This window comes from Populus nigra, chromosome 1 (assembly GCF_951802175.1).
Source record: "Populus nigra chromosome 1, ddPopNigr1.1, whole genome shotgun sequence".
Taxonomy (NCBI): Eukaryota; Viridiplantae; Streptophyta; class Magnoliopsida; order Malpighiales; family Salicaceae; genus Populus; species Populus nigra.
Genome location: NC_084852.1, coordinates 37,087,626 through 37,151,489, shown reverse-complemented (window position 1 = coordinate 37,151,489; position 63,864 = coordinate 37,087,626). Strand labels below are relative to the sequence as shown.

At 32.7% G+C, this 63,864-nt stretch overlaps 4 protein-coding genes and 1 pseudogene across 4 annotated transcripts; all 5 read right to left on the bottom strand.

Moving 5' to 3' along the window:
* Positions 1-4,860: 4,860 nt before the first annotated feature.
* On the bottom strand, positions 4,861-11,009 carry LOC133673818 (GATA transcription factor 26). The gene is made up of 8 exons (XM_062094721.1): positions 10,429-11,009; positions 8,670-9,041; positions 7,618-8,050; positions 7,201-7,273; positions 6,804-6,907; positions 6,216-6,402; positions 5,986-6,106; positions 4,861-5,429 (listed from the first exon to the last, which is right to left on the bottom strand). The coding sequence occupies exons 1-8, from the start codon at positions 10,466-10,468 to the stop codon at positions 5,122-5,124; spliced, it is 1,638 nt and encodes a 545-aa protein (XP_061950705.1). The 5' UTR covers positions 10,469-11,009; the 3' UTR covers positions 4,861-5,121.
* A 19,713-nt stretch (positions 11,010-30,722) lies between these two features.
* LOC133694406 (bax inhibitor 1-like) lies at positions 30,723-32,646 on the bottom strand. Its single transcript, XM_062115908.1, has 6 exons — positions 32,468-32,646; positions 32,084-32,227; positions 31,865-31,956; positions 31,284-31,470; positions 31,009-31,164; positions 30,723-30,902 (listed from the first exon to the last, which is right to left on the bottom strand). Exons 1-6 carry the CDS (start codon positions 32,582-32,584, stop codon positions 30,855-30,857), a joined length of 744 nt encoding a protein of 247 aa, XP_061971892.1. The 5' UTR covers positions 32,585-32,646; the 3' UTR covers positions 30,723-30,854.
* A 5,664-nt stretch (positions 32,647-38,310) lies between these two features.
* On the bottom strand, positions 38,311-44,773 carry LOC133694886 (uncharacterized). Its single transcript, XM_062116582.1, has 15 exons — positions 44,238-44,773; positions 44,098-44,159; positions 42,857-43,744; positions 42,638-42,704; positions 42,487-42,549; positions 41,448-41,511; positions 41,253-41,346; positions 41,094-41,177; positions 40,920-41,009; positions 40,774-40,801; positions 39,873-40,367; positions 39,727-39,788; positions 39,145-39,254; positions 38,963-39,050; positions 38,311-38,881 (listed from the first exon to the last, which is right to left on the bottom strand). Exons 1-15 carry the CDS (start codon positions 44,692-44,694, stop codon positions 38,567-38,569), a joined length of 2,967 nt encoding a protein of 988 aa, XP_061972566.1. The 5' UTR covers positions 44,695-44,773; the 3' UTR covers positions 38,311-38,566.
* Positions 44,774-46,624: 1,851 nt separating this feature from the next.
* Positions 46,625-50,646, bottom strand: LOC133700710 (vesicle-associated protein 1-2-like). The gene is made up of 8 exons (XM_062124380.1): positions 50,407-50,646; positions 50,243-50,313; positions 49,948-50,029; positions 49,733-49,848; positions 49,475-49,639; positions 49,331-49,381; positions 48,334-48,411; positions 46,625-47,012 (listed from the first exon to the last, which is right to left on the bottom strand). Exons 1-8 carry the CDS (start codon positions 50,456-50,458, stop codon positions 46,902-46,904), a joined length of 726 nt encoding a protein of 241 aa, XP_061980364.1. The 5' UTR covers positions 50,459-50,646; the 3' UTR covers positions 46,625-46,901.
* A 6,295-nt stretch (positions 50,647-56,941) lies between these two features.
* Positions 56,942-63,154, bottom strand: LOC133681688 (vesicle-associated protein 2-1-like; annotated as a pseudogene).
* Positions 63,155-63,864: the final 710 nt, after the last annotated feature.

The window sequence follows — 63,864 nt, the reverse complement described above, 5'->3', positions numbered from 1 at the left end:
AAATTTTAAATGATGAAATTAAAAAAAATTAAAAACAAATTATATAGTAATCAAAAGATTGAACACCAAATTTAATATAATTAATAAATAATAAGATATTTCTGAATTTCTCACAACTTTTGTAAAGTATTTTCTGTCCAAAATAAAAAAAATACTTTTATGAAAACAAAACCAAATTTTTTTTTATTGAAATGTATTTTTTATTGATCAATTTTTCTAATGATAAATAAAGAAAATCTTAATATCATATATAATTATGTTTTGGAAGCGGTGGCCAATGTTTGAATTGATTCTAAATATAAGTTTTTGTTAATTTAAACAAGAAATAGGTGCATGTTTTCAAGATTTTTTTTTTATATATGTGTTTTTTGATTTGAGGTTAAAAAGAGATAAAGTTTGAAGCATGGATGCTGACTAGCTGAAAATGATATGGATAGATTGAACAGAAAAGGAGGGTTTTTTTTTCTTTTCCCCAATAAAAAAGATTTTAATAAAATATATAAAGAAAAAACTAAACACTTTATAATATGACTAGACAAACATAAAAAAAGATAAGTCTTCGAACTTTAAAATTAATTAATATACAATCACCTACGGTTTGCAAATTAATTAATTTAAAATAAAAAAAGCCTAGGTGATTGTATATTTAATAATTTATTTTCGTGAAATATATTTGAGTTTCAATTATAATTTTTTTTATTTTATTATTATATATCAAAGATCTTGTTACATAATTTAATTTTCTCAAGAATATAAAACGATGATGATGATATTGGATGCTCTAGAAGAACCAAATTATTGCATGCCTTTGAGTTACATAGACGACGTGATGGTCACAAATTCATGGTTTAACGGGGTTTGAGAATATAATTCAAATATATTTTTTTAAAATTTAAAATTTATTTTTTTTAATCATTTCTTTAATGTCAAAAATTAATTTTAAAAAATAATAAATAAATAAATTATTTTAATACATTTATAAAAAAAAAATTAAAAATTGATTGTTGTTTTTATTTTTAAAAAAAGCAAGTCGTTTAGACAGGTCGTCAGGAAGCAGAAGTACACGATAATCGATATGCCAAAGGAAACAAAACGACAATTCGTCTTTATACACATAAAAAATATATTATACACCATCGATTTAATCACCAACCGTTCAAAACAAATGGCGGGAAAATCAACTTAAAAAATCGAACCCCAAGAGACTAACTTTCCCTCCCATTCTCTCTCTCTCTTAAGAAAAAAGAAAACCCTAATCTTTGTCTGCAAAAATGGAGGAAAACGATCCTTTCGCTGCATTAACAAAGCTGTGTCAAGTCTCCGATTCCCAAGAGCAACACTTGAACCAATGTTCCTTCGCTCTTGAACCACAAACAAACGACGAGTCTCTCTCCCTCGACGGCGAAATCCCTGTCGCCTCCACCGCCATCACCATGGTCTCCCCTCCACAAACTTCAGAGGATAACCACAAAGACGACCCAAACGAAAATTCTATCCTTCATAAAGACGACGTTTTTTCCACTCCGCCTGAAGATCCCTCCCTCTCAAGCTCCCAAAACCAGCACGAGCAGCAGCAGGAGGAGGTCGCTGTTGTTCGCGCAAAGGAAGATCAGATGGTTGAAGGAGCAGGAATCGATGAAATTATGGCCGTTGATGGTGGAGATTGTGCCGGAGATTCGATAGAGAAGGATTTAGGGCTTACTGCAGAGACGGAATTCACAGAGAGAACTGAGATTGAAGGCCATTTGGGTGGTGGTGAGGATAATTCTCAGGACGAAGAATTAATTCACTGTAAGTGTACGAAAGGTATGGTTTTGAAAAGAGGATTACCTTCGTCTTCTTCAAATAATGTCTTCAGCGAGTTTTCGACTAAAAGATCGAAACTTTATGATAATAATCTGGGTTTTGTGACTCCAAAACCTAGTCTAAGAACTGAAATAGGGAAAAGTTTTGAGAGATTGGTGAAATCATTGGATAGATTTAAGTGGACTCCAAGAGCTAGTGTAGGGGCTGAATCTGTGAAGTGTGACGAGAGGTTACTGAAAACATTGGATGTAATTACGGCTAGGTCAAAAAGAGCAAAACGTTTGAATAAAAATCTGGGTTTGGGGAGTCCAAGAAGCAGTTTAGTGCGTGAAACTGAGAGGAGAAGAGAGAATCTCGGGTATTCTGTGGAGAAATTGGGTTCTGAGGGAGGGGGTGGTCCTAACAGTTGTTTAAAATCTCCACAAAATGAGCAAGTTGGAGAAATGGTGATTGAAGTGAATGGTAGTGGTAGTGAATGTAGTGGAGAGAGCTCAGCGAAGAGGAAGCTGGAATTTTCTACTGAGGTGATAGAATATGAGTTTGAAGGAAATGATGCAGCCTTAAGATTTGTCGATGATGGAGTGGACGAGAGGGAAGCTAATGGATTTCGCAATACCAGGGAGGAACATTCTGCTAGAAAAAGCACAAATGACCTTGAAAAGTTTAGATATGTTGGTCCTAATGTTGGTACAAACGCTTGTGGCAAGGAGGATGATGTTAGAGAAAAACGTGTGTTGCCGGCATCTGTACCAGGAAGGAAGGAGAATGCAGGAGCAGGGGAAGCGGAGCATGATACTGTTTTGTTTGAAATGACTTGTATGGATCTTCAGATCACACTATTAGATGTGTTGAAGATACTTGCAGAGGAAGAGCGGTATGATCCAAGTTTGGAAAAGTTAAGTATCTTGGAGGCTGCAAAGATAGGTGGGATAACTTTTCCTTAGACCCTGTTAACGGCCAAAACGGGAATATGATAAAGGCAGGGAGGTATGATATTGCAGATATTGGTTTTTGAGGAGCATGGATATTTTACTTTGCAGCGTCATGTTAAAAATCCATGATGAGGCAGGTAGGTTTCTGAACTTGGAAATTAGATATCGTTCTGCTGCTTTACTTCTTGCTGGATGAATTTGCAAGTTACGAGACGTCTCTAGGCCTTTCGAAGCTGGTTGTGACTTGTGAGGTGCAAGGCTGTATTGTATAGTCATGTCATGTGTATATAACTTTGTGATAAAATTGCTATTGTTTTCTAAAGCTGTGGTTGGTTAGTGTCTACGATAGAAGTGATGAATATAGAAGAGATATAAGCTTGTTTAGTTGCAGTGATGGATATGGAGATGTAAAAATAAATTTGTTTATAAGATGTGAATTTTTATCCTTTCAAAATACAAGGACATGAAGGCATGTTTCCTTTGTTTCAACTGTTTGCATTGACATGTTTTCCTTCTTCCTTTGCTTTCTCCATCGTTCCTTCGAAGTACAAGTAATGAATGTCTAAAGTCAAGCCCTTGCTATGCAATCCAAGTAGACCTTGAATTTATTATGCACTGGCTGTCAAACACGGGAAACGGTGAAAGGCACACTTTTTTCTTCTATCTCCCCTGAAATCAGGGAAATGTAAAAATACTGTGAAGTTCTTATCATTGAATGACATAGCCATTGCCTGTTCAGTTGAACCAAACGAAGTCATTTGTCATTGTCTCTAAAGTAGTCACAACGCCAAGCAAAAAAGTTGCCTTCCTTGGCCAGGATAAAAACACAATGTCTGGCCACTGGCCCACCATGATACATGCTTTGGATGGACAACGTTGACTTCTAGAGTCTTCTTTCATTTGCTTCAATGGCACTGCTATTGACCTAGTGTTAAACTAATGGCTTCCCAAACAAATAGAATAAAGTGGAGAGAGGAGAGAGGAAGGAGGGTGCCTTTTGTGACTGTAAACACTGCAGCTTGTGATTTATCAACCTCAACTTTTTATTAACCTATGTATGGATAATTCTATATTTCTGCCTCGCTGGGAGAAACTATATGAGCCATATGGGAGAAAACATTGCAGGGCATCACCTCATGTGAATAAGTATAGCGATCGATGGTTTCACAAGAGCTCCCCAACTTTGCAGGGCATCAATGCTTGAATGCTGCTACCTTACTTAGGCAGAAGGGCCCTTAAATGAGTAAATGTGCTCCCATCTCAGTCTCCATTGCATTTCAACAAGAGCTCCCCAACTTCGCTCTCCTATCAATTTACGAGAATGACAGTTTGAGCTATTAGTTTTTACAAGCAATCGGAGTTTGCTGGGTTAGAACACATCAAGATAGAGATTGTAAGCAATTATTGAAAACTATTTTCGTAAAAACTTAAAACTTCTGAAGCGATTTCATTTTCAACCAAAGCCATTGGAATCATGACTTCACTCGATTCCTCTATCTTCTTGCCAACCAAACCGAACATCAACATGATATAAACCTACAAAGAAAAAAAATATCCTTTCAAATACCCAATGGGAAACAGCAAACAACTCAAAAAGGTAGGTGAAGTCCACTGTGATTGAAACTAGCACAGGTTTGCCCAACTAGCAATCTCCTGAACATGATACGATATCAAATTCTCTAGAATTTGACTTACTACCGATTACAAAGACAGAAAAGCGACACGCTTCAAATTTTCCCGCAGCCAATCCCAGTGATCAAAGTTGGTCTTAAGCAAATAGCATTGAACCTACTAGTCCAATTCAAAGACAAAAATACGTCCTCATGATTCCTCCTCAACACATTCAAAAACGTTATCCCATCGTGGATGCATATTCGTTTCTCTTTCTATCATTTGGTGGTCGGTTGGAGTATGGAACTTGTAGTTCAGATGCAGACGGGCCACTAGCAACAGGTAGGCATCCTCCAAAAGGCAAGTACAAAAGCTATTCTACTTTCTTCTCATGCATCCCGGAAAGCCAAACCTCCTGTTTTTCTTTTGGTTTTTACTCCCTCGGTGTTGGTGAGTAAAAAAGCAAACCAATGAATGGGTATCTCAAACAATATAGCTACAACTGCATATATAACTCTTGAAATCACCAGCAGATATGCATTTTTTAGCCATATATTACAATCTGTTGTCAACCTATACAAAATCCCACCAGGAGTCGATCTCTTAGCATACCAAGTTCAAAATAATCAAGGGAAAAAACAGCAACCATCAAACCTCATTCACAGACTTGCTGGTTTTGGCATGCAAAACATGTTTAACCTAGTCACCTGATTCAGCAGAAGGTGCATCTATCTGGCCCTAGTGATTAAAAGTATCAATATAACAAACATTGTTAGGGGCAGCCTAGGTGCGGGTATATCGAGCTACTACTAGTGCTAGCCTGTTGGCCAAAACTATTATTAGTTGGGTAAAGGAGCTCTGCCTGTGCAAATGAACCATTGGATGGTATGTCCAGCAGCAGGTCCTGATCAGAACTTTCATCCACAAAATGGAGAGAATCCAGCATAAGGGAACTGCCATCAGGAGGCAAGGCAAATAGGCTTCTTGGACTAAAGCAAGAACCATCATTGTCTATGAGTTCTTTGATCTCATAGGTAGCCTTCATGACAATCCTCTTGGGGCTCTTCATTGACTTTGCTTCTGAGAGTAGACAAAAATAAGCTTATGAGAATAGTTGCAAAGCATATCATAAAAGGGGTTCCATACAAGAGAAGTGATGTCCATGGAAGACAATCACTCTTAACTTTCACCACTCATGCTGGTCGTGACTAGCTTGCAATATCTCCAGGGGGATTCTCAGAATTAACTGTGTCCAGGAAGCATGCAATTTCTACTCATGGTCGGCATGTTTCAATGAGTGAACATATACATGTGCTCTCTATATGTGTTCTTTAACAAACACTGTTCTGATTAAAATGAACTTCTACATATGACGAGAAGGATTTGATACATCTCTGTTACCATAATTCAATATAAGAGAAAGCAGCCAACATCAGCACAAAATTGATTTTGCATGCCGATTTGTATTAGCATGTTCCTCTCCCATTAACAAATTTTTCTTAGCTTTTAGAAGTAGAATTTAGTTATTAAACTTTCAGATTCAATGTCACCATTAGAAGTCATTTGCTTCTAAGAGAAAAATAATAGAAAAGATCAACTTGCTCTACAATACATCCAAGATGAGTATATTGCCAACCTGAAAACTTCTGACTTGGGTTGTCACGTGATCTTTTGGCACCAATTAAATTACTCGATGCAACAACATTTGGATTTGGTCCCTTTCCAACAAGAGACTTCCCAGTGCTATTTTTACTCTTCTGCAGCCAAAAGGAGAAGGCAATGAGCCATTAAAATCACATGTCCACATTCCAAGGAATTGATGTTTTCATGCAACAATGTTCCTACTTTAAAAAGATCAATGCAAACCTTGAGTAGATGATAACGCTCCACCCATTTGGACTTTGACAAATTGGACAGTGTAAGCCTTTCCAAAGTCTTACAGTCTTCAGTTTTTGCTTCTAAGAAGAAGAGATCAAAGACTCCTTCTGAAAGCAGTTGCTGATAGCAATTTATGTTTTCCTTGAATTGTGGGCTATCAAACATGCTTTTGATGCTGCAAAGACAACAATAAATCATCATCAATCTTGGATTGAGTATATTTCAGTTGAGATTGAATAAAGGGTGATAGAATACTTTGTACAACACATAATCACACACCAACAAAGGCATCCAGTGTTAATATCATTTTTCAGTGAACTGACCCCACTCTAATCTATGCTTGGCACACTAAAGGCTTGGCTATAAATGCAAATGCTATCAGGTTCATGATGATATTGACAAATGCAATGATTGACTTGAATGGCTAATGAATACAGATCTTTTTGAAAAGAAAAATAGATAAGATCAAATGGCAACTGACAGCAAATACAACGCCTTGTGTCTCCTAATTGCAAAAGTGTTCATTTCCCACCATATTAACACTTAGAAATATATTCAACAAGGCATAAGGCCAACCTGTTGGGAAGTTCGGCGGTATCAAGTGGAGGTAGATATTTTAGTAATTGCCGCTGCTCTTCATTTGTTAAGTGTCTTGCAAACTCCTCAAAGTTAAGAATATCCTACACAACCATGAGCAGAATCATGATATGCACACAAGGGGAATGATATTAAAGAATATCTGTTCCGCACATGTCTAAACATTCAAGACTTTGGTTCACTCCATGAGAGGATTAAATAGATGTGGGGGAAGAGCAGGGGATCATTCAAAAATGATTAGAAAAAAGAAGAAAGTAAACCTTGAAATTTCGATCTGTGCAAGAAATTGAGTGGCATGTACTTAACAAAAAAGCCACGCCACGTGTGATTAGTGATGACATGAGATAGATACAGGGAGAAAAAAAATGCAACTTACATTCAAATCAACACTGCAAAGTGGTGAATTATGACTTCCCAGGATGTGTACCTTTTCATGTGGAGACTTGTCCCTGAAATTCCAAACAGTTGAAAAATGAACCACCAGTACAGTAACAGTTACCAATGTACTCTCACTTCTTTCCCATTCCAATACCCCCTGGATCCTAGTAGTAGTCTGAAATGTAAACCTCTGATCAAACCCACTCATCAGCTTATTTTGTGAATATTCTCTATCCACGCTGAAACCTACCCGTGCCTGTATTTATATGTACACTTGAATTTTAATCATTAGGAGGTGATGTTTATAGAAAAACATCATATCTGGGTTTGACACTGATACAGAGTTTCTATCCTTGTTCCATATATTAAAGAAGAATGCCTTTCAAAGTTTTGAAAACATGCGTGGATGAGTTACCTATTAAGTTGCTCTTGCTGCATCCCTTGTCCGCTGAGGTTCTTAGTTTTTACAGTAATAGGATATGTCATATTGACACTCTTGTTTTCATTATGTACAGGAAGGATCACAGGATGGGAATAGGCCTCATTTGTCGAGTATTGTTTTTTCTCGACAGAAAGGGAGCTAGCTTCGGATTCCTCATCTCGAGCTATTGAGCTTGGATGTCTAATGAGAACACTTCCATGTCCTATCTCAACAGAAACCATTGGAGTTTCGTTGTCGAAAAGCAAATCCTCTTCTGAAGAGCCAGAGAAGCATGACGACTGCTGCTCATGCAAAATAGTATATAAATCTTTGGTAAGCTTCTCAACTGGAGATGGCTTTGGCCGATTGACACAGGTCCTCTTCCTAGAAGGTACCAAGGAGTCCCACACAACCGATTGGGCTGGACCTGAGGAAAGAACGAGAATACATGTATAAGTCAATGCCACCAAGCATGTTTAGAGCACAAAACACTGCATAAACCTTTCTAAATTAAGCCACTGTCCCCTATAAAACTCAGTCAGTGATAGAAAGCCACGAGTACCAAGCATATTGGTTTCAAAACTGAAGAGCAAAAGTACTGAGGAAATTGGTTAGTTTGGCTCCAGTCACACTCCCACGCATCACTAGCCCCACTAAAAGAGGCGTCAACCGTAATACTAATACCATAGTATTACGTCTTTAGTGAGATTAAGTATCATAGCAGCCAGCTTCCAGTATGCTAGCATCCTAGAAAAGCAAGGAAGTGGCTTCTCTTTATTCAGAAAATCAGAGTGAGATTCTTATGAGATGTACCTTGCTGCACATACAGTACTATGATAACCTCTCTTCTTTTTCATTTCCTATAAATTTGGAGCTGCTTCCAGAATTCATTACTTTCTTATACCAAGCACAGCATTCAAGTGAACTAGATATGCAACTAATCCACTCAATTTGACACATGGTAAACAATCATATTATTTGAGAGTCATTCTCTTTTGAGCAATCAAAACACAGAGAACAAAGATTGATCCTAGTGGGTGCTCAACCTGTCAAATCACTTGCATCTGCACTGCCAAATTGTGCACAACTCTCCGAGTTGGATATGGCTGACCCAGAACTTGACCTGTTACTAGTGTCTTCATCTACAACCTTTCTATAACCTTCGTTGTAATCCAGAGCAACACCTTCAGCAACCCTATGCTCATAATTTGGCTTTCTTTTAAGCAGTTTCACTTCTCTGTTCTTGTTCATAGATATACTCTTCAACCTAGAGACTCTGTGATCCTCGTAATCATCAGGGCCAGCCCGGGCATGGAGAGGGGTATAGTTTGCTAGTGTTCCCTTTGTCCTCCATCGTGATCCACATGCATTGCACAGAACTGGCTTCTCAGGAGGCCCGTTGCGCCAAAGAGGTGTGCCTGTTGGAAGATAGTTGTCAGCAATACACATGCATGTTAAACAAGTTTATCCACAAAATTGATAGGAGAAGCATTTTAAATTAATATAAATAAACCAAGGAGAAAATATTTCTAATCCAAAACTCGACACAACAAACAGATTAGGCTAGAAGTTCATGCATTTAAGGACTAAAACTTAGCAAATATGTGTGTGTGTGCATTAATGTGGTGGTACTGTCCGGCTGTGTCTCTCTTCTGAGAATGAATCACATGCGAGCAGCTCATAATGCTTCAAATGATGGGAATGAGGAGACTACATAAGAGCAAGTCCAGCCATTCAAACCAGAAAAGGCTCTGCTGGACACTGCTGACTCTATTTTATATACAAGAAAACTCAGGTCCACAATGTGATTGCCTCCTCGCAGCAGCTAATCCGTCAATAATGGTTGACAAACCACAAGACATTAGCTATAGCCAATTAGCATAAGCTGAGCTCCTTCAAAGGAGTTCAAGCTGCAGCAAACTTGAGATGAACTATTTTCTTTGGAGTTTACAAGTATGACCATTGCACTCCCAACAAATGTAACCCAAACAGTGACCAAAGTCCAATGGAACAATAAAGGAATTGTTTGATCACTAGGAAGTTCAGACTTTAGAGCAGATTCCAGAGCAAAATAACGGAGATACATGTTTCACGTGAACTGAATTGAATTGTTTCAAAGCTTTAGCAGTATAAGACCCCAAAAATGTACAAGAATAAACTTGATAGCAGCAAAGCTTGCCAGAAATACAACCCGAGAGAAAGGAATACAACAAGAAGTCAGTCAAGAACTCAATAGACATGAATTCTATCAATAACTTAATACGACATGCCAAGGAAGTACATTTTCCATTGGATCATTAAGTTCTGCAAAGAAAAACGATACACTTTGACTCGGAATTTGGTCTCCTTAAATCCTATACAGAAACAAGAAAGCCATGCTGATCAAACATGTAGTTCCCCTGTATTCAACAGACTCCAAACCCAATTTGCGGTGATGTGATATGTTCAAGCTTTGTTTGAGCGGTCAAAAAACCAAACAAGAGATAGAGTGAAGGGTTTATAGATTCAATAACAAGTTGAAAACAAGAAACAGATGAGTATCTGATGTGTTCAAAGAAACAAAAGACACCCGTTGTTCAGAATCCATGTATAAACAAACAGAACAACAAGTGCTCTCAATTTATTCTGTCTGTCCGTGTAATCTCTTCCTCGTTGGTCATAACCATTCTATTTCAATGATACAATTATAGTTCTGTATATACAAAATCAATTACAAGAATATACAAGGAAGGGAAAACAAAAGGTGAACTAAATGGTAATCCAAGTTTTTACAAGGAAAAAAAGAGAGGAGAAACAAGAACTCACTTGTAACTCCACAGTGACAGCAAGGTCCTTGCTTGCCCATATCTCTCTCTTTTTTCCTTGAGTCAAGAAAATTAAAATTCAAAGAAATAATTTACAAGAGAGAGAGAGAGAGAGAGTATTAAAACTCAATTTATATAAATATATATAAAAAAAACAGTTGTAGAAAAGATCAAAACTTTGTATAAATTTGTTCTTTATATTCAAGCCTTATGAGGCATACATGAGTGCTTCTTCGGTATATAAGGCTATTTTGCAGCAAACCCAGAAAACAGTGTTTGCAAAAGAAAGTAAAAGCCAAGAAACCCAGAGAGAGTTCTATAATATATACATCACCATGTCTTGCAGTTGAAGGAGGAAAAAAAAATGAAACAAACACAGCAAAGAAAAGAAAAAAATCTAGCAGGAAATGGAAGAGTATTTTCAGCTGGGAATCTGTACAATCCAATGAAGAAGAGAAAAGACCATTTAGAGGAATCTAATAAAAGAGGAAGGTGAAAAATGAGAGAGAAGGAGAGAAGAGGTGCGTGTGTTTTTTGTCTATGTATATGACCTCTTTGTTGTTGTTGTTGTTGTTCTATTGTTTATGTAAATGATGATGGGGGAGCTTTCTTTGCTTTTGCTTTATTTTATTTTGTTTTTATGTTTATTAAAAGGTTTCAGTTTATATATATATATATATATATATATATATATAGGGTGAGCAAGTACTTGATTTTTTAACCTTGAACTGTGAAATGGTTAGGGGAGGGGTAGATTAGTACTAAGTAGTGCTTTTATATAAATTTATGTTATTTATTTAAAATTATTTATTTTATAATTTCACATCGTTTTAATAATGTATATTATTTTAATATATTATTAAACAAAAAATTATTTTAAAAAACAACTATATTCATTCTTCCCAATACCCATACCCCTGTAAATATTATTGCTTGTATGGTATTTAGGTTGACTATAGACTTTTTCTTTTTTTCTTTATTTTGGATGTAATGTTTATTTTTTAAAAAACCTCTTAAAATATATATTTGATTTTTATTTTGAGAAAAAAATATGAATTATTCCAAAAATTCACTTTTTGTTTAAATAATTGTGATTTTTTAAATGAGATTTCATGTATCAGAATCATATCCATCTCGATTACATATTAAAAATACTTTCATATTAAAATAGAGTATTTAAAAAAAAACAACTCCCTACTTTTTATTTTAAAATTCAATTAAAATAATAAAAGAGATAGCGGTCTTATTAATACTCAAAAAATACATTAATTATTTTTATTTTTTTTATTTTTTTTTATTCACGTGGGGTGTCCGGGCCAGCTTGCGCGCACCACGACTAATCCCCACGGCTCACTGGACATCCTGCAAGCCCAGGGGCAGGTTAGGCACCGCGGGGGTGACAGGCGTGCACATAGAGGATCGAACCCGGGACGGGGACGGAACAAGTCACACAGTTGACCCCTGCAGCTAGACCCTCAAGTGCAATTATTATTATTATTATTATTATTGAGAAGCACATTGAAATGAGTTGAGGAAGGTGCAAGAGAAAAGCTAAAAAAAAATTGAAAAAAGAAAAAGAAAGAGAAAGAGAGTTTGTGTGGCTTCACTTTGTTTTGAAGGTTCTTACTCAACAAGGAAAGGATAAAATATATATATATATATATATATATATAGTTGGAAGAGTCTTATGTATGGGATGGCATGTGGCATGTGGCATGTGGCATGTGGCATGTGGCATGATGTTGATAAAAATTAAATGGGTCTTTTTCAATAAAGGCCAATGCTTAGACACCATTCCTCGTGAGCATTCGTGGTCACAACTTATTTGTTACCGTATGATTTGCTAAACGATTTGAAAAGGAACCCACTAAATGTGATTTTTGCCCTTTCTGCCCTTTTACATCAGAAGGTGATCAAGCAAGCCTTCACTGCTGTTACCATGTCAGCCCAAGATCTGGATGCATTGCAAATTCCTTCGAAAGATCAGAAGGTGATCAAGCAAACCTTCGTTGTTCATAAGCTCTTTTTTTTCCTTTTGATTTCGTTTTTTTCTTTAATTTTATCCTTGTTTTTTTTAATAATAGTTTGGAATGTCTTTTAACCGATCAAGTCGATTGAATTACGTTAAGACTATTCATACACAGTTTAATTTTAAACTTGGGGTAGGCAAGAAAATAGATCGAAACTCGGGCTAAATAAAAAATTGAATCAAGAGGTTTCAAGATTAACCCGTTGAGCCGAATTTAATAACAATCCCAACTATTTTTCTATGAACTAGATATTTTCTATTAAGTAATATATATATATATAGACCTGCGGTATAGCGCGATATGTAAACTAATATTGTTTCTATTACAAATTTTTTTTTTAAAAAAAGTAAGAGGACGTAACAGTGTCTATAATACATGGTGGTGGGCATATAGATATCCCATGAATTTGACAAATTTTGTTGAGTTTGGAATTAAGTTAGCTTGGGAGTGAACCCTATTCAATTTCCCTCCCCAATAATGAACTATGAAAATCTTCATGTCTTGAGGCAGCATAACAATTAGACTAGATTGGTAGCATGCGCTGCATAGCATATCAGACCAAACTTTTTCAATGCAAAACAAAAAATATTAAAGCGACGATAATCTAAGATACCCGAGTTAAATTAATCAAAACGTGACTTATGATATGAGACCGAAAGAACCCGAAAAAAATTGTAAAGTTAGACCAAATAACCTAAAGTCAAGGATGAAAAAAATACTTAAAAAAAATACAACGCCGAAGAAGAAAACCTGAGTCAACTCGAGTTAACTGGATGAACCAACAACCTATGATATGAGATCAGAATAAAAAAAAAATTTCAAAAGGATGACATAGTAAAAAAACCAAAGTTCAATAAAACAAAACGTCAAATAAACTATAAGCCAATCCGGGTTAACTCTACCAATCCGCTCTCAGAATAACCAAACAATAAGAAAAGTGAAAAAAATGACAATGCTTAAGGACAAATAATTTAATGTAAAATGATGAAACTAAAAGAAAAAAGGGTCATAAAAAAATCAAGGGAAAAAAATCTAGGTCAATCCAGGTTAACTCGATTAACCTGCCACACGCGACATGAGATTAAGATAAAAAAATTAGACCTCCAAATGAAGGGCCTAATAAAAAAGGTCTAAGTTAAATAAAAAAAACATTATGAATGAAATGTAAGCTGACCCGGGTTTGCTTGACTAGCCAGCTCTCGAAATAAACCCCACGGAAAGAAAAACAAAAAATTCACATAGTTCAATGGCTAATAATTTAACATCAAAGTATGAAATTGTTAAAAAAATCGATTTCATAAAAAAAATTGAGGAAAAACAATCTGAAGCAGTCATGGTTAACTTGACTAACCTATTACCCGAGATATGAGATTGTGATAACTCAATAAAAAAAACAAAAAAAAAATTAAGGGCTTAATAACTAAATTTCAAATGATGAATTTGTTTTAATAATATTTAAAAACTTAAAAGTTATCAAGCTGACCATGACAAAATCTAAAAATAACAACAAAACTAGTTTAAAAAGACCAAAACACCCTCGTAAATAGCTTTTGTTTTTTTTCAAGTTTCAAGGCTAGTTTTGTAATTTTACTACTTTTAAGAAAAGAAAAGGACGAAGAAGCCTCTTTAAGGGCATGATTGTAATTTAACTGTTCATTTATAAAAAAACAAAAACCCCTCACCCAATTATTATTATTATTTTTTTAAGAGCAAAGTAGTTATTACATTGTAACAAAAAAATATGTTCAGATCATTTTGTTCCTCATTAATTTTGTGATGAAAAATATATTCCATGAAAAAAATATTTTTACCCCCAATTATAGGCTTAATCAATTTTTTCCAGTAAGGACAAAATTGTATTTCTATTATTCCAATTCATAATTTTTTTTTGTGTCTACAGCCACAATAAAAGATTAGCTTATTTATTTATTTATTTTGCAATTTGAAGGTTCTTCCAGTAAGAAAGCCTAAAAAATCATGGCTTAATCCAATGATCTTGATGCAATGATTTCTTGGAAGAAGAAAAAACCTTTTCTTTTCTTTTTCGTTCCTTCCCTCTTATTACACATAATTAAGGTTTTGGGCTTGCTACGTAATTCTGAGGCTGCTCTCATTCGTCCTTTATTGTGAAAATGTTGGACCGTTACAAGTAATTTTCTCAATTTAGAGCATATAAAAAGGAAAACTTCAGTAAATCATGATATATGTATATTTATTGCATATATTTATTCTTCTAAAAAAATCAATAAATTAACTATTAAAAATAATATAATCTTTTTATAATGTTCCTTAGCCGTTAAGAAGGAACTTATTTTCTTATATTTTTAAAACATAATAAAATAACTAAATCATTGTCAATGAATTGACATGGTCTTTTCACCGTGGTGGAAAAAATTATTTATTTATTTTTTTTTTTCGCGTCATAGCCGCGGGTCTCCAATCTAATATTAATTTAATTTGGGTAGAGTAGGCAAAAAAAAAATAAAAAAAAGTATGCAAAAGGTATTCAGTAGCATAGGTGGGTCCCAAGCAAAACTCACACCTGGTGCTGGTCCATGATCGACCGGTCTTCTTCGCTTCTTCCTTTTTAAAGTCTGCTTTAAGGTTAAATTGTTGCGTGTAAGAACTCACACTGAAAGACAAAAAAACATAAACAAAAACAAAAACCTCGTTTTCATTATTTAATAATAATAACTTGTAAATCATGGAGTAATTTAAATGACCATATGATATTGCAAAATTATCTCTGTTTAGTCTCAGTTAATTGCCTTCACCATCTTTTTTTTTTTGTATTTACATATTCTCTATCCTTTAAATTTTTTTTATGATTGTAGTTTTTACCTTTTATTAAAGATTTGTTGGTTAATCTTTAGAAATTGAGTTGAATTTTTTTAATTAACCCGAAAATGATCAAATTACACATGCAAAGATAATGAATTATGAAATATAAAAGTCAAATATTTATTTTTATTAAAAAAAATTAATCAATTAAATCATTCATTTTACTCAATCTTATTTTACTTATAAATCAATAAAAAAAATGCATTGCTTTCATTTAAACATAAAAAATCCCATTATTTTTTTTATTTTATAATTCATCACAAAGATTTATTGATGCCTAGATGACATGAATCTTAAAAATAAAATAAAATCGAGACTTGGTTGTATTAGTTTCAAAAAGTCCATACGATCTTCATCACGCCACGTGTACATCTGAGATGATAGGGTGCATGATTGGAGCAATACAATCCACCGTAGGAAGCCATCTGTGATCTTATTAATTGACCATAAAGAAACCAGAAGGCGTCTTTAAGAGGGTAGAAAAACCTAATCTCAGCAACAACCAATGAGTACGCGTGAAATGTCCAAAAGGCCCTCACCATTTGCACCCCCCCAACCCCCCCCCCCCTCCCCGGTGATTAACCACCCGATGAGATTGCTATTGCAAAGTGTGCAGTGTTTTCCTGTGGCTGGGTCACTACACAACCATTGCCATCCATTTGATAGAATTATGAGTGACTTCAAGAGTCTTTGATAATGCGGCTCTTATCCTATTTATCAAATATATATATATATATATATATATATATATATATATATATATATATATATATATATTAGTGGTCGAGTGATAAAAATTTGGGATCAAGAAGTTTGCTCCCTATGTGGTCTCAGGTTTGAGCCCCGTTGTTGCTCATATGATGGTTACTGAAGGCTTACATGATCGTTAACTTCAGGGCTCGTGGGATTAATCGAGGTGCGCGCAAACTGGCTCGGACACCTACGTTAAACTAAAAAAAAGACACCCACGTTAAACTAAAAAAGAATTATATATTATCGGAGAGATAAAAACTCAAAGTTACGCTTAGAAAAAATAAATGTTAGAGCTTGAAAGCGTATTATTTAAAAGATAAAAAATTTAAAATGCATTAAAAAAAATAGAGTTTTATATATATAAACAAAACTCCAACATGTTTTTATGTTGAACTTTCCATTCACGGTAATGGATTTTCACATGTGGCTCGCACATTACTTATATAAAAAAATGAATAATAAACTACTGTCATAAATGATTTTTGTTTGAAAAATCATCCATGATTTTTTAATTTTAAATAAATTTTATTTTAATATATTTTTAAGTAAAAAATATTTTAAAAAATAATCACTTGTACAATAATAAATATGCTTTGAATGGTTGTACCTATTGTGAGCATGTATGTGACTATTGTTATTATTATTAGAAAAATAAAAAAGAAGAGAGAGAGAGAGAGGGAGAGAGAGAGAGAGAGAGAGGAGGGCATGTGACGTAGTAAAAGAGGAGCAAATTATTGATCGACAAGTATGGGGTGACACTGGGCAGGCAGATCATTGATGATAGAGATTAATTTGTTGGTGAGATCGATCTATCTCTAATGTTGTTGTTTTAGGCAAAGAGAACTTCAATGGCAAAGAGAGAGGTCAGCTTTTCCTTTTATTGATTTGTTCTTAGACTCATGCTAATTGGTCAAGGTTTGAATGGATCCTGGGCCTAGCTTGTCTCGAATTATCTTTGTATTATCTCCTTATTAAAATATTAATCAATATTCTTGTGTATTATTCACAAAGAAAAAGGGACAAAATCCCATGGGATAATAATTAAATGATATGCCTCTACAAGTTTAGGTGCGCACATGACATGAGTGAGAGGATCAGGGCCTCGAATTATTTATTTATTTATTTATTTCATAGCTGTAAATTTGAGTTAGAATAGAATTATGCACAAATCAATTTCTTTCCGCCCCCCTCCCAAAGAAAAAATAAAAATAAAATAAATAAACAAAACAAAAAAAAACCATTTCCCCACGTCTGCCCTCTCCCTCCTCTTGTTATTTATTTATGTATCTATACAAAAGAGGGCACCCCACACACACACACACACACACACACACACACACACACACACACACACACACACGGACACGGGCAAGCTGAGATTTCATAGCATAACTAATTCTTCGTTTATTTTTACATTTTAGTTTTATAAAAAAATTAATTTTTTTTAAATTTAAATTTTTTTGATTATTTTAGATTATTTTGATGTGCTGATATAAAAAATAATAATAAAAAATATTATTTTAATATATTTTTAAATAAAAAACACTTAAAAAATAACTTCAACTATCTTTTTAAAATGACACAATTTTCCATCTATGGCAGTGAAGCACATCCCCACCAATCCGTCAACGATAAAGCAAGAGAGTGGGTGCGTTGTTTCAATCATTACTTTTAATTTGATCAAAAGAATTCAGATAAGCTATTTGAACCTGGAATCATGCATGTTCATAAAAAAAAATATAGATATTTTAAAATTAATCAAGGATTTCGCATGGATAATAAAGGACATTGTTCATAATAAAATAAATAAATAAATAAAATAAAGAAAAGAAAAGAAAAGGGGGGAAAAGAACTCATCAAACCCCTCATTTCGAATATGAAATTCCAGAGTCTAATTAAGCTTGCACGAAATTCGCTAACCAGTGGAGGCAATACTGCTGCTGATAAGTACATTTTTTTATTTTATTTTAACTGACGCTAATATCGTAATATTATATAATCAGCTAGTCCTGTAATTGATTAATGGCTTTGCTTTTTCGAATTTAACCTTTTCCTTGTAAAGTACTCTGGGCGCCATAAAAACGTATATTAAATAAGTTAGTGTGTCAAATTTTCAGAACACTTGTGTGTTTTTGTCTAGGATATTTTGTGGCTTAGGTAAAAAAATAAAATTGAGCATAAAAATATAATATTTAGATCATACAAAATATTTTGACATTGTCAAATAAACTTAGTATAAAAAACTTTCAACCGACTCTTTCTCTAACCCATATTTTAAATAAAATGTTTAGCAGCTTCATTTCAATTAATTCTGATCACTTTTGAGGTCAAAACACCAAAAAAATAATTAAAAAGGGTCAAGCATCAAAGCCACATAGATAGGGCTTGCATGGCTGACCTAACAAAAAGAAAGCTAAGTTGTTTGCATTCATGTTAATTTTTTTATGTGCAAATATGAATAACTTGTCACTAACCTTTAATTTTTCTTTAAAAAATCAAGTGATGCATTGTTTATTATGGTGGAGCAGTAGACGATATTTCGTTTGATTGTCCAAATCCCAACTACTAGAGATTGGTTGGAAAATCAATCTAAAATCCAAGAATCTATTTTTTAAACCTATTTTAACCTAAAACCATCTAATAAACAATTTTAGAATCTTAATAGATTTGTTCTTAACTAAAAACACCTTAAATAGGTAAAAAAAAACAAAAATTTCTCAACTCTAATCTACTTTTATTATTATTGTTATTATTGTATTATAAAAGCTCAAAAACATGCATCCTCTTATCAATAGGAATACATTGACACCAAATTTTGTTAATTTCCAACTAATCGCCTTTTCTTTCCTTTACTCTCTTTCAATGATTCTTTCACCTCTCTCAAAGTTGAGGAATGAAATATGAATTAAGTAAAGTATTGTTTCAAACACATAAAATTATCAAACTAGAAGGATCAAGAAAGAAATTGAAAAAATCTGAAGGGAAAATTCTTTTAAAAAAAATGATCAAAGAACAATGTAAAAAAAGCTTGTATTTTTGCCTCATCATCAATTCTAGTCCCCTTATTTTTAATTTATCACAAACAATAAATTTAAATTTATTTTTGTAAAATCAAGAACTAACCAAAATGTTAAGATGTTTTTTTTAGTTCATGATAACCCCTTAGAAAGAAATACAAAACAAATTGATGTAAACAAGAGCAGAGGATTGTGATGTTTATTATAAGTTAAAACTTTCAGAGACTAAGAACACTATAAATATAAGGAGACTCTTAAAATACATAATTTATTCATTCATGTCTTCACTTTTCAAAAGTCTATGACATCTCTTTATGTAGAAAAAAAAAACTAGAAAACTCTAAATAATATTGAGAGAAAAAACTAAAATAGGAAACTATTCTCTTAAAATAAGAAAGAAAAGGTTGAAAAAGCAAGAAAACAAAAATAAAAAATAATAAAATTAACTAAGAAAAATATTTTTTCTTCTAAGAAGCTCTTGCATCATAAATTATCAAGTTTAATCCTCAATCAATATAATATAAAATGATAAAATAAAAAAAAATAATTATCACAACAAAAACAAACTTGAAGTATAAAAAAATCTCAAAACAACATGGAAATGTCATGTAATGGAATGCAAATCCATAATATTTTGTAAGATGGTGAACAATGAAATCCCATCTCTTTTGTAAGGTGATTAAGAAGTTGTCATGAGCTTTATTGTGAGTTGAATTATTTTTCCAACACAACACAAAAAAACATATTGAGGTTGTGCAATGAAAAATGAAAAATAAATGTGTGTTTTTACTAAAACACACCTATAAACATACACAAAAAAATATAGATTTTTTTGATCGATGTTCGTTATCTAATCAAGATTGAAGCCAATTTGATTTTTAAGAGCTTGTGGCATATTAACCTATCTCGATTAACCTAGATTAATTGCTAAATTCACTGCTCGATTCACGAGCATGACCACAATACACTAACCTGGTTTGCTAGTTGTCTCTTTCTTTTTCACTTTTTTTTTTATTTCTCGTGACGTACCTTCATTAGCCTCAGGTTAGACAAAACTTGAGATTAAATTAAGAGTTATTACAAAAATAGATATAAAATTGAAAAATAGAGCTTGCCCTCGATTGAAAATTGAGATTCAATTAAAATTTTATTATAGATTCAGGGATTATAAAGCCAATTCTCAACCAAGATAGATAACTGTGAAAGAACTTAACTGAAAAAAAAAATATGGTTATTAAAAGAAATGAAACAGTAAAATATCCATGCCAATTAATTTATTTCTTATAATGTAATGTAATGAGTCTTTATTATAATAACCACCACAGCCCTTTGTATTTATTCCAAATCACGAAATGACCACATTGGCAGTGAGTGACTCATGATCTTGCATACATTTTAGGTCCAAATTTAACAGGTTCATGCACCAGAGATGGGCCAGGAAACCCCACTCAGAGCTTGAACGGGTACGATTATACAATGTGTAAGGGTGTCATTGGTGGAAGGAGGGAGATGCAGAGATGCTGAGCCAGTAGATGTCACCCACGTCAGCTTGGCAAAAGACAAGCTAATAGAAAGATAGCACTTGTTTGCGTCATGGTTCATGCCCGTCCACACCTACCCATGACAGGAACTGTCCATTGAGAGCTGAGACTGCAAGCCTGGTTGAAAAATATTGGAAAGATAATAAATATATCAATACTTCATATTGTTGGTTTTCAAAAAATATTTTATTTAAAAATATATTAAAATAATATTTTTTTAGTTTTTAATTTTTTTAAGTCGGTGCATTAAAAATAATCCAAAATATAAAAAAATTAATTTAAAATGAAAAAAGTAAAACGTTTTTGAAATACAAAAATAAACAGGCTCTAAAACACGGGTTTTCAATAAAAAATAGTGATTGATTTTTTTTTAAGGCAGTGGTAATGATGGTTTTTTAAAATGCTTTTTGTTTGAGAATGTGTTAAAATTATTTTTTTATTTTTTTAAATTTATTTTTATATAATTGCGTCAAAAAAATTTAAAAACCAAAAAAAAATATTTTGAAGCAAAAAATCATTTTGAAATTTCATGAAACTGCGCAGTGCACCAAAAATCCAAAGAAACTACTCAATGAAATCTAGAGACTGAGTTTCTCCATTTCATTTGCTGAAAAAGTAAAAAACTGTGTCATTGTTTTGATCGAATATCAATTACTATCATTCTGGACCGACAATATGTTTTCATGACGACCTATTCTGGAACGATTAAAGAAAAGATACCAAGGTTTCTTGGAGTTCATAATCAAATTATAAAGAGTTTTCCTGTATAAGAATTTTTGTTTATAAGAAGATATTCTGGGCATATGGGTATTTCTGCAAATACTCTCAGCTGGTAATTTCACAAAATCCCATGAAAACTTCTCACATGCAGTGCCCTGGAAAAAAACAAAAAAAAACTGAGCTACTCATGCCTCGCTGATGATATAAGAAGCTTGAAGAAGAACACAAGAGGGCTTGATGGGAATGGTCGAGTCAGGTGATGGAAGCCTCGCAGATATAAAATGGTAGTGTGGATATTGGTGGACTGTGATCAGGATTTGCAATTAGCGAGACACAGGTTGAATGAGGCCAACGAATAAGTCATGATTCTAAGGAAATTTCCTAAAAGATATCTACTAATTTCAAGATAATGCACTAATTAATCATGTTTTGAATTACCCTTGTATGAGACTTTGAGATTATACTTTTTAAAAAGGAAAGGAAAGCAGCAGCGTCTTCTACATTTTCACAGTTTTGCTACAGAACAAAGCAGCAAAAGTCAGATTTGGCTCACAATCAGTTTTCTACTGCTACTTGCTCGGCTCTGTCCAATAAAAGAAAAGAAATTGTACAGAGAATCCATCAGAACCGCCCCTTTGCTTATCTTGCATGTCAACTTCAACCATTATGGTTTCTGTGGGTAATAATGTATTCATATAAACATTATATTACAAGAAAAAAACCTATGTCGTGACGTGTTCTTACTCTTGAATGGGCATCATGCACTCTCGCATAAATTATTATAGATTGGAATAATTTATTTTTTATAAATTTTTAATTTGATTCTTAAATTTTTTATATTTACAATTAAACCTTTTTTAGCCCAATTTGAACATCATTTGAAAAGTTCATTTTAGTTTCCCCATCATTTTTAATTAATAAGTGGTCGGTCCCTTTAGTTGCAAAAAAAATCAATTTTAATACCAAACTTCATTTCCCTCGTTTTTCAATCTTTTTTTTTGATGTGAGGGTAGAGAAAAAGACATATTAAACTTTTGGGTTTGAGTTGATTTTAATTTTTTTAGCTATTTTTTTGTTGTTGTTTGAAGTCGTGGATAAATTTATTAAAGTCTTTAGGATATTTTCTAGGTGTTTTGGATAAAAAAATTAAGAGCTCACTTTTCTAGTGACCTCTACTTTTATACAAATAACAGATGGCGCATTGTTTATTTATTTCTTAAAAAAAAAATGATACGCCCCCTTTAAGAAATAAAAAATTAAAGTCAGGCCTAAGCATGGATTGGGTTGAAAGGCCAAGGGGCATAGGCTTTTTTTTAGGGCAAGGCATGCTAGGCCACCAAGCCCACGTGTTTGGACTATTTTTTTTGTCTTTATTAATATTATTTTTTATATTTGTGCTAAAAAATTAATAAAAAATCATTGAACCCAATTAATTTCATGAGTTAATCGTAGGTTTGACGAGTTAATCTGCAATATGCAGACTACTATTTTTTTTTTAAAGCATTCCCCCCTCAATTTAAAAAAAACTACAATTTCACCATTTGTTATCGATGATATACTTTAGCTATCTTGGTCCCATGAGCCTATTATGTTTTTTTTAAAATAAATTTTTCATATAAAAAAATTATCACGTGTGTCACAGTCATATAATTAAAAGAAAAATAAATTTTGAGATAATTTTTTTTATTAAATCCAATGACGTGCATGACTTGAGTCACGAGTTTATTTGAGTTCACTTAAATTTTTTTTAATTGATTGTTATTTTTTATTAATTTCATCTTTTAATATTAAATTAATTGAGAATTGACCTTTCCAATTTGTTTTTTTTAAATTATCCCTACGAGTTTCGCAAGCCGGCTCGAGTTAACCCAAGTGAATCTAGTTTGTTTTCATTTCAATAATAGATAAAAATAGGGTTCAATTCATGGTATAGATCCATTTTTTAGGAGACACAATACCAATGCCTATATATTTTTTTCCGCTCAAATTTTTTTTTTTTTTTTTTTTTTGCTCTAAGCCATGATGTAGAGTGGGGTAATGGGGTAGCTAACATATGTTAAAATACATTGATATTTCACTGTAGCAATTAACTATGAAATATCAAGGTCTTTTTCACTTTGATCTTTAATATTTTTTAGGATTTTTTTTAGTTTAAAACTAATATTTTTTTTCAAAATTTTATCCTTTAACATGAGGTTTACTGGATATTGGACTTCACAATTTATTTTAATTTACTTTTTATGAGGTTATCACAATATCATTACCTGGATCGTGAGTTTTACAAGTTAGTCAGGTTGACTCAGGTTTTTTTGTTCTTTTTTTAATTGAATATTTTTTTTCTAATTTCATCATTCATCATTGAATTGATTAAAAATTAAATTTTATAATATATTTTTATTTGCATTCTATGAAGTTATCCAGATTTTATAACCTGTATGACAAATTAACCTAAGTTAAATTAAATATTTAATTTGACAAATTGATACAAATTAACTAGAGTTTGAAAAAAGAAAAAAAAAAGACGTGTCAATATAAAAATAAGATATCGAGATGGAATGAATTTGCTTCTCCAGAATATTCAAAGCCCAGCCAATGTCAGATAAACCAAACCTGGCAAGCAGCCATCAGTGTCTAAAAGGATAATAATAAAGAAAAGGAGAAGATTAATTGATTGTTAGAGAAAGTCGAAGAGTCGTGTGTGTATAATCGTTGGATTAATTAACCTAGAAGAACATGAAAAGTTGCCCACTAAATGATTAATTACTCTTTACTTATTTTAGCTTTTTTTTTCTTTATTATAATTAACAAAAATAACAATCCTGTGTGACACAAAGAAGAGGATATATATAGACATATTTTCTATCACCAAATTTAACCCATGAGAAACATTAATCAGTGTTTGTCACTGCGGTTGAAAAATATTTTTAAAAGAATTTTAAAATTTTTTGTTTTAAATTAATATATTTTTAATATTTTTAGATTATTTTGATATACTGATATTAAAAATAATTTTTTAAAAATAAAAAATATTATTTTAATTTATTTTAAAATAAAAAACACTTTAAAAAAGAACTACCAAACCCAAACACCATTATAAAGCACAAGCTCCATAAAAAAAAAAAACAAGGGAGCTGTTCATAATTAAATCATAACATTAATTAAGAATGGCATCGCCGTAATTAACTTTAAAGTAACCTCACTTACAAGTCTGTAATAATCAATGCTGAAAACTTCATTAGAGCACCATCACGTAGCTAGCAATATTTCAAAGAGCTTTCCACTAGAGAAGAACTGTTTTTTATTTGACTAGAGGGCTGCCATTAATGCATCTTAAGACTTTCTTCTCAAGAATTTAAATCCAATATATATATATATATATATAATTGAATGGGTGGCCGGCAGATCTAGATTAGAGTACCTCTTCCTTTCCATCTCCTGTTAATTTCAAACCCTTATCCCATGAATGTGCTCATCGAGAGAGTCAACAGGTGATCTGTCCACCTCCACCTCCAACTAATCTTCCATTTGTGCCAGTAATCCAAGATTAAAAAGAAAAAAGAACAAAGAAGAAGCATTTTCGGGATGTAAACAGTGCAACAGTACTGATGCTTCAATGATTTGATGTTTGATGGTTTGAGAATATTTAGTAGATAAAAATCTATAAATACTAATTATAATTAGTTTTAATGATACATGCTCACCAGCTATCTCGCCGTAAGAAAATCTTAAGCTTTATTCTATGCGCATCAAAACCACCCCGACGGAGGCGCCGTTCCAAAACTTCAGGATAAGCTTCTCGTACCTTTTGAGTTGCCTTTCTCCTCCGATGTTTTTCTCCACTCTCATTGGAATTTAGGTCCTTCCCTAGGTGTATATTATGTTTTTAGATCAGGATAACAGGAATAAGGAAGCAGTAAGGACAATTGTGGTTATTTTCAAATCATCAAAATTAAGGATATATTTGATATCGGATCTCACGGGACAATGCAAATGGGACAAGACAATAGATGATTTTTTTTATTAACAAAAGCTAATAGGTCTTGAAGAAGATATTATCCATGCATATTTATAAAAATTATTCACCGGAATAATATAATGATGAATTTACTCAAAAATCATTGAAATGGCTATTGAGAATACGATGGTCATTGCACAAGACATATTTAATCATTATCAAATTGTTTGGGGTTAAGCTTATCTTTTTTCATTTCAGAAATCCAATGAAATAACTAAAATAGTATTGGATGTAATAAAATTTAAATGAGTGTATGGGCACTTTTGTCTTTTCATACGGGTTTTTTTTTTATATATAATAATTGAGTTGGGTAAGGGGTAATTTGATCTTTGAATAAATATAAAATATTTTTTTTAAAAAAAGTGATTGATGCATGCGCTAACACGTGGGAGGCACTCACGCTTTTTGGACGACACCTCCTAGTAACTAAAAATCAGCTTCTGCCGTGTCATTGAAAGTGTCCTGATGCCCTCTTCTTGTTAGTTAGACGCATGGTGGCGTTGGGTTGACAGAGCGACGCCGATAATCTTTATTTATTCTCCTCCTATTTTTCTCTCTCATCACCTTAGAAGTCGCGATGCCTTTGTTGAATTTTATAATTGTCCTCTTATTTATGAGGCAGTCAACTTTAGTCCTTGTTATTTTGATTTTTAATTTTTGTTGTTAGTTCTTTATAAAATTTTGAATTATTTTCAATTAAATCCTTCAATTCCAGTTTTTAATATATTATTTTATCCAATTTGATCCTTATTCTTTTGAGTTTTTTTATCTTTTATTAAATTGATTGTTCTTTTCAATTTCACTCTTCAATAAAAAAAATTATTTCAATTTTGATCCTTATTCTTTTAATTTTTTTAATCATTTTGTTCATTTAATTTTTTTTTTTCAATTTCACCCTTCAATAAAAATATAAAACTTATTTTGTATTTCAATTTTGATCACTATTTTTTTAATTATCATTTTTTATTTTTGATCCTTTTTTGTAATTGATATTCTTTTTCCAAGTTAATTATTCAAAATTTAATTGGTTGAGAATTAAGTTTCGTGATTTTTCTAGATAGAGTGCTTCCAGTCTAATGCTCCGAGTCATGGATTTGAAAAGTTAATAAGGATTGACATCATTTTTTTACTTATTTTATTTTTAATTTTGTGATTTCTTATGTTTTTTTTTCTACTGAGTTATCTTGATCTCATAACCTGGACTACGGGTTTAGCAGGTTAACTCAGGTTGACTCATCCTTTATTCCCCGAGTTACAAACTTGTCAAGATAACTTGGATTGACCCAAGCCCCCCCCTTTTTTTCTTTTTTTTAATATTTAATTTCATCCTTTTATATCTGTAACTTAAGGAATTAATGAAGTCGTTTGATACACGGAACTCGACAAGACACAAAAGAAATGATATGTGAAACTTATTGGTGCCCACAAGAGATAAGAAAAAAAATGGTTTTTGTGATGATTTTCATCAATTTTCGTTCCCCTTGTTCTTCTATTTTATGGGATAAAACTTACCTAAACATTCTTCCCAAAATCCCCTCCCAATTAATTAATTTTATTATCTTGATAAATAAATAAAATAAATAATTGTTTTTTCAAAAATAATAAATATTATTTCAAACCAATTTTTAAAACTGTTTTTTATTTAAATTTATTACATCAAAATATATAAATAAAACAATAATCTTATCTATAAAAGCAATCAAATATATCTATAAATCAAATAATTGATTTTCTTATTTACCAAATCTATTAAACAAACAATTCAATGAAAAAATGTGTGGTTTAATAAGAAGAAAAAAAAGAAGATAAATTAATTATTTTTATTTATTGCTTACAATAGACAGGATGACTGGTTGTTGTGGTTCCTTTTCCGCGCAATCCAGTCCCCATCCTATAGGTATTGTTAATTTGGAAACAAGGGTTAATCTATATTTTTAAAAAATTTAAATTTTTTTATTTATTAAAAATTAATTTTTTTATGTTTTTAGATTATTTTGATGTGATAATTTTAAAAATAATTTTTTTTAAAATAAAAACATTATTATTTTAATATATTTCTAAATAAAAAACACTTTAAACCACGAACACGAACATGAACACAAATAAACTGTTTAACTCAGCACACTAAACACGCCCTAAAAGATATAGCAGGTGCAGATTAAAAATATAAACAAAAACAAAGAAGGTAAAAAAAACCCACTGAGAAGAAAGCCAGCCCTAGATTGGATAATGCAAAGTAGGAAAGGCGATCTCATATCTTGGTCGGTTTGAATTTTGGTGTGCTGGGGTCATACAGGTTATAATGGCATGTGGAAGAATGAAAAACCATCCAGGAGGGAGGGACCTGTAGCAGTCTGTAATCAACTTTTGATAAAAATCACTGAGGCCCCATGCATGTATGATCGGGACAGGCCTTTATCTGTCTAGTTGTGGAGTCATGGACCTGGTGTTATGAAGCTTCTTCTGCATCTTTCATCATGAGTGGAGAGAAAGAAGAAGAAATCTGAACAGTTGATGGACAAAAACTGTCATTATACCAGCAAAAGGTTTCCAATATAAGATTTTTCTTGGATAGCTTTTTGCTCGAAGATTGGTGAAGGTGACTGATGGTTAATTACTTGGAATGAGAAGAGACAGCAGAGCAGGCAACAGCCTCTTGCAACAAGCAACACCTATCTATCACTGCTCTATATTAGAAAGCACAGTATGGATTCATAAAATGCTGCCTCAGAACATCCAAAATTTGTCACAAAGAAAGGAGAGTTACACACTACAGAAAGAAAAGAAAAGAATCTAAACATTTCAGCCGAGCGTACTGCTTGGTGGTGGTTTCCATCTCCTGGTTACTTTGATCCTTGTCCCCATCATTCATATCTGCATTTTTTTTCCTGCTTCATGTTTCTCGAGCAAAGCCCGTGTCTGCACGACCTTCATCGATTTCTCCTCCCCTTCAAGCTGTTTCTTCATTATAAACTCAGTTTGCATGTCGATTGGCTTAAAGCAATCTTCAAATGAGGCCTCCTGCACATCAGTAGGATGTTATTCCAATCTTGGATAGAATCAGACTAAGAAATGCCATTTGTCAGGACAAAAGCATAAATACAAAGCTTACGTTCAAACAATCAGACTAGTAAAAATGCATCATTGAATAGGAAAGCACCAGGATTATGCTCCAGCAAAAGTAATCTCCAAAAACAACTAGTTTTCAATTTGAGTAAAGGTCAATCTCACTAAGATCCCCGCTCCCATGCCTCTTCCTAGTCCAACCCAATCTCTGGTTGGGCATTGGTTGCAGTACCACTGTCTCTCTTTACCAAAACTAAGACCCCAGAAGTCCACAGCATCAAGATTTATATGGGAAGAATTATTGTACTACCCTTTCTCTCTTGTGCCTATACTGAGAGAGAGATCTCATTAAAATGGAATGTAATGTGGAAACAAACTCATTGAGATTTCAGAACAAAAGGTGAGTGCAGTATACAGGAACGGAGAATGTTAAAACATAAAATGGCTAGAATAGGACAGAACAAACAAACAAAAAAAGAAGATAAAAAAAAGGATATGCAGCATGAAGTTTCAAGTCAAAAAGCAAACAAACCAATAATATTTTGCTTGCTTAAATGGGATCATCAATGGAGCTTTAGCCCAGATGCTCGGCGTGCATCCAACATATCTTGGGCTCGGGCTTGTAACTAGAGAGCGTTGGATCCACATCCAAATCTCTTAAAACTAAGATAGTATGCCCAAGCCTAGATATTGGACACGCACCCAACACTCCCATGAGCTTTGGCGTTATGCTTGAGCCCAGATATTGTGTCCACGCCCAGTACCTCTGCGAGCTCATGCGCAACACTTGAGCTCAAGCGCTACACATATACCTAGCACACAGTGGACTCTAGCATCGTATTTGAGCCCAAAAACATAGCCAAACACTTTGGGCTCAACGTGTGTCTAGCTTCCTTTGAACCTCACTTTGTAACCCGAGCCTAACTATTTTTTCTTTTTTTATATATATATATTTGTCTCTCATTAATATTTATGTCAGGAAAATTTATCCCTTATTAATATATATATGTAAGATATTTTTGTTCCTTGTTAATGCTTATATTATAAATATTTATTTCTTATTAATACATGAGTAAAGAATATCCATTCTCTATTAATGCTATTAGAAAAAAATGACTCTTTAGTTTCTTTTCTTAAACAAAAAAACAAGGTTCATAGATTATAAATACTTCTTGAACTATTTATATAAAAGGTTTATAATTTTTATTATCAACATACACAAATCATTTTCTTACAAAATCCTTGTTCTTACACCAAACCAAGAACAAACAATTTTATTCTTAGAATTTAATGTTCTTTTATGTATTTATTATATTTTGTATAATATTATACAAAGATACTAATTTAAACATATAATGATTCCTAAATATACAAGTAAGGAACTTTTTTGTAGGCATCAAAAGCATTACATAAAGTTATCATCTTCCTTTATTATGGAGAATGAAAGTAATTTTGAGAATACTTGATTAACTCATAATTCAATCACCAAAAAAATTATATTTTTAAGCATTTTAAATTTTAGGACATCATGACACGGGTTTGCTTACCATAGAAAAAATAATAAAATCAACAACATACAATATATACATAATGCAAAGATAGAAATAGTGTAGATTTAGATTTAAAAGAAAAAAAGAATGACTAGAACCATATTGCGCATCTTCAATTTCTAAGTTTTTAACAAAGTTGTCTTTATCGGGTGGAAAATGGAGCTTTATCCTATTTTTACTCTTGGTTTATTTGGGAAGTAATACATCGAGTAACCAGAAAAACATAATCAAGAATTTGATTAACATGACTTTTGAATTTAAATCACAATCTTAAAAACTGTTTTTATAAATAACTTATAATAAAAATAAGTTAAAATAATTGTAAGTCAAAAACTTGTATGATAAAAATATTCAAAATAATATTTTGAAGAAAAAAATACAGTATTTAATTAAAATCTATGAATTTTCATTTTTTTAAATCAAGATTTTGATTTAATTTTATAATAATTTTTTTATTCAAGTATAAATTATTTCTACCAAATCACATTATGACATAAACTTAAGTAACGAGTTTTGATGAAGATGAAATAGAGATTCGAGTTGAATGGCATTAAATTACTCCCATGCCGCTTGTCCCTCCCTCTTCCTTCTTGTGTTTTTCTTTGAACTCACAATTCTATTCGATGTCAGATTCATAGCTCAAGTTGGCAAAAAAAAGAAAGATAGGCACAGGTGTAAAACAGAATTTGCAAAATGAGGTGACAGTCTCAAACACCAAGATGCACAGTAGAAGTAATAAAGCCTCCAACTCCAGTCACCATCTCGTAGGCAAATTTCAAGCATTTATATAAAACCAGGCGTACTAGTTACAAGTTTAAAATATTAACATCGATTTGGTTCAGTCAAGAAGCAGAGAGCTGGGTTCATATTACATAAGCAAGTACAAAGTCAGGTTCAATCTCTTCTCTTCTTCTTCTTCTCCTTCTCAGTTGAATTCTTCAACTGCACATCAAACAGTAATTTATCAGCTAATGGAATATGATAACAGAAGAAAAACTATAAGGCATGGATGATGGCTATTCACTCCGGGCATTTCAGTTCAACTTACCATGATTATGAGAATTCGGACAAAAACAGCAACGAAGTCGGTGAAAAGGCTCAGGGAATGCTTCACATAGTCCAGATCACCAAGGTGAGCTTTCTCAATGATATCCTGGGTGTCGACTACCACATAGCCCACAAACACCAGAAGCCCAAAGTACAGCTGTGAACATTATCAAGACCAGAATATATAACAAGCTGTTAGAATCAGGCAAACAAAAGCAGCTAAACATGAACTACAAAAAATGATCATAAAAAATTTCATAGCCAGAGATACCCTACCTCAAATTTAAAGAGGGCTGCAGATCCCCCAAAGATGGAGGATGCAAAGTGCAGCCATAGAAGGATGGAAAGGCCAGATGAAAGCAAGCCACCCAAGTAAAGATATTCTCTACGCCTAGCCAACATAGCTGCTACTGAGAAACATCCAAAGGCCACCGCAGTTCCCACAAAAGCTGTAATCAGAACACTGACAGAAAAGCATCTACATATCAGTGCTGTGCACCCCATCATCATGCTAAAAAGGGCTACATAAGCATAATTGTCCTAGCAAAAGGAAATGTATCTAATGGGTATCATGCAGGCAATGGGCCTCCAAATGGAAAGACATCATTCCAAGCACGATAAGTTTCCTAGTACCATCGGACTCACCTAAACCAACTCATTCAGTGAGTGACCACACAAGCGCCATCAACAGAGAATATCACCATTTTACAAATACACTAATTGCAGAATGTCAAAAATATGCACACTACCATCCATTTTACAGCTAAAACCCAGACTTTATTGTTTGATACCTATATATATATATATATATATATATATATAAACATACACACGAAAATCGTCCAAGTGATATGTACCTTGGATCAATCTGAATGGCCAGATCAATCAGAGGACCGATAGAAGCCCCTTGGAGGAGTGCAGTTGCCATCAAGAGAGCAACCCTCTTTTGCTGCTCATGATAAAAACGAAAAGAAGGAAACACAAACACCAAGAAGAGAAACCAGGTCAATACCAGAAAAATGAATATGGACTGCACCCGAAGGAAAAAAAGAGCCATAGAAAAGACCAAACAATACCTCTTCATAAGGAGATATGGAAAGTAGCCAAGCCATGCATCCAAAGCATGCGATAGTCGTTAAGAGACCACCAATATTCCACAGAATATGGAGGTATGCCCCAGCGGCAGATGCAACCAGTGCACAACATAAGGTCAGATAAACCTGCAAATTTAACAAGTTTAGATCACGAACCAAGAGATGTGGAATCGATAATCAGTTGAAATCGATTTCGAGTTTTTCAAGAGACCCGCCTCGCCTGGTTAATTAATAAAAAGACCCAAGAAATCCGACGCAAATTTGACATAAAAGCTCGATTGTTCTCAAATTATTATTTCATAATTGCCCCTATCACAGGGATTTTGATGGAAACCAAAAAGATGTGTCCAGGGAAATAAGAGTTACCTGCTTGAGATGATTCTGAACAAGAGGAGAGATCTGGCGTAAGTTCTTGAGAGAATCGTAGCTCCAACGGTTCCTTGAAGCCGATTGAGAGTCAAAGAAGGAAGCGAAGGCGTCCATTGTTTGGTGGATAGAAAAGTCAATTGATCGAATTTTTGTTGTGTATTCGAGAATTGCCTTATGCTTTGCTTTATATATGTGTGCGGGCGTGTCCGGTTGCAGTTTCCTTCGAGGAAGTTTCTGGATGCCCGAGTTGCGATGTTGCCCCTTTCTTTGATGCACCCAAGTTACAATTCTGTCCCTCTTGGAATCCTTGCAGCTGTCATTTTTGTATCGCTTCCACTTGACCCCGGATCGATGCTTTTATTTGTACTTTAATATATAAATAGTGGTTTATTTGTACTTTATTCGGTATTATTAATAAAGTTACTATTTACAAATATTACTACTTTGGACAAAAAAAAAAAAAACTTTGATCAAAAGCAAGCAGGGGAAATGGACAGAGGGGCATTTAAGGAAATCAGGTCATTCTGGAAAGGTCAGGGTCAACGCTTGAGCGATGTGGACAAGCAAGAGATCTTTCTCATATAAACATCGCTTCGTCACCAAGCAAAAATCAAACCCCGGTGTATTTTACTACACTAGCCTTTGTCGAAGGCTACGTCTTCCATCCAATAACATCTTGCCACGTCATATCAATGGAGACTGCAGAGCAAATAACCAACATCAACATTAATATTACCGTTAACAATTAAAAAAAAAAAAAACACTAAATGATGTCCTCACATGCCACTATGAACTTCACTAATAAACCAGGTTTGGGCCTTATATTTTAACTTCTTTTTATTATTTTTTTATTATTTTTTTTATTATATTTTTTTTATCCTTTAAGATGTGGAAAAGTTTTACTGTATTTTTCTTTCATCTCTTTTGGTTTCTTTTGATGCCACCATGATTTCCATGATCAAGTTTTTAACTTTGTTGTTGTTTTGGGTTCTTGGTGGAACGGGATTGTGGAAAACTAGTTTATTGTGGAAGATAAAGAACTCCAAATAATAACTATCTTAATTAAAAATCATAATCAAGATATAAAATAACCTAATCAAAGCTAAAATTATATTAATAGAAAACTCGATTTAATAACTATCTTAATTAAAAAACTGAAGTTATTGGATGAAAAACTCTTACTCTTTAATTATAGAGAATCAATAATTTAAAATATTAAGGATGAATGTTACAAAGAAAATTATCTTGGTTCGATAAAAAATCAAGAGTATAAACAACATTGCCACACATAAAACATTATTTTTAAATAATATACAATTTCTAAAAAAATACCTTAATACAAGCTAAATAACGTTATTTAATTCTAGATAAAACATCATAAAAAAGCTAAAAGAAGAATTCTAAATAAAATAAAAAAATAATCCTAAATCAATTAGAAAAATAATGCAATTCTCGCATAATATCTTCTAGGTTATATCGTAAAGTCTTCCCGAACTCCGATTGTTATGAAATCTTAACCTTATAAACTAAAGGCTTTTAGAATCTTCTATAAAACTTTTAGCTGAATCCAAATGTCAGATAGAAAGTTATGTGTATTAGTGTAAAATTGTGCATTAAGAAAATTAAGCTCAGAATAACCTCTCTTTGTCCAGCCAATAAGCTATCAAGATTTCTTACTCGATCCATAAGCTACTAGGCTTTCTCAACTCTTTCTCTTGTGTGGATTATATTAATTAAAACATGATCATTTTTTGAACTTGTCTTCACCTAAATATTTTGAATTAGCCAATTAAATGCCTCTTTGATTTTCTTGGCTCTTGACCTTATAATATTCCTGATTAATATCTTTAATAGATCATTTAGTGATGCTTGTTAATTCCGATTGCTCTCACTTCTCTAAAGAATTTGACCCTCAATTATCATTATCCCTTCTAGGCTATAACTTAAATCTTTTATAGGCTTGAAATTTTTCCTTACTTATATGCTTCTAGACCCAATCATCTGGTTCAAAAATAACATGTTGGATAGCCTTTTTAGATTTAGATGTATATAATTCTCTCTTTTTCTCAATATATTGCCAAACACTCTCATAGAGTGCTTTTTTACTACCATTAAAATTAACTCTTTCATCAACAGATAAATGAATCAAATCCAAATAGTAGTGGATTGAAACCATAAATAATTTTAAATGGTAAATGATTAGTTGTAGAATGCACAATTATTATATGTAAATTCAATGAATGACAAATAATCCTCCGAATTTTTCATATTCTTTTGAATGAAAATACACAATAGAGTAGTTAAAGTCTTATTTATTTTTTTATCTGAATATTCGTTTATGGATGACATATAGTAAAAAACAATAACTTAGTTTCTAGCTTTCCTATCAGAACCTTTTAAAAGTAGCTAAGAAATTTAGCATCTTAAAAAACCTATCACAACAAAAACAAAAAATAGAACCCCTACCCCTTTTGACCTAGATAAACCTAAAACAATACATAGAAATATCTACCCAATATTTTTGAGGCATAAGTAAATAATTATAAAACTCATACGGGAAGATCTTAGATTTTGATTGCCTATACATGACACATCTATCACGCACCCTTTTTGTATCACATTTCATTTTAGTCCAATAAAAATGTTCTTGCAAAACTTCTAAAATCTTTATAAGACCAAAGTAATCTTTAAACTATCCCTTTAAGCTTAACATATGAACAGTTTCACATAGAATTATTACGCGCACACAGTTTATTCTCTCTAAATAAATAACCATCAAATCTATAAAACTTACCATATGTTGATTTCTCACAAACATTATCTAAATTAGCAAAATCATTATCATTGACATACAAATCTTTAACATACTGAAAACTTAGTAATTTCATATTCAAAGTATAAAGAATAATGTACCTCTTAGATAATATATTTATCATTATATATCCTTACCTTATATATACTTAATCACATATGGAAAGGTTTCAATGAGTTCTACACACTTAGGATGCCTTATATTCAACTTATCATATCGTTTCAAGTGTTTTATTGACTCTTAATCTGAATGGATAATAAATTCCTTCGACCATAAGTAATGTTTTCAAGTTTTTAAAGTCCTCATGAATGCATAAAGATCTTTGTCATAAGTTAGGTAATTCAATGTTGCTCCATTAAGCTTTTCACTAAAAAAAAGCAATTGGTTGCTTCTTCTGCATCAACAATTTCAATTCATATTCATGAGACATCACACTCAATTTTAAAAGCTTTAGAAAAGTGAGGTAATGCTAATAAAGATGATGAACATAGCCTTTTCTTTTAGAAAATTAAATGCATGTTCTTGTTTACAACCCTATTTAAAGCTAATAGACTTCTTAACAACCCTAGTATGTGATGTGGTTAGTATGTTAAAATCCTTAACAAATCTCTTATAAAGACTAGCAAAACCATGTAAGCTTTTTACCTCGGTAATTTATTTAGACATGGACCATTCTTAAATAATCTTCATATTTTTCTCATCCATCTTTATACATTTTTTACGAACAATATAACAAAGAAAAACAACTTTTTCCACGCAAAAAATACACTCTTTGAGATTAACATATAATATTTTCTTTCTCAAAACTTCAAGCATGCAACACAAATGTTGCTTGAGGGTTTTTTTATCATCTAGGTTTTTTTTTCCTTTAATTTTTTCATTTGTTTTTAGCATTCAAGTTTTTTTTTATTCTGATCCTTAGTTTAGCAAGGGACAATAACCTAGTATATTTTACCATGGAAACATATATAACACATTCATATATTCCCATCTATTTTTTTAATATATCAATAAGCATTCTCTTGTGTTCCCATCCCTTTTTTTTTTTCCTTCGATAACAACTTTTCAATATTTTTTTAAAAAAACTAACATTATTTATGGAGATTCACTTGTTTATATGAAAACTTTCAAACAATGTAAATTTAAACTTGAATTAGATAAGAAGTTGGATTATGTGGTTTTTTTTGTTAATTTTATTTTTTATTTTAATTTTATTCTTAATTTTTTTTTATTGATCAGTTGAATTACCTTTGGACCAACTAAGTTGACTAGGTCATATCAAGACAACTTTCATACAATTAATTTTAAACTCAGATTTGACAAGTGTTGGATTGAGAGATTTTGAGATTCACCAACTAGGTTGGATTTAACAATAATATCAAATAATTCTCTATAATTTGAATATTTTTTATTATGTTAAAAAAATTAATCCAACACACAACTTAGCATGAACTGTAAAATAATAATAACCAAATGTATTGTGAATATATTTATAGTCATTAATTGTCAATAATGATCTTTCTAATTTCCAAGATTACCATGCACATCACACATGCATTCATTGCCTATTAAATTTCCATTCTTCAAGCCAAAAAAAAAAAAACTCATTTTGCATCAGATTTGAGTTTGATGAATTTCAAAATCCTTTTCATTAATCACACAAATTTTAATATTAATTAGCAGGCAATTTAATTACCATTCCACAATGGCATTAGATAGAGTATCGAAATCATTGAATCAGATCACATTCATTTAAGTGTTTTTTTTTTCTATAGCTATTATATTTCGTATCTTAATATATGCACTCGTTAATATTTAAATTTTCGTTCATTATTATGCTTAAATCAAAATAGTCATTGTCTTATATTTAAATATTTAATTTTAAAAAATTGAATCAAGATTCTCTTAAAAAAGTCTATTATTCCATGTTAATTTCTCACATTCTTTTTCTCAAAAAACCTAAATTACGCTTACTTGAAAATCTATTGCAATTAACTTTTTCAAACAATAGGCGTCCTGTAGAAAGCCTACTTGGAATAAATCTAAGCCCTCTATTAGCCGTATCCTCTATTTTCATAATAAGCTCTAAAATTAAAGAATTAAGTAACTCTTATAAAACACGTAGATTTCATGCACATAAAATTCTAAAAACCTCCCAATTAACTATCATGTTTATTATTGAATTTGTAAATATAAGAATTTCTTAAATGTAACGATTGTAAACTCTTGTATAGCCTTATTATACATTATAAAACGAGTATATTATAATTCAGCCTCTTTTTTTTTTTTTTTTTTTTATAATTTTGCAAGTTAGTCCTTTTGTTTTTGAAAATCAAAAGTTAGTACCATGAACAGAGTTTACTATTATTAGTATTATTGAAATTTTTAAATATCCCTTTTTAAATGAGTTTTTAATTTTGTCTAGAGTAGATAAGATCTAAAATCTTGATAACAAACGAAGATATTTTAGGTAATAAAACAATTTAATAAAAAAAAACAACAAAAGCACATAAGTTACAATCAAATATGAAACAAATGAGTCAAATAATTATTTCATTTAAAACACAAGGATTAAATAATAAGATACCATTCTAAAAAATTGCAATTAATGTTTCCAAGCAGAAAATCATTTGTAGTTGATTGCTTGTACTTGTAATAAGAGCTAAAAAAAAACAGCACAAAACATATAAGATATAGATTCTGAAACAATTATCAAACCTTCATAAACGTCTCGTTAAATCCCGACCATATTCATTTTTCCTATGACAATTGACATAGAAACCATCAAGGCTCAAGCTCTTCTATGCGGCTTACATCGGGAAAAAAAAAAAAAAAAGGCACAGTGTTAAGAAAACAAGGAAGCCCTTGCCCAAAAAACAAAAAAGAAGCAGCCTCAGAGAACAATTATCATTTATTGATTATAGTACACCACCTGAAAACAATCTTTATTCCAGTTGGTTCAGAAAAAAAAGTGGCATCACTTCACATGGAACGGAACTACAGTTGAAAAGGTATTCTGGACACGTCAGAGCAGTAAGGCAGCCATATTTGCTTTTTTCTGGAAATAAAGCACTTGTGTACAATTATGTATTTCATTCTCGTAATCAGTCAAGGTACAACGCGCGTAAAAGATTTTACAATGGATAAAAAGGACAAGCTCCCAAGGGTGCTACATTTACTGTCTTACAAGCAGTAGAATAAGCAAATATCCTATCGAAAAGATATGGGTAGATGGTTAGCCTAAATCAAATGGAGTCAAGAGGACATACCGTCCATAAATCTGATCAAGGTTGCCGTTGAGAAATCTTGATAGGTCTGGCAATGCTTTGTCCATGTGAAGGAGTTTTAGTTCGAGAGTCCAAGCTGTGTCCCTGCCTGAGCAGCTTCTGCCTTCGAAGGCTCTCATTGCATGGAGCAAAGAACTCGTGTTTTAGAGCATCATCTGCACTAATCCTCAATCTGGGATTCACTGTCAAACATTTGTCCACGAGGTCAATAAGTGAGCTTGGGACTGCATCCAGGAAATCTTGTCTTTTTGAGTTCAGCTTGCACCATTCCCAAACTGTCGTGGGTGGCAAAGATTGCATATTATACAGGTCCTGAGAAAGAATGAGCTCCTGAACATGAATCCATTTTCTTCTCATAATTCATGGAAGATCAAAACAAGTAATGGTAAATACCGCTGGGAATGAGGATTCTCGGTTATGTAGCTTTGAGACTTCCCATAGATCTTCACTGCCTCTTAACTTTGCTATGTCCTTTATATTCCTAATAACGACAGTAATATGGTTAGCAAAAGAAGTGGATGAAACGAAGTGCGCCAAAATTCTATTGGAGGTAAAAATAAAAAAAATGTTCTTACTGTTCGGGATCACCATAAAAGGGCGTTTTTCCTATTATCAGGTATAATAAGGTGACCCCAGCAGACCAAATATCAACCTTGGGCCCTTGATAGAGAGATCTGAACAAGACCTGCGTGAACCACACACAACAAGAAACTCGACTTTACCACTTTGACAACCATAAAAAAAAAAAAAGCAAATGCCCTTGCTAAGGAGTAAGGTGTTCTTATCATTAAATCTTGACACGTTCCTTTCGTTGGGAAGTGGAACCTGGAGAACACATTCTTTATGCAAGCCTGACCATAATTTATACTACCAAGTTCTAACTAAAGACCACGTTAGGCCTTGTTTCTAACATGAGCTTGAAGCATATACAAAAGAAATTGGTATTTGGTGACTAATTTTGAAGATCATCAGAAAGATATCAGAACATGAATCCATACAATATAAGATCATACCGTGAACAAATGCATCTGTTAGCGATTATGCCCATAATTTAATGGCCAGTGCACAATGTAACTATCTACCAACAACCTTGGAGTAGAATTCCATCCATTCTACGTAAAAAAACACGCAGTCATGTCATCTCAGTTGAGACTCACCTCTGGAGCCCGGAAACCTTTAGTTCCAACACAAGGGCCTTCTTTCTTGTTCTTCCCATCACCTAATAACAAACAACCTCATTAGTGAAACAGAGAAAGAAGTGCTGACAAATATATTCTCTAAGGCAAACACTATAGAAACTCACATTTGTTCTTAACTGAGCCAATCCCAGCAACTGTTATGCCAGTTGAGTGCAGAGGCATTGGAGTGAGATAAATATGTCGTCCATCTACTTTTCCAGGAGGCGCAGCTATCCTCTTCCTCATAGAAGCTGGAAAACTTGATGCTTCATGATTTGGACCCTGCATTGCTTCATGCAACAAGCTGATAAGCTCCTTCCTACCTTGGCTTGGCAGAGGCTCTTTCATCCTTTCTGCTGAAGGAGTCCTAGCACTTGTTGCATCCTTGACCGAGGTTATACCAGAGCCATCTGCTCCCTGACTTATCATAATATTCCTAACAGCCTTCTTTTTTACATTCTTGGCCTCCAAAGTAGACTTGAAGTCTTTTATCGGCCCCAGATCAACTGCATCCAAGAATTTACTACCTGGGAACCTCCTACTTTTCGAAGGAGGAACATATTTGGCATTGGAAGCTGCAACACTATTGAAGCTTACGTCATTAGCTGCCTTTGATTTGTCTGCAAAATAATAATAATAATGACAACAACAATAAATAAATTATACAAAGAAGCTCCATCAATTTAGGTTTTCAAACATTTGATGATAAACTCCATCAAACCTATGGTCAAAGAATCTGCAATTGAGCAGGTAATAGCTAAGTTTCTCCCAAGTCTAAACGCCTAAACTAGAAGGTTTATCAAAAAAAGATCAAAAGATAAAAAGTCAAGGGAAAAGCAATTTTTCAAGTTTTTTAGTGGCAAAAAAAGTCCACGTGTAAAGTTGACATTTCATTTTGCAACTTTACTAACTTATTATCAGCTAACAATAAAATCTTCAGCTGAAGACTGACTAATTCATCCTCTAAACTATTCCATGCTAATGTCATGTTTAAATATAAAAATCTCAAATAAGAATAAAGCTTACTAATTGTTCCAAGCTTTTGATGCAGATCCTGCCAAAACACAATAAAGACCAAGATAAGCTTCCCTAACTCTTTTAGAACAGTGAAGATGTGAAACAGTTTGGCACTTGGATAATCATGTAGATGTACCCAAAAAAATGTCACTAACCAGGGCAAGATTGAAATCGATGAGATAACCTTTATTGGCTTTGCAGGAGAAAAGGAAGTTGCCAGGTTTTATGTCTCTGTGGACCACTCCCTACTAACATGAAAAGAACTAATTATTTTTTATTTCTGTGAAAAAGCTTCAAATCGGAAAGAATGTGTGAGCAAAACTTCTCACCTGTTTATGAAGACTCGCAAGGGCTCTGAACATGCAGTACCCGTACCACCGGAGCTGAAAAACATCTATTTCCTTTTTCAACACCTAAAAAGTTGACGCAAAACCAAGATCAATTAATTGATGAGACAGATATTATCCATCGAAGCATCTTTTAATCACCTCTGGTCTGTCATGCTCAACATACTCCAAAACAAAGCAGTCAGAATTTTGGTTCTTGAGACAGCCTTCAAATTTTATCACAAAATTTTTGCCCCTGGATTGGAAGAATTAACTAGCAGGTTAAAGACCATCAGTTTCCTAATTCAAAATGCAACATACATCTTTCAAGTGAAGCAAACTTCCCTATATGCTTACCCGAAGCGCTCCAGCATCCTGAGTTCGTTGCTAAAATGATGTCTATGAGCATTCTCATGAGGACCTGCAGAACCAAAAAGGGGAGCTGGATATTAGTAGGTGCTTTAGATTATCCCTCCACAGAAAAATCAGGCTGAATGCTATGACTTATCATTTCCCATTTATTGTATAAGCAGGTAAAAATTAAATGCATCAGGAAGCATATCTAACACAGTTGCTTCACTTGTTTACAGCTATATGAGAAGCGTAGCCGTTAACTCCTTGGAGTATTCACATGCTTTGAGAATCCACATTAACTTGAATATAACAATATCATTGCTGACTAAAATTTAATTTATAAAAGGCAAAATGCAGAAATGCACTTGAACAGAATAAAGCAGAAACACAAATTTACAATATGGCAGAATGCATCTCCATGCTGAAATAGAGCGTATAGATTTCCAGATCTCCACTCCCCAATCACCCCCATGGCCCCACTCCATTCATTGGGGTGATAACTTAACCATTCCAACCTATTTCAAGGAAAATAAGAAAATATGAACTCTGCCCTCAAAAGCACTACTTTCAATATCCACAATGATTAACTTTATTATGATAGCATACAACAAGCCTTGTAACCTGAGTTGCAACTGTGATTCACTCAGGAGAAATCCCAATTATTTTCATTAATTCCATGATCAACAGTGCAGATTTCATTGAGTTCGAAACAGAGTTCATAAATTTTTCGAATTCCTAAAACTCACCAGTATTGAAAAAAAAAAAAGAGTTAAATATACATCATCTGAGATTTGCATAAACATTTTCTAATTTACTGAATAATTTTCATGTCAGAACTTGTAATTCTAATAAAAAGTACAGACAAATAAACATTCTCAATTTCTCCCATCCTTAAATATAGGATTTTGGCAATCAAATGATCTTCAAATACGTCTTGATGGAGATGAACAATAAATGGATTGTATAACTTATGTATAGAAAAAACTATAAATGATAGTAGATTAGCCTTAATCCGATTCTACATTTGAATTTTCTTACATACATTTGATGGCAACTGTGGTACCATCTAGCTTCCTCGTTGCCCGGTAAACAGTGCCATAACCACCTGCCAGTTGCGGTTAAGAGGTGACTGTCAATTAACGCACATAATATGATGTGCCAGCTTTGCCAGAAAATGAAGAAGGATTTCATACCTGAGCCTCCTTCCTCTTCAACAATATAAGAATCAAAGCATGGAAAGTCTTTGGATCCCACTCGATCCTGAAAAGAAACCATCAATAGATCTATCAATGAAAATGAAGACAGCTAATACTAGCTAACTCAGTGAATTAGCTCCATTTAGAACATACTATTGAGGCATACTGAACATGTGTAAAGCTTACGAACATGGAATTTGCAGGAGTCAAGCTTACCTTGGGAGAATTAAGGGCACAATCCTTCTTTCTTTCTTTAGTATGAATATCATTGCATGTCTGCTTTGATTTTTGCCCCATGCTGATTTTCATGTGATCCTTCCTCCCGCGCTGGTTCTCTTTAGGAGGGATAACAGCCTTCTTTTGCTCTAGGGACTGGCAGAGAGCTTGCTGTCTTGGAGAAGCAGCAACACCAGTAGTGACCCTAATCTTGGTGGAGGGTTTTGAGTCTTTTAACTTCTTTGGAGGAACACAAAGCTCAGTAGTTGAAACCTTAGCCTGATTTTTCACATGGTTAGTTATTGCCTCTTTATCCAGAGAACTCAGCTCATTCATCCTTCTAAAGTTGCTTTCTTGTGGCATATTAATAGTATTAGTTGACTGAAAATGGTTTATGCCTTCCCCTTCCATTTTACCATAATCAATTAACAGTGCTTCGTTGGTTTCAGTTCTTACAGTTTCAATATGACAGTCATTTGTACCATTACAAGCACCATTAATACTCGTAAACTCCAACGAAAATGCTTTGCTCCATTTGACATCAGCCAAGCAACATGTGGCATTGATGTCTATTCTACTTTCAAGATCTATCTCATCCACTTTAGCCTCTTGGAATACAGCTTCGCTATCCAACATTACAATGGGAAGAGCAGAATCTTCATCAAGCTCACATGCCATCATTCTTTTATCCTCCTTGCTTTCCACAATAGCCCCTGTATTCATCTCATCTTCTACATGTTCAATATTCCTGAATTTACAACCTAATTCGCTGGCTAAGGTTTTAACAAAAAAGTCGGGTGAAAGAATAGAATTATTTGGCTGGATTAGCATGTAACTTGGCTCAACATTAATGCTGCTGCTGACATCCCCGGTTAAGTGAAAAGGTAGCTGCATGATTTACAAATAACACATGTCATAAAAATTGGATTTTGCAGGGTTGTATTACAAGGACCGTGTTACTTAGCTCCAGAAAAATTATTTCATCGATTTTCTTTTTGAACAGAAACTACTAAGACAGTCTTTCACAAGTTCCTAATAAACTTCTCAGTTCTCATGTACTTGCTTTGCAAACACATGGGTCAAAGAAAAAGACCGAAACCATTTCCAGGTTCTGTAAAGCCCATGTTAAATTTTCTACAGTGAAGCAATCACAATGAAATTGTAGATTTTAGCTTTAACTCCAAAAAAAAGTGCGAGCAAATTGCTAAAAATCATAATTAAGTAAACCGGTCAAGACTTACCTTCCAGCAATCATTTCGAATTCTTTTCGGCAAAGGACAAACTTCTTGATCCTTATCGTACACTGCATAATAAAACCACCATAAATTCAATAATCTAACAAGTCAATGATCGAAAAAGCCAAAATAAAATAGAAATTTACCATCTGCATAATCAAATCCAATTCGCTTCCGTTTCCTAAAATACATCCTCACAAGATCCTCCAAAGGAACCTCGAGGCCGCAGATTGCATGCCAGATCCGAGTCGCAAACGCTTCAATCAAGTTGAAATTGGATAGAAATTGATTCAAAGCGAGAAGACCAAGTGGAGAAATGGTGACCAGGAAGTTGTCGCTACTATTGTCATGGTTGGATGTCAAAGTGATTGGTGAGTTAGGGACAGAGCAGAGAGATTCGATGAGATCCGGTGAAGCATTGAAAAGAGTACAGTGAGATGCGAGGTCTGGAGCTGGAGTTGGGTTGCCGATTGAAAGGAGGAGTGCGAGGATGTGCCATGCCTTCTCTTGTAAATCGGATTCGGTGGTGGTGGTGGTGGTGGTGGTGGTGGTGGAGAGGGAGTCGATGAGGGCGAGTTGCGTATTGTAGAGCTGAGTTTGCATAGCGAGTCTGAGTGGTGAGCGAGAGAGAGAGTGTTTTAGGGTTTGGACATAATTCGATTTGCAGAAATGTGGAGAGAGAGGCGCGGATTTGGGAGTTTTGATGTTTTGAGATTTGGCAATAGTTTCCCGCCAATTTTAATTAAAATTCGAGTTTGGATTTTGGAAAGGATTATTGTCCGCAATCGCTATTTGCCATGTGATTTATCTCGGGTTATATATTTTTAAAAAGAAAACGAATTGGTTAGGCAGGGTTTTTTTATGTATTTTTTGCCATTAAAAATTTAGAAGTGTCAATTTAAAAACTAATATAAGAATCAAATTAAATAAATTATTAGCTATATGAATCTCTGCAAATAAATAAATAAAAAATTATTAACCATAACTAAAAATAAAATTAAAAAAATAAATAAAATATATAGATTAAGATATTTATCTCATAAAAATAAGATATTTAATCAGTTATAATTACTGAATTAGTCATTAAAAATATTTTTTTATTCATTCAATCCAATCGATAATAAAAATAGATATACAAGTAAATTAATTAAATAGAATAAAAATAAAAAAAAATATTATGTAAGGTTATACATATTAAAAATATTATCTAAAAATAAATATATTTTTATTTTAAAAATAAATTTCATTGATATAAAACATAAAAAAATTCATAGATAAATTGGAATAATATCTTTATAAGTTGTATATATACAAAATAATTTTAAACAAATCTCTATTAAAAAAATAGCTAACTAAGAAAAATAAAAAATTATAGAAGATGGATATTAATTGAAACATAAATAAAAAAAGATTTTAAAAAAGATTTATTAAAAGAAGGTATCAAATAAAATAAAAACCAAGATTAAAATAAATATATAAAAAGACAACAATAGTCTAGATATTGCAAGCATATTTCAGATAAATAAAGAAAAAAAAAGACACGAAATTAAAATTAATTAGTTAGTTCTATTTAATTTATACAAAAAAATGCTTTGAAAATAAATTGATAAATTAATCTTTTATTAACTAATATATAAATTAATAAATTATCAAATTATCAAATAAATAATATCTTAATTAATCAATACATTTTTATGATCACGAGGTATAACTGAAAAGTATTACTACTTTGATCAAATCACACTCTCGCCCAAGAATTTCCTGGTTTGATAGAGTATTACTCTCTAATTACTGATCAATGCTTATTAAGAACTACTGAAAATGTTCAATGATCAGTTGCTTCAGTCAACTGTTGAAAAGTTTGATAGCATGTAACTTTTTGTCACATGGTTCTGAGATTAAGTTTATAAACGACGAGGATGCAGCACATGCGAAGTTGGAAGTTCAAAATCGTAGCTTAATTATAGCTGAGAAGAAACTTGGGAGTTGCATGGCCTTGGAGAGCAGGGCTACGACCAGAAGAGCTGCAGCGATCAAGCTGGACACTACTACCATAGTCAGTCCAGCGGTGGTGACCTGAGACTGATGGTTTTCCACCATCCGAAAACCCTCCTAAATTGAATTCTGGATTTCATGGTTTCTAGGGTTTTTGTTTCACAATGTTCTACTTATCATGATTTTTCAGATTTTGCGTGTAGATCGGTTATTAAAATTAATAGAATCAGCTCATAGAGCGCAGCATTTGTGTATATTCTCGAGGTTATAATTGATCGATTCTCTTTTAAGAGTGCAAATGAAGATGGATATTACATCTAAAGTACATTAATTTACAATTATTAACTTCCCTGTGTTTACAATTGATTATTGGGAGAAGCCAAAAAATAAAAAATAAATCATCCAAGGTCAGCAAATTTGCGAGGGAAAAGATGAGAGAATCCACCTACTTCCTCCTTGGCTACAATCGGCAGACAAGACAAGCATTGATAAAAATATGATACTCCCTCACTGGTTTTTCCAGCATGCCGAAATTGGGTAGATTATTAAGTCTTCAGCATCCCATTACCAAAATCTCTTAAATTGAAGCACAAAAGAATCTATGTGAAGGTCAATAAAAGCACAGGTCACCCCGCATGGCAGTTAAGCAGCTACAACATATCACCTGATATGAACAATTTTGCTAGTTCCATAAAAATAAGAAATCCATCATAGTCTGTTCATTAGTTTCTTTTCCTTTCATCATCATTCTTTGACTGGTGAGGAACAGGAAAAATGGAAAAACTTATGGCCCGAGATATATGAGGCATAGCTGCTTACGTCTTCTTCATGAGATACCCCAACAATAAGCCAAGCAAGCCAATAATGATGAAGAACATTAATGATGCACCAGAGCGATTTTTGTTGCCTTGGCATCTCAGGAGCTCCTGCATCGTAATGTGTCATTAAGCAATTACCACTGTTTGAAGATGCTAGGAATCGGAGAAAGGCATATCAGAGCACATCAACTATCACATCAAGAAGCTTCAAAATTCTCATTCTTACATATGAACTTTTTGACTTAAAGAGATCTAAAGAGCCAAGAAAAAACCAGTCCTAAAGCAACAGGTCATACAAACTTGCAGCTAATTAACTCACTTACGATGTAAGCTGACAACAGGGTAATCAACAAAAAGCTAAAATGGGGATCTACTGAAACAGAAGGCAAAAATATATGAGAAAGGTGAGATAGTAGAGATTATAGCAGAAAGTATAATGGATAGAAGTACAACAGAAGTTACAGAAATCAAGCCTGATGACAAACCAAACATATCCCATCCAAGTATCCAGATGCATAACATGTGCTTTTACTTTAATCGGTTTTGTGATGATTGTTATATTAATCACATTATAACAGGCATCAACTTGCTGTTTCAAACTTGAACAGATTCTGATAGAACCATGAAGCCCACAAGGCACCATCACATCCTGTTTTAACTTTCCTTTTCAATTTCTCTTCATATTTGGATGAAAAGGCACCCATATTATGAAAGATTAACCTCACATCATAAAACCATGTAACAAAGCAGTCATCACAGGGACGGTAAGCATTTTAATTAGGGATGGACAAAGAAAAGAGAATACATAGCAAAAGATTCAGCAGAGTCAGCCTGAATTTCATACAAAAGTTTACATACAAAATATGATGGACCAGATGCAGCTCATGAGTACAACGAAACAAGTTCTACAAGTATCATTTTCATCCCACATCTGGCCATATCAGTTAATTTCACTAAAAATAGCAGGAAGTCAAATAATTAAGCACAAAGGAAAACAAATGCATTGGAGATACTGTTTGATTGTTAAAAAATACCCAAAAAATGTTAAGCTACTGAATACTGATGTAGGTTTTTGCTGGAAATGTAACAGGCACATTACAGATTTGGAGAACCTACAAGTCTATATACCTTGTAATGCATATAATTTTAGAGAGTTAGTAATGTTCAGATTTCAGAGATTAAGCACCTCTGGTTGAATTTCATAACTATGAAAGACAGAAGAGACAGATTGCATAGTTTTGTTTTTTCCATTTCTATGACTTTCCATGACAAACCAAACATTCTACATGAATATAGAAAATGAGGGGCAAGTAGACAAAACCATCCCACAACACAGAGAGATCAAGACTTATTTGCAAAGCACATTGAATCTCCATAAAATCTGAACTTACAAGAGAATGGTCAAATGATAAACTTGTTAATGACTCACCAATTCTCGACGAAGCTTGTTATTTTGTTGAATTGCATTATTCCTTTCATCAGTCAGCTTTGAAATGAGAGCTCCTGCCTGCAATTAGGCCAAGTATTTATTGTAGGCGGTAATTTATCACAACCTTGATATCAAGACATACAATTCATATAAAAAATTTGCCAAAATCAAGTCCACTGTAGCATAGCAGAAAATACAGTATTCAAAGCCAAGTTAAAGCACATTACAACATACAAGTAAATGCGAGTGTGTGTGCGTTTTGAGAGAGAAAGAGAGAGACAATTACAATTGATAGAATCAGAATCTAATATATTATTATTTTTATGCTTCCTCACAAATGAATCACTTGATAAGCATAAACTATAAAACTTAAATTTCAATTGATAGAATCAGAATCTAATTTTACAGATGAAAATGAAAAGAAGTTCATTATATCCATCTAGGATGATTTAATGAAAGAAATAGAGAGCAAATATGACTCCAAAGAAGGATTACAATGAGATAAAATTAAAGTAGAGTTAACGCTAGATAAAGATTCAACCAGAAAATGGACAAGTTTTCCTATCAGAAGATAGAAAATACCAGTTTGATGGATATTCCATTGCAGTCATAACTAAAGAAAGAATAGACAGTTGCATAGCTACAATCCTGACCAGACTGAAGTTACACCCAATTCTTTTCCCCATCTCAATGAGCTTAATTAAAATTACAAAGTTAGACATCAACATGCATATAATTGAAACACCAAGCTATATGTCATTAGAACTTAAAAGCTTGCTTGTGAGTTATGAGATAGAACTCCATAATCATTCCAGCATAGATGTATAATGTATTAGCAGTCAGCGACTTGGCAGTGGCCTCATTAAAATCACATGGATGATTAACTGCTTCAGAAACCATAAGTTAAACAGAAGCTGAATGAAGGGTTCTATATAGAAGCTCCTATCTAACAAAGCATGTAAACATGATCAGGTAAACAAATGCAGCTGAGTTTTACCTCCAAAGGTTTGTCTTGAGGTTCAAGATGCTCAACAAATGCCCTTGTTCCCTAAATTCACCAACAAAAAGCAATCCATCAATATCTTTAGGCTAATGGGAGTTAAAATGACAACATCACTAAAAGATTGCTTCATGAACTCACAGTAGATAAATCAGTGCCATTAACATTCCCATTGTCTGACACAGAACCCCAGGGGGGTGACCCTTCCTCGGACCCTTCTAGAACAGGAGAAGGTGGTTGAGGGGGAGAAACATAAAGCACTCTCAATTTGCACTCCTCGACAACATGCCCTGCCTCCTTACTGAACTGCACAGCCAAAATTACCATGCGCGCCATAACCCCTAAAGTCCATAACTAACCCCACTTGCAAAATAAACAAATTACATGCAAGTTACTTACCATTTCTGCATTAATATCCTTTGCAGTGACACCATCATTAGCTTTAACACTTTGAAGCAAAAACTTGTCCTTGCATTGCATGTCAGGAGGAGCTTCCTTTTGTGCTTGCATCGTGACTAAATCAAATCAATGCCAAAAATTACAACGCAGCACTAAAAATTAAACCACAAATTCGATTTTAAAAACCATGATAACAAAATGAACGAAATGGGCACCTGTAACATCACATGTGGAGCGAGGCAACACAATCCCAGCATTTGGTCGGACACAGTACTTCTTGGGATTTGTTGTTTTGACCTAAGCATCAAATATAATTAGAGATTTGAATATCCCACAAAAATATACATTGTAAAATTCCAGATTTGAGTTGCATACTGTTCTTGTTATTGTTAGGCTATCATATCGCACAAAATTTAATAATTCATACATTTGTTGCATACCCTTTTGATCCAATTGAATAAAAAAAAAACAAAACAGAGAGAAAGAAATGGAGAGGAAATATTAATTTACCTTGAAAGCGACATAATTATCAGTTTTATTAGACAGTTGAAGAGAACAAGAGATCTGCTTCTTCAATTCAACTAATCCCAAAAAACGAAGACATAAATTTACAAAGCAAAAGCAGATATATAGAAAGATAAAGTAGTGAAGGACTTCATGCATCGGTGACTTACAAGGGAATTTGAGCTCAAGAGGTTCGATGCCAAGGAGCTCTCCCGTGCTCATCTTCCCGTCAAACAAAACAAAGTACTACTAGTGCTCGGAAGAAGAAGAAGATCCGAAAAAAATATGAGCGTGAAAAGCAAGAAGAATCTTTTTGGTTTTGTAAACCAGATGGATCGAATGGCGGACAGATCGAGTGAGAGCGAGACACGAGGGAAGGGTTGGGCTTTCAAGTGAAGAGCAAGAAAATCAAATCAAAATAAGATGTATTAATTAATTAAATATTTTTAAAATAATAATATGAACAAAATACAATTTCAATTATATTTCACATCACTATCAAATTTAGGCTATATTGTGTTTAGGGTTAAAATTTATTTTTTTTATATTTAAAATTATTTTTTTATATTTTTGAATTGTTTTAATATGTTGATATTAAAAATAATTTTTAAAAATTTAAAAAAATATTTTAATATATTTTCAAATAAAAAATATTTTTCAAAAGCAATTATTATCACAATCCAAAACAACTCTTTAATGAACAATAAAAAACTTTTTTAATAATCTAAAAAAAATTATTTTAAAACAAATAACATTTATATTTGATACTGTAACAACTATTGTTTTTTGAAATATTTTTTATATAGAAATTTAATAAATATTTTTTTATTTTTAATATAAATATATAAAAAAATTAAAAAAATTAATTTAAAATAAAAAGTTAAATTAAACAAATAAGTAAACTAATATTACGTGACATCCGTAATTTATTGTTATCTGAATCCAGCACGGTAACCATAACTGGCCCTCATTCTCCTTTAATTTTGTTATTAATAATCATAACCTTTAAAGTGCCTCCTCGGTATTACCTACCACTCAAACCAAACTTTTGACTCGATATCATTGCTGCAATAGATATAAAAGGGAAATTATCATTTTCTAATTCCTGTTTTCAAATACTTCTTCACTTAACTTATTGATGAGATTATACTAACCCTGTGAAAAAACTAAGGTTCCTTTTTTATATAGTATTTTACTGTCCATATAAACAATAAAACATGTTAATATATTTTTTAAAATCTTAATATTATAACAAAAGTTAAATGGTGTGGAAAAATCAGTATAAATCAAAAGAAATTTCATTGTAAATTATAATAGTAGTTTTATTTTTAATTTCTCATCTTTTCGTGAGTAAATAAATATTTATTTGACTTTCTTCTATAACGGTAATAAGGTTTTTTCAATTTTCAAGTACAAACAAACAATGTTTGGGGAAATTATTGTAAATTAAGAGACATTTCATCGTAAATTGTAATAATAGTTTCACTTTTAATTTCTCATTTTTTCACGAACGGATAAACATTTCTTTAGCTTTCTTCTACAAGGGTAATTAGGTTTTTTTTAATTTCCAAATACAAGCAAATAATGCTTTTAGCCTCAGAAAAGACAATAAAGAAACTTTGCCTTTGGGGGTATTTTGGTGTTTTTAAATGGGTATTTTGTGTAATTAAAAGGATCATGGGGACGTTTTAGTATTTTTCATGTTGTATTTTTATTTTTAATCAAAAAGTTGTTAGCGCATATTTTAAATGCTCCAAAGAGTGGGCGGCGTTCACACCATTAAGGAGGAGTGTGAGACACTTTCCAGAGGCCAAATCGAGTCATCCATCGTATAATTAGATGTGCAGTCGTGTCCTCTTCAACATGGAGCGGCCCGTGTAGACATATCATTGTTGGTTTGTCGTCGGTGATTAATTATTTGCGTTTTTTCTTTCTTTTATCTCTCCTGACAACTAAAGTGCATAATTGTCATCTATTTGTTTGTTCTTTGCTTGGGTCTGACATAGGTTGCCAGACCCAAGGCGCCTAGGTCTGGCAACTACGTTTAACACCAGACCTAGGCACGGGTTTGGCATGGCTGCCAGACCGAAGGTGCATGGGTTTGACAAGACTGCCAGACTCAAGTAAACTTGGGTTGGGCATGTTGCCAGACCCAACTAGCGTGGGTCTGATATGGTTGTTGTTGTTATTTTCTTATTCTTAATTTTTTTCTTATTGTTACCATTATTTTTAGTGTTATTATTCTTATTATACTTTTTATTCTTATTGTTGTTATTCTTCTTCTTCTTCTTCTTAATGTTATTATTCTTATTATTATCACAATCATAATTACTATTAACTATAACTATATTATTATTAGCACAATCACAATTACTATTAACTATTATTATTATTATTATTACTATTACTATTAACTACTACTATTACTATTATTATTACTATTAACTACTACTACTACTACTATTATTATTATTCAAGTAAACTTAGGTATTGCATGTTTGTCAAACCCAAGTAACGTTGGTCTTGATGTTGCCAGACCTAAGCACCTTGGGTCTGACATGGTTTCACAGACTCAAGGCGTTTGGGTCTGGCATGATTGTTGTTGTTGTTATTATTATTGTTGTTGTTGTTACTGTTGTTGTTCTTCTTCTTCTTCTTATTATTATTATTATTATTATTATTATTGGTGTTGTTGTTGTTGTTGTTGTTGTTGTTGTTCATAACCTTTCGTGTTAGAATAAATTGGGTCTGACAGCTATGTCAAATCCAATTCACTTGGGTCTGGAATGGCTACTAGACCCCAAACGCTTGGGTCTGACATTACTGCTAGGCTTAATTTATTTTTTTATGAGTTTCAACTTACCTTATATGATAGTTATGGTAAAGATATGATTATAAATGAATCCTTCCAAGTGGTTATAATTATTAAAAAATTGTCACCATCTTGAAATGAATTCGAGAATTGATTTAAGCATAAAAGCAAGAAATAGAAGTTGAAGACCTTATTTTGAGGCTAATGGTAAAAAATGATAATAAGTTGTTCAAAATAAGAGTTATCTCTTATGATATAATCCCCAAGGAAAAACCTTACACGAAGAGGATAAGTATTGCCAAAAGTTTAATGGCAAATATTTTTCTGTAACAAGATAAAACACCTAGCCAAAAGTTGTATAAATAGGGCTTAATAAAGTAACCCAAGAAAGGGAATAATTGTTAAAGCCAATATTATCAAGGTTGATCACCTTATTGATTAAGTTTTGAAAATGAACATTATTGTTGTTGTTTTTGAAGTCAACCTGATAAAAAATCATGAGCAATGATTTGTTGACACTGATGCAACTAGACATGTATGCATTGAAAATAGAATTTTATCCACTTGTAAAGAAGTGGTTGGTGAGCACTTGTACATGAGGAATTTATCAATCTTCAAGGTACTAGGTGTTGGAAAGGTCATACTGAAGATGACTTTAAAAAAGCTTTTAACCCTTAACGGTATGCTTCATGTTGTTGATATTAAGATGGACTTAATATTTGGTTCATTATTGAGAAAAAATAATTTTAAATTGATATTTGAGAGTAACAAATATATACTTTTTAAAAATAAAATGTTGATATGAAATGGGTGTTTTAGTGATGTCATTTTTAAAATGAGTGTAATGACCCTTATAATCATGGATGAGAAGAGTAATAATAATACCTCTTCTTCTCACATGTTTGAGTCTTGTGATATGTGGTATAACAAATTAAACCATGTGAATTATAAATCTATACAAATATGTGTTTGGTATAATGATGTACATGAAAAAAAATGGATAAATGATATTGAATATTGATGTCCAATACACATTATGTATGATAGATGGTTCGAGAATGTGTTTTTTTGTAGTTTTGAAAAAAATTGGATAGGGTCCAATAAGGAAGGTGCTAAAATATTGTTAAAAATAAATAGATGCACTAATACAAAAACCCATAAATCATAGATTTTGAATTTAATTGAATATGCTTACATTTTTTTGTATTATGTTAGATAATTAAAATACCAAGAAAAAGCTCAACATTGAGACAAAACAGTTCTATTTCTTCAAGCAATAGTGTTTCTGAGAACTGCTGCACACATTACCGACACATGTTTTTCAAATATGAGTTGTAGATCTGGTGTCCCATCTGCCAAAATTCCTTATCCTGACAAGTTAATAGTGGAATGGAAGTCAAATTTAAGCATTTAAAAAAATTTATTTTCTTAAAAATAACATTAAAAAATTGATTAAGTGTTTATATATTTTTTATTCATTAATTGATTTTTAGGCTCATAAATATGAAAGTTGTGCGCACAATAACATCAATTATAAAAAAATTAATGGAAGTGTCTTTGTTTCAATAAAGCTAACTTAAAGAGCATCCTGAATAGATGTCTGTGGATCGTGGTTAAGGCTTGGTAGAGAAAATTTAAGGTTAATATATAATCAATACTTTTAGTTGATATAAATGTTTTTTAAATTTATAAACTAATTATTTTATGAAAATAATTATAAGAAATGTTTTTGGTAGGATAAGACAAACTTTAAGGTGACAAGAAAAGTCTGAGAAAATCACAACACAACTAGGTAAGTTTTAATTTGTGAAGTATATATTTTTTGTAAATCTGTAATCTTTTTTGCATTTAACAAATTTTTAAACTAGATTCCGTGATTTTTAGTATGATGTGCACATCTACACAAAGAGATATGCTGAGTCAGATGATTTTGAGGTGTAGAAGAATTTTAGACCTCCTCATGTCATTTATAGTAATTAGGAGAGATTTCATGAGTTCTTGACGTTAGAGGGTTTTAGAAGACAACACAAAGTGGATCCTCAAAAAGAAATAAGGAGACACATGGTTCCATTAGCAATTATACCCGTGAATAATTTTGTTTTATTAAACATGCAAAATGTCTGGTAAGAGCCTGCTTTATTTTCAAGTATTTTTCTTTAAATGTTAGTGATTATTTGTGACATCTGTAGACTAATGTTTTATTTTACAAGCTACACAGTTTGGTGTGATCCAACTTTAATGAAGTTATATATGAAAATACATATTCAAAAAAAGGATAAGCAGAAAGGGGTTCAACCATTTATGGATAGTCGAGCCAAAACATTTATTATAAGTAAACTTTAAAACATTTTCAATATTTTTTTGAACAAAATTTTTTTTTCAACATCTTTGACTTGTTTTTTATGCAAGAAACATTTAATGCTAACATACGTGCTAAATATGAAGAGGATCCTTCAATCCATTCGAAATACTACCTGGAGTTATGGTTGGAAGCTAGAGCAACCGGTGGACCAAATAGAAATCGGGTTTATAGTATCTTTATGACTATAGCCCAAGATATAAGAGCGAGTTGTAGTATATCGAACGTAAGAACCCTACAATCCAGCCCAAAGCAGCCATTAACAACCATTTAGGAGTTGGTTCAATAACAAATAATTGTTGTGATGACCCATCTAAGGGCTGAATTGGAGGTGTAGTATGAAGAAAGAAGTAGTAAGATACGAAAGCATATGATAGCACACATGACAACTCATTATTCTCCGTTTTATAGACCTCTAAGAGATTTTCATCCCTCTCCACCTTAACTTCTACATGTAGCTCTAACTTTCTAATGTACAAAGATATTTGTAATTGATTTTACAGTAAAATTAATAATTTAAAATGTGTTATTTAATTTAATTTAGTTGTTTAATGTTAAAATACTTAATCAAAATAAACATGCATTAAAAGAAAAATAATTACTTAAATAATGATAGAATCACAAACAACCATAAAAATTATATTGGTGATTATATCAGTAAAATAAACCTATTTTTCTTAGAGAATTACAAAGAATTATAAAATATTTTGATATAAATCAGAAAATTTACCAATGTCAATGATTCTATTGGTCAATTGTTGGTGATACATGATTTATATTACATATGATTAGTTTGTTGGTGCTTCATCAATAATATTTTATCAACAGATTGACCAGTAAAATAATGGCCGACACCAATTGCTTTTTGGCATGAACATCCTATCAGTTTTTCTGTCAGAAAATAAATCACCGGTGGACTCATCAAGGACTTGAAATTCCTAACGAGACACTTACTGATTCTGATGAAATTACAGCTCAAACACCTATGGAATATTCTATAGGTGATATTTATTTTATACTATATATATATATGGAACATACGTCATGAATCAGAAAGAGTGGAATAATTTCAGCTCGAAGATGAATTGCTCTGGACTCCAAGAAAACTAATGCAAGAACTTTCCAGGCTTTTACTCTTTTTATGTTAATTTTATTTTTTTCCTATTAATAGTAATATTAAATAAATTATATATTAACTCAATAATTATTTATTGAAATCTTATACTAATAGAATTAATTAGTTTATTTTTTAAATAAATTTCAATATTATAACGATTTAATAAAAAATATATTCTCTACTGTGAGAAATTATCTGCGGTTTTTTCTCAAGCTATTTTTGTTCAACCCCTAGCTACATCACCCAGCTAAAGCGTTCAAGAAAGATTAAGAGTAAATTTGAAATGCAAATTTGAAAACCATGCGAAGAAAGATTTCATAAACTACGACAGAATATTTACCAAGTCACACTAACAGTAACATATCAATGAAATGAAAATATATTTGCCCAGCTGACCAACAAAAAATATATATATATATATGGAGGAAATAGATCGATGTCCTTTCCATCCAACAGAACCCCTGAGATTATATAGTAAAATAGACAGAAAAAAAATTCTCCCCTAAGGTCTTTGGTAGTGTCAGGTCATTCTGTAGACGGTGATGACAATGAAAGGTTCAAGAGGAAGCCGACCAAAATTCCAACAAGTCCAACCACGAACGCAAACATGAGGGAGAAGCCTGGGTCAGTCTTTCGATATCTTCGTCTCCTCAGCAAATCTTGTAGGAAAGAAAAAGCTTAGAGAAATTGTTGTAAAGGTTTCCTGTGTTTATCCTACAAATGGCAGTAAACACATATTAGCTAGTAAACAAAAACCTCTTTCGTACGTGTGGTGGGGTGTTGGGGTTCTAACATATGGGAAATTTGGTATCATAGCGCTGTTTCTCAGCATTAGATATAATTCATTCGAATCCATTTGTTCTCAAACAAAAAACATCTAAAATATTCCCAGTGTTTTTTACTGTTCACATATCCAATGAGCTTTTTTACATTTTCAAGATCTCATAGCAGCCATCTGATAAACAAATTCCATGCCTACAAGTCATCTAATTAAAAAGTCCTGCTCTGCTTCATTTCAATTGCACTATCACATTTGATCAAGCATTGCCTGCAAATGTCCATTGAAGGATTTTTTTGTTGTAAATAATATAATTTAATATTATTTAAGAAGTTATTTCAAAAGATCTCTATCCCACATTGAAAAGACAACATCTTTAAATTTTTAAGTTGAAGTTTTTAAATCTAATAGGCTTCCATTCCCACATTGGAAACACAAAACCTTTTTTCTAGTATTTATATAGTGAACTATGATATGAGCTATAACCAACTAAAAAAGTGATAGGCTCGTACACTTAAAGGTTGGGCTGAGCAAAAGGAAAACCTCCGTTTCCTTCCCTGCACGTGAGGCAACGCCAATACTTTCCAAGCCTCTTGTCTCCAATAATAATTTATTTTTTAACCTTTAAACTGAAACCACAGTTTTTGAAGCTCCTACAATTTATTTTCATAACTATATTTTTTTCCAACAACTACTTATTTTCTCTGATAGCTATTTTATTTTCTCTAACAACTATATTTTAAAGGCTGGTTACACTCTTTAATTCTTTATTTAATTTCTTCATGGATGTTACAGATTCTAGGCCTATATATAAACACCTGTTAAAGAGGAATATATAATTCATTTTAGGTTGCTGGACCTTTTTCTTTTGCTTTGCCTTGCTGTTTCTACTTCCCTCAGTTCTAGAGGAGGAACCTGTTGAATCCTGGAGTATAACTTTTTGTAGAGGAAATATATTTAAGGAAAGTGTTTGTAACACGCCTCATGTTTTCTATTTGTTGCTTTCCATCTTGTTCCTGTCTTCCCCCATTGTTTCTTTACCAACATTTTTAACCCTTAGGGGATGCTCCAAGAGGTGTTTGAAAATGATGACAGAATAAAACTTGATAGAACATGTTAACCACCTATTATTTGCATTTAAATAATTATCATGACAAAAACGAAAATGTGATGATTTTGCAGTTGTGAGTGTCATGGTGAGCATGTTTCCCCTCTCTTCTCGACAAAGAAGTGGGCTATTTCTTTACAGAATTGTGCTCAATTTCATGGTTTGAGCAAGAGGAAAACTGGCTCCATATTCTCAATTCAACAGAAATGGAAAACAAATAATAATCAAATAACCAGGCAGAAGCACAAAGTGACTTACCAGTTCCTGCTGCAGCAGCTGGGTTTGTCGAACAGCTGCATCCCTTTCATCCTCCAGGAGCTGTACAGCCTGATTCAAACATAAAACAGTGCACTTGAAAAACTTATATGCATGTGTGTACGTGTATAACAAAAAACCTGTTTAGAAATTAATTCAAGGATATGCTCATATGCTTTTCCTGCAAAAAGGCATGGTACAGAGCAAATTTACAAGATTGTGACAATTATAAACAAGATCAAGTTGCATAGTGCATGTTGAATGACATAACGTGCATATATAGATGTGTTTCCTTTGAGTAGTTAAAACTGACAATCCATTACAGTTATTCACAATCTTGGAGAATCCAAGAAGGAGCCCAATTCTAGCATATTCAAGTGCAAAGCAATAACAGCAGTCACATACTAGAAGGAGACCAATCAAAACTGCAGCAACTTTATACAGTTAACTTCCTCGAATGAAATTAGATCTTGTGGAATCATATTGGATAATTGACGATATATTCCACGCCTTGCTAAAAAACCGATCCTTGTTTACCAACCATACATTGTCTAACCAAATCCAATTCTCTCTCGATATGTTCCTCAAAAAATCTGATTTCATGCGGATTATGCCCCCAACTAATGAAGAGGTCTTGGCAGAACTCACTTACATGAAATTGAGCACAATTCTGTAAAGAAATAGCCCACTTCTTTCTCGAGAAGAGAAGGGAAACATGCTCACTATGACACTCACAACTGCAAAATCATCATATTTTTGTTTTTGTCATGATAATTATTTAAATGCAAATAGTAGGTGGTTAACATGTTCTATCAAGTTTTATTCTGTCATCATTTTCAAACACCTCTTGGAGCATCCATAACCATTCTCATTTTTTACTCAAGAGCATTGTGTCTAAGCTTTGTTCAACTGTCAGTTTAGGATCAAGAATTTTTCTCATCAGCACACTTCACTATCAAACCCTTGTGATAGAGGTCAATGTGGCATTTTTTATCCATCTAGTACTTTCTTTAAGGAGCCTTTAGTTGCCTTTGTAATGATTCTGTTAATATGCAACACCAACTTGAATGAAGTCAGTCAAACTCCAGAGATATGAGTGCTATTGTAAAATATAAGATTCTATATTAAGTTGTCTAATGATTAAGAAATAGATTTGATATTAATCAACTCCACTCGTAATTAGGATATATGATTTGATTGTGTTATTGTAAAATATAAGATTCTATATTAGGTTGTCTATAGATTAAGAAATAGATTTGATATTAATCAACTCCACTCCTAATTAGGATATATGATTTGATTGTGTTATTGTAAAATATAAGATTCTATATTAGGTTGTCTATAGATTAAGAAATAGATTTGATATTAATCAACTCCACTCCTAATTAGGATACATGATTTGATTTGGTTCCAGATTTCATACCTTGTATTCTCATTTAAATAGGAACCTTGTACAGCCTATTTTGAATAAAGTCAATAAATTGAGGTACTTGAAAGGAACTCATGGAAAATGTTTGTTGTTTAAGAAACATGGATATTTACATGTTGAAGTCTACACTGATGCAGATTGGGTTGAAAGTATAACTGATAGAAGATCAATTTTTGGTTATTGTACGTATGTTGGAGGGAATTTAGTTACTTAGCAAGGCAAAAACATGTTGTAGCAAGGAGTAGCTCAAAGGTCGAGTTTAGAGAATTGCACATGGGATTTGTGAAGTTGCATAGATTAAAATGCTTTTAGAAGACTTGAAGATTCTTAACTCCTTGCCCATGAAGGTGTACTGTGACAATAAGGCAACTATCTCAATTGCTCATAATCCAGTTCCTTACAATAGAACAAAGAGCGTGCAAGTTGATAAACACTTAATCAAAGAATGATCTGCATGCCATATATATCAACCACTGAGCAAGTTGCTGATGTACTTACAAAGGGACTTTACAAGAAACAATTTGACTACTTGATCGACAAGCTGGCAATGGAAGATATCTTCAAGAGGAGTGTTGTAAAATAAAAGATTCTATATTAGGTTGTCTATAAATTAGAAAATATATTTGGTATTAATCAACTCCTATAAATTAGGTGTCATCCTAATTAGGATAGATAATTTGATTTGGTTCCTGATTTCATGCCTTGTATTCTCCTTTAATTAAGAACCTCGCACCAACTATTTTGAATGAAGTCACTAAACTGATTTCCAGAGAATACTAATTGTCTTCAAGTACACATAAGTCCATGCTGTTAGCTAAAATTAGCACACCCCAAATACAATAAAACTCACAGAGTTAGCATCAGGACTTTTTTCGGAGCCCTTCAACAACACTTCATCTTCCAAGTTTCCTTGAGTTGTAGAGGTGGGCATGTATACAACTCTAAGCTTCATCTCCTGTATCACCTTGCCATCACTATCCTTATTAAACTGGCAATAAAATCAATCATTGTTCAAATATAATATCATTTTGCAAAGTCAAGCTAATGAAACATGAATAACTTTTCTTCTTCAAGTTAACACCCTTACAGTATCTGGTGGGAGCTCATCAACATTAGCAGGTGGAGGCACAATGGTACTCTGTAAGAGAAACTTATCCTTACATTGCATATCTAGAGGATATTCTCGCTGAGCCTGAAGAGTAACTGAAAATCCAGTAGTTTGTAAACATCAAATATATTCTAACCAATTAAGAACTTTACAACAATTATGTGTTGGCTGGCACATGGCACACAAACAAATTCCATATATGCTGGTCAAGGATAAAATTATGATGCTTGGTTCTTCTTTCATTTTAATAGGTGATCAAGGAAAAAACAATCCCAAGCTATTAAATGATCACCTAATAAACATCTCACAAATGGCAGGTTACCACTCTACCCACAACTCTGATGTGAGAATTGTAACCTTTAGTGGACATCAAACATAAATTCACATTTGAATAAATAATTCCTAGTTTAAAAGGACAAGAAAGTCCTACAAAAAGATAGTGACTGGGTAACAAGTGGCACCTTTAATAACAAAAGAGTCCTAAGGCTGTATGACACCAGTGTTGGGCCTCACAAAGTACTTCTTAGGTGAAGTGGTTTTAACCTGGCAAAAAGTGAAGTATTACAAAAATGAATCCATCAAAGGCCACCAATGCACATCAATACGGTCTTAATACAGTAGTTGAGAGAGTACCTTAAAAGCAACATGGTGCTCTGTGTTGTTCGCAACTTTGAGATCGCAAAAGCTTTGCTTTTCCAGCTCAACTGATTACATATATAACACAATCATAAGTCCAAATGAACTCTATTGACAAAATCGAATCTGAAAGTTTTATAACACACATGAATATCAACACTTTTAGAAGGTATCAACATTTTCAAGAATACAACTTATATAATATTCAAGATTAGCATTAAGATTTGCATCAATTATCCATACTTGATGCCAGCAGATATTTGCCATGGATCTGTTTGCAAAATAATTTAATTTCTGTCTTTTGATATTCTTTTATTTTTGACCAAGCACATCTCCTTACTTCAGCCAATCAATTTGGGTTCTAATAGTTGAAGTTTCTATGCCTGCAAAGCTTTTAAGTATCAAGAAAAGTGGATCAGATCCAGCTTGGTTTTAATTAAATTGCACTCTGTCATTTTGATCTTCTTTAAATCCCCATCCTCCCTCTTTGAACAACTAATCATCTTTACTGTGTTGTGAGAGAAATCACTTGAATACTAGGCATCTATCTCATTGATGCAGATGACTTAAAAAACATTTGATAACATGTTAGAAGTTGAGAATGGCGCTTGGTACAGTAGTCAAATATTAGGCTAGAAATCTTAATTTTGCACGCAGGTTTGAGACCTGAGAGCAACCACTTGACACAGAGGTGTCAAAACATAAACTTGTTACTTTTCTTTATAAATGGATTTATAAAGAATAAATGTGATTGATATGTACCTAAAACCAAAAACTGTGATTTGCAAAAGGGAGTTTTTAATGTCTTCATAACTTTCATGGAAGGGTTAGGTAATACCTTGGACTGCCAGAAAACTCGTATTCCATTTTAAGAACAAGGACATTATTAAATAGATAATCCCAATTAGTTCCAGATCAAGAGCAGCCTAATGGATTATCAAAGTAAATTAAATAACGATTCACTGTCTAGTTGAGATGCTATGCAAAGCACGCAACCTTAAATCTGCTCTAATTCTCCCAATTAATGCATGGATTAGTAGAATTAAGCGTACCGAATTTTATTCTCCTTGCCATAAATGAGAACCTGATGCAAGAAATTAAATACCAAATATAGCACATAAATCAATAAATTAAAATCGTTATTTACAAAAGGAAGAAAGAAAGATGCAACGAAGAAAGTTAAATTAACGAAAGAAAAATAAAAACAGAAAATAAATATACGTCATGCAGATTTTATATAGGGAGAGAAGCTTACCAATGAGCTTGAGGTCATCTGGATGTACAGAGATAAACGGTTTATCACCACCGGTTGCCATATCCCCCCCCAACCAATATCTCCAAATCTTCCACTAAAAAAATCCAAATCAAAACAATCAAATGAACACAAACATAACCTATAAAAAAAATTAAAACGCCCAAATCAATCGAAGAAATTGAGGTAAAAAAGTTGTGATAGATTAAAGAGAGCGAGAGAGGGAGTGACATTAATAGTAAAGAAAACTAACATGTGTGTGGTTAAACGAGTGTGAAGGATTAGTTAAAAGCAGCGAGTGAATGAATGGATCGAACTTTCAGGCACCAATTTCGGCTTTTTTATCGGTTCAGGTGGTCTGTTCTTACTTATGCGCTCGGTTTAGAGAGAGAAGCAAAGAATCTCTCTGTTAAAAAGGAGTGAGAATTAGACAGAGAGGGATGGTAGCTTGGGGTTTTCGTGCAGCCTGGAATCAGAATGGCAGAGCTTTCTTTCTTCTTCAATATCAGTGAGACAGAGAGAGAGAGAGACAGAGAGGGTGTGATGGAACTGACACGTATATATAATAAATAACCGAGGGAGGTTATGTTCAAAAGTTTTTTTTTTTTTTGGGATATCCCCGTTCCCCACACAGGAATCGGGTATCTATGTGCTATGACGTACCACTTCTAAAAACTTTTTAATTATTTATTTATTTATTACTTTTGTGGTTTAAACTTGAATTAAATAATTTATTTTATTTTATTTTATTTTATTTTCATGTGGTGAGTCATT

Coding starts and splice junctions, on each gene's coding strand:
- LOC133694886 (XM_062116582.1), bottom strand. CDS start 44,694: ATGCAAACTCAGCTCTACAATACGCAACTCGCCCTCATCGACTCCCTC. Junction 44,160..44,237: donor TGGATTTGATTATGCAGATG/GTAAATTTCTAT, acceptor TTTATTATGCAG/TGTACGATAAGGATCAAGAA. Junction 40,368..40,773: donor TCAAAAGCTTGGAACAATTA/GTAAGCTTTATT, acceptor ATTATTTTGCAG/ACAAATCAAAGGCAGCTAAT.
- LOC133694406 (XM_062115908.1), bottom strand. CDS start 32,584: ATGGACGCCTTCGCTTCCTTCTTTGACTCTCAATCGGCTTCAAGGAAC. Junction 32,228..32,467: donor TTCAGAATCATCTCAAGCAG/GTAACTCTTATT, acceptor TTAAATTTGCAG/GTTTATCTGACCTTATGTTG. Junction 31,471..31,864: donor GCCATTCAGATTGATCCAAG/GTACATATCACT, acceptor CTTTTCTGTCAG/TGTTCTGATTACAGCTTTTG.
- LOC133673818 (XM_062094721.1), bottom strand. CDS start 10,468: ATGGGCAAGCAAGGACCTTGCTGTCACTGTGGAGTTACAA. Junction 6,908..7,200: donor TTTGCAGTGTTGATTTGAAT/GTAAGTTGCATT, acceptor ATGGTTGTGTAG/GATATTCTTAACTTTGAGGA. Junction 5,430..5,985: donor CCCAAGTCAGAAGTTTTCAG/GTTGGCAATATA, acceptor GTCTACTCTCAG/AAGCAAAGTCAATGAAGAGC.
- LOC133700710 (XM_062124380.1), bottom strand. CDS start 50,458: ATGAGCACGGGAGAGCTCCTTGGCATCGAACCTCTTGAGCTCAAATTC. Junction 49,849..49,947: donor CTCCACATGTGATGTTACAG/GTGCCCATTTCG, acceptor GATTTGATTTAG/TCACGATGCAAGCACAAAAG. Junction 49,640..49,732: donor AGGATATTAATGCAGAAATG/GTAAGTAACTTG, acceptor TTGGCTGTGCAG/TTCAGTAAGGAGGCAGGGCA.